The sequence below is a fragment of the Podarcis pityusensis genome (assembly GCF_964106645.2).
Source record: "Podarcis pityusensis genome assembly, chromosome: 1".
Taxonomy (NCBI): Eukaryota; Metazoa; Chordata; class Lepidosauria; order Squamata; family Lacertidae; genus Podarcis; species Podarcis pityusensis.
The window spans coordinates 61,805,674-61,877,762 of record NC_138028.1 but is presented as its reverse complement, the minus strand read 5'-3'; the positions used below and the strand labels follow the sequence as shown (position 1 = coordinate 61,877,762).

Below are 72,089 nucleotides of genomic sequence, written 5' to 3'. Positions count from 1 at the left end.
TTTCCATAGCCCTTGTAGATTTCCACTTTGGCTGCTGCTTCTTGTTGCTAGATTATGACACATAATGTGGACTAGATATGGAGAATGCTACTATTTTGGAGTGGGATTCCGTCATCTTTCAGCACATTTAGGTTGTGCCATTAAATTTAAATTAAAGAAACTGGACTTTCTGCAGCAAGCGAAGTGCTGAGAAAGTGTACTGAAAATGTTGGATAACGAAACACTTGACAGGCTATTGTATAAATTCTGCATAAACATACGTGGATGAATGCTCAATAAACAGGTTGTCTGGAAGTGGCAAGATATAAATCCTGATCAGAGTAGCTTATCTATGATATGACCTGGTTTGAATCTTTGTGAACCAACTTATCATCCATGCTTTGACGTTGAGGCATTATGGATGGTTGGTCCACACAGTGCTGGATTTACATATAAGCTAAAAATTTAAAGGGAAAAAAAGCTGGATGTACATTTCCAAAGTATAAGATAAAAAACAAATAAAACCTACATACAGCAACAGTGTTTTAGATACCTATTGGTCCATAAATTACCATATAGTATATATTCAACACAAAAAACAGCAACAATTTGTTTTTGACAAAGGACAGCTGGACATATAAAAGGCCTCATTACCTTCAGTAGTTTAGGGCCTCATAAAACCTAAATTCGGTCCTGACGCAACAATTGTGTAATTCCCTGTGTGGGCAGATTTGTCAGTGTCTGAAAACTGTTCCACAATACATAGCAACAAACCCAGGGTTGCTACTGAAATTTATAACTACAGCCTAAACTGACCCTTATGTATTTACTTGTGTAATATACATTTTCCAAAAATAAAAAAATCCTTCATATTCACAGACTACCTTTATAGGTGCACATTTAAACAAAAAAAGGAGTAAATCAACACATGTGATGAGGCCATCAAATTCAACTGGAGAGGTTGAAAGCTCTGTCTGTTGGGGTTGCCATTGGTTCCTGACATTATTGTCATGTACTGAATGATGGCATGATAAAGTTCATGTGTGTGGATTTCATGGGCTTTAATGCATTGCATTCTCTGAAATACTGTTTTATATTTGTTGTTGTTGTTGTTTAGTCATTTAGTTGTGTCCGACTCTTCGTGACCCCATGGACCAGAGCACGCCAGGCACTCCTGTCTTTCACGGCCTCCCGCAGCTTGGTCAAACTCATGTTCATAGCTTCGAGAACACTGTCCAACCATCTCGTCCTCTGTCATCCCCTTCTCCTTGTGCCCTTAATCTTTCCCAACATCAGGGTCTTTTCCAGGGAGTCTTCTCTTCTCATGCGGTGTCCAAAGTATTGGAACCTCAGCTTCAGGATCTGTCCTTCCAGTGAGCACTTGGGGCTGATTTCCTTAAGAATGGATAAGTTTGATCTTCTTGCAGTCCGTGGGACTCTCAAGAGTCTCCTCCAGCACCATAATTATATTTGTACATAGTTCTAAATCTAAATCTTTGGCCCATCCTGAGAGCAGAACAAAACTCCAAACCAAATTGATCATTATGGCACGGTTCTGTTACATTTCAACATTACCTTTCCTAACCCTTGTCTTTTAATAACTCAGTATATGAGGCTACTTTATACTGGATAAAACCACTGATCCACCTGCCTGGGGTTTCCTGCTCTGAACCACAGTGGACCTCCAGGCTCTCAGGCACAGTACCAGCCCATTGCTTTCTACCTGATCTTGTAAATCAAGTGTGGGGAACCTTTGCCCCCACCCAAAATGTTGCTAAACCACAACTCCCATCAACCCCAGCAACCATGGCCAGAAATTATGGGACTTGTAGTCCAGCAACATCCAGAAGGCCAAAGGTTCGCTACGCTTTCATTAAATGAAGATGCCACAGACTGAACTAGAGATTGTCCGCATGCAAAGCAGCTAAACCACTCCCCTCAATAGCAACTCCAAGAAAAACAAGTGTGTATTCTGGCTGGGATTTATAGCACAAAAATTCAGTGGTACCTCAGGTGAAGTACTTAATGCGTTCTGGAGGTCCGTACTTAACCTGAAACTGTTCTTAACCTGAAGCATCACTTTAGCTAATGGGGCCTCCTGCTGCTGCCGCGCCGCCGGAGCCCGATTTCTGTTCTCATCCTGAAGCAAAGTTCTTAACCTGAAGCACTGTTTCTGGGTTAGCAGAGTCTGTAACCTGAAGCGTATGTAACCTGAAGTGTATGTAACCTGAAGTGTATGTAACCTGAGGTACCACTGTATTTTGTTCATGAGAACCAATTGTTTTGGAGACCCCTTAGAGAAAAATAAATATACAGTGAAAACCGTAGAGAAGTTACACTAGGTGCTTAATGTACATAATGCAATATGATTGGAGAGGAGGATTGTTTCTCTGCAGCAAGGTTGAAATCTTGCTTTTAAATTAATGTGGAGTTTCTCAGGATATTAACAAATATCTTGGTTTGCTGCTTAATCCCCAGGCAACCAGACAATTGTGTGTTTGCATATCTGATTTCCTGCATTCCATTCACCCCAAACTTGGGATTTTGCTTCTCTTCAACAGGCATAATATGTAGATAAGTAAACCGATTTCATATCCAGCCAAACAGGCTCAGAATGTTTATATATCGCAAAAGGTGTTTCTGCCATCAAGCATTTTACAAAAGCAATAGCACGAAAGAGCTAATCCTGTGGGTGCCTGGTCCAATAATTCACACTCTGCTTTTCTCTGCACTAGGGTGATGTTTTGCTCACATATTTACTGATAAATCTAGGTAATTTGAATTATTACACAAGGCAATTGCAGATGGGGCACAAATACTGCAAAAGCAAATGCATTTCCAAAAGAGAAAGAAAATTGTGATGGACAATAATCTGTATAATTTGTTTACAGCTTCCCCCTCTTCCCCCACAAGATGTGTTGGTCAAAATCCTGAAAAACCAGGTAGCACAAATGAACAAAAAGGAGATAACATATTCCTGGATTACAAGTGTATTTATCAATCTTTTCAGCAGCTGATATAAATACCTGTTGTAAACTCTAGAGGGAAATAAAAAAGAAGTCTATTTTCAGAGAAAGCAGGCAGGAAGATTTTGCATTACCGATGGGAAAAGAGTGAGAAAGATTTATGCTACAGAACACAAGATCCGTACTTTTAATTCTGAATGACTGTTAGATGTTAAATGGTGAGGAGTGAGATTTATTTCTAAATATTCTAAACATTTTATGGTGGTGAACCAGAAAGGTAACACACTCTTGGCACATAATTTGTAGTAATTCTCCTGCAAGGGTTTGTAGAAGTCTAATAATGCAATCATATCTATTTCTATTCCCTAGTAAGCCCAAATAAGTACTTACTCCCAAGGGGCAGAGCAATTGGATTGGGTGGAACTGTCCCTCCACCAGCCCTTTCAATCTCTTGCCAGCCACCACTCTACTGGTATGGAGCTCCCTGCTCTGCCTGCAGAAGTGCCCTGTTGGCATCCTGGGGAAAAGGAGAAAGCAGATCATGTTAGGAACAATTGTTTAATTGACATTGAAATGGAAAATAACTCTGTATGTGTTTGAATGTGTATTGCTGAAGGTTTAACATGGAAAAATTCCATTGGGCTATACTAAAGCAAAGAAGAGCTCTCTGAGGACCTAAACAGGTTGATAATTAACTGTTTCTGTTCTTTGCTCTCTCATGTGGTGTTTAACTTTAGATCATGTGAGAGGGGTTATTCAGTTGCAAATTGCCATCTTGGGGACTTGGACTTTGCATGTTTCTCTGGAAGTCACAGAGAATAAAGGATGCAATAATGAGGTCTCTCCTGAAGAGAAAACAGTACGAGGTTAATGGATGCTGTGGGGAGAGACAGACCTTTGATTTAGATAAGTTTTGAGTTATTTCAAATTAGAAAGAAGATGAACCTGTGTGGGATATGCACATGATATTATACAACTATTTTGATGAATCATTAGTTGTTTTTGTATCTGTTGTGAATAAAGTTCTGTTAGTAAAGCTTTTGAATCATATCTTGGGTCTGGACAATTTTTATTCCAAGAGGAGTCAGTTTTATTCACCCTATTGCTTCAAACTGTGTAATATTAATATCTAATAGATCAGAGGTGCCCCTGGATCTGCTGCCTCTGACTTCACCATCCTCAGAATCTGGAATAATTGTAACCTAGTTGTATTTGTGGGAATCCTGTTATATTCTGCTAGCATGCTGGGTTGGTTGAATCCAGGCCTATGCCTGCAGTCTTCTAGAGTTAAATGGAAGAAGGTCCCATTGAACAACATGCAGATCACTTCTGAGTATATGATTGTGCTACAGTGACTTACTGAGGCAACTGCAACTGTAAACATGCACACATCATTCTGAATTCAGTTAGACTTAATGTATGGGTAAACATGCATCAAATTGTGCTCTGAATTGCAATAGTTGCACACATAAATATTTGCTGCCAGGGAGGAAATTTCAGCCTGGATTTCCCAATACGTTTTAGAAGGCTGTTGTAGTTAATCCACCTTAAAAATTCCTCACAGAACTATAAGGCTTTCTGAAGCATTCATGCCTTCACTGACTTAAACAAATGACTCAATCACTTCTCATCTTATTCATAACAACTGTAAGACTAACAAGAAGCAAGGGCCCCATTTTCCTCAAAATTACTGTACCACTTGTCACACCTGGAGCTCATGTTGAAATTCAAAGCAGGGCTTATGCTGTTATAAGGAACTAGAAACAAGAAAATAAAAGCCAATCCCTTTAAATTACTCCAAATAATATCCTTTCAGCAGATTCTGTTCAGAATTATATATTAAGCTTGAAATGTTGTGAAGAGATACCAAATGAAAACTGAATTGGAAAATGGTTACTGGGGAAAGCTCAACAGGCTGAGAGTGTGAATGTGAATCAGACACTTAGGCCAATTTAACTGAAGGAGGAAGGCCATGATCTGCCAAACTACAGGACAATAAGAAAGAAAAATCTCTTTTCTCACTGCTAAACTGTTCACTGTGTAGTCCACAAACATGGAAGATATTGGGATTTCTGTGCACAATCCTTGCAGTGTGCATGGATTTCTCCATTGTGGATGCAGGCAATACATTTAAAGCAAATTTAAAGCTCGCCCCTCTTTCTCAGAATTCTGGAAATTGAAGCTTACCACTAATAGAGTTACAGTTGCCAGCACCCCTAGCACACTATAGTTCCCATGAATCTTTAAGGGGTGCTTTAACTGTATGATGTGTATAGAGTTGCAGCCTCCCCCATTAAACATGCTTTTCTGAACTTTGTACAACATGTCCCTGGGTAAGTAAGGCAAAGGGTGCCTCCAGACTATCGCTATTTTGCAGAAGGGATTCAAGTACATATTGTAAATTTAGGTTTGCATGATTGATGTGGATTAAAAGACTATGTTGCCCTAGCACAATAAATCCACTTAAAAAACAACAACACAGAATCAGTTTTTAAGATGAATGTGTTGTCTGGAGGGTCTTCAGTGCATTTATTGGATCTGCGGTGTTGCTATGCATCATTGCCTAGTAGTTTATGCTGTTACACAAGTACACACGTGTTGGGATGTTTAATCTAGAGTCATGGTGTGCCATGAGGAAAAAACTTAGGGGGGGGGGGGAATTCAGGGTTCCAAAACCTGCACAGACCAGTGGTGTGTGGTCATTGGATTAGGGCAGGCATCCCCAACCTTTGGCCCTCCAGATGTTTTGGCCTACAACTCCCATGACCCCTAGCTAACAGGACCAGTGGTCAGGGATGATGGGAATTGTAGTCCAAAACATCTGGAGGGCCAAAGGTTGGGGATGCCTGGATTAGGGGGACTAGTCTAGTCCATAAATGTTCTCCTGGTGTCTCCTTCCCAAAGCCCAGGAAGCTTCTTCCCAGCGTAGAGAGGGAGGCGTGATACTCACACATGCAACATTAGGACATCACATGCACAATGTCACTCCTCCCAACAACTGTCCTCACAAGCTGGTGCCTCTGGCCCTAACTGTTGCCCTATGAAAAATTTCATTGCATGCCACTGGCACAGACCCTCTGGTGCTCCGCATTTCATACTTCAGTTCATAATTTTATTGTTCTAGCCAAAGGCCATGACAAACACATTTCATAAAGCCACCTTCCATAAGTTGGAAGATAATGAAAACAATGATGGATGGGGAGAGATCTGGCACACTTGTCCTCACTGCCCCTACTCATGTTTTTGCTCACCCACAATGTTAACTCTTGAAGAGTACTACGGGTTTTGTAGAAAAATAGACAAAGTACAATGGCAGTTAGTGTTAACTGCACTAATTTATCTGTCAATGGATGCCAGATTGACTAGGAAAGTAAGAGTATATTAAATGTACTGTACACAAAATATCACAATATAACATGTACCAATACTCTGATTGGGATGAGCTTAAACAATCTATCTATCTACACACACACACACACACAGAGAGAGAGAGAGAGAGAGTATCTGCTCAACCTTGAAGTGATTTATACAATCCTACAAATTACTATTCAATGTCTCCACGTCCAAAAGTTGAATTATATTGTAATGAAGTTCAGAGTGCAGATTCTCTGTTAAATCTTGTAGTTGAAAAACTGTGTACAAGGAAGACTCCGGCCATTCAACTATTACACTGACATATTAAGGTAAAGGTAAAGGGACCCCTGACCATTAGGTCCAGTCGTGACCGACTCTGGGGTTGTGGCACTCATCTAGCTTTACTGGCCGAGGGAGCCAGCGTACAGCTTCCGGGTCATGTGGCCAGCATGACTAAGCCACTTCTGGCAAACCAGAGCAGTGCACGGAAACGCCATTTACCTTCCCGCCAGAGCGGTACCTATTTATCTACTTGCACTTTGACGTGCTTTCGAACTGCTAGGTTGGCAGGCGCAGGGACCGAGCAACGGGAGCTCACCCCATCGTGGAGATTCAAACCGCCAACCTTCTGATCAGCAAGCCCAAGAGCCTCAGTGTTTTAACCCACAGCGCCACCCGCATCCCACACTGACATATACAGGCAACTTAATGCTCAACAATTAGGTCAGCTCCCGCCTTGTGAGGGCACTCAGCTTCTGATGAAATGCTGACTCAGATACTAATTCTGTGCTGCATTATATAGCCGCCGCCACCCCCCCCCCAAAAAAAAACCTGGTGGAGATTTAAAGGGACCATAGCAGTCCATTACACTCTGGGATTGTATACAGTAAAAATCACAGGAACAATTAACAAGAAACTACTCAGATCCAAACTGAGAATTAGACCTTTGGGAATTCAGATGGAAAATCCATCTGGCTTCCAATTGCAACATAATCTTTCTTGCATCTGGTCTGTTGTATGGGTGTGGTCTATATACTTGCAGAACCACAGCATGTATATATATCCTCATCAGTGTGACTATGTTGTATGTAGTGTTGTACCATTGATGCTTCCAAATTTTGGTGTCTAATTCTGGACACGTGCTCTAAAATCCTGATTCATATAGAACAGAGTGTCATACTCACATACATCTTGCTGACCAGGCATGTCCCACATGTAGATCACAATCTACTGGTAGATCGCGAGGTGTTCCTGGTAGATCCTGGTTGATTGTCCATCCAATGACAATTGATAGATCACTGCCAGTTTTTTTATACTGTGAGTAGATCACTGTCTACTGGGAGTTGGATGTCCCTGCCACACACCACCCGTGATGTTTGACAAGTCGAAAAATGGTTCAGTTGCCACTTATGTCCTGTTTAGGGATCTGTAAATTGTTTGGCATTGAGTGCCATAGGACAGATCCAACAATGTCCACATTTAAAATGAGCCCCTGATTGCATTATGTGATGTCTCTAGTTGAAGAATGTCCGATCTGGTTATGGATTCTTTGATGGTTTTGCCTCTCCTAATCACCAATGCTAGCCATGCTCCGAGAAGACGCATTGAAATCAATAGACTCAAGTAACTGAAGTCCATTAATTTTAATGGATCTGCTCGGAGTATGATAGAGTAGGAATTCACCCAAGGTCTCCATATATCTTTCAAACTACAAGAGCAGTCTGAACCAATTATTCTTGTGTATCAAATGACCAGGATTTAGGTGTCAATTTTGTTATCTTCTCCACTGAATATTACAGGAGTGCATTTTAGAAGAGTCTAAATAACTAAAATAAATCAAGGGTGGTCATATTATCAAAGTGCAACCAGCCACACAGAAGGCTGTATTTTGATGTTAGAGCTTAGAAGGGTAACTTTCCTAGTCCTCCTCCCTCTCATCAAATTGGCCTCTGGTGATAGATTAATGAAGTTGAACTGAATGAGAAGGAGTGAATATAATTTTAATTTCACTCCCAGTATTTTAAAACAAGGATTGGCATGGGACTGCCAATATAAAGGAGGGTTTTTATAAACCTATCATTTTGAAATATGCCTTCTTTCAGCAGGGCCTTGGAAGTCACTTTGCCAACTAATACACTTCATAAAGGCAGTGCAAAATCCAATGCTGAACTTTCTTTATGTGGAGTGAAAAAAGAGGGGAGCAGTGCTTATTATCAGTGTGGTACAGTGTACTGTTCCAACAGCTGAATTGCAATAAATATTTTCAAAAGAAAATAGCACCATTCCATTTGTTCATGATTTGGTCTGGGAGGATTATCAGCAGTTTTCTTTGAACACTGGGGTGGATAGAAATGGAACGTGGCTTTCCCTGCCCCTTAATCCTATGGAAAGCAAACACAATGGCTGTGTTTGGACGTCATGAGAAGCCATGGAATAAGCCAAAGCAAGCCTGGGGATCATGCTTTCCATACACACCCCAGGATGACTGCAAGGATGAGTTCAGAGCTTGTTTTTTCTGTTTTTCATTAACTGGAACTTCTTATGTTGTTCAAATCTGACAAATGGTGGTTAATCTGAACTATGGGTTGTTTGAAAAAAAAAAAAATCAAATGTGGGAGAAAGCTTTGGGGGGGAAATAAAAAGAACATATTGTGGATGATACAGTTGGCTTGTTTCAACAGTAAGGTTTGGACGGAACGCTAAACTGTGGCTAATTGAAAGCAGAACAAGAAGTTTCTGATCTCCTCATGGCTGCCACAGAGGAGGAAATGAGCAGCATCTAGCCTCATTCTTGTCATAGAAGCATAGAATAGTTAAATTGGAAGGGATCATCTGGTTCCGCAGTGCAGGAATCCTACTCACAGCCATTTGAACCACCAACCTTATGGTTAACAACCAGATGCATTGACCCACTAAACCATGGTTCATTGCAATGTGCAAACACAACCAGGGCCTTCCCATCTCACTATGAATTCACTGTAAGTCTTAAGCTTTTACTCACCTGCCTTTATAACACACCCCTCTCCTTCTTTCTGCCACAGTTGAAGTAGGGGGCAGGAGCAGGGGAGGATCTGATTTTAAGCCTGCTTTTTAAAAAAAACACACCAAAAACTCATTAGTTTTCTACTTCTAATTTTATTTAGCTACTTTTGGTTCAGGGTTTATTCCTTTTGTGCAGCCCTCACATTCTTAGACTGCTTTGTGTGGCTTATCGTTTCAGGTACAGGGGTGACTGATTACAAGTGACCAGGGGATTCAGCTGGGTATCAGCCAGTGGGGAAGCATCTGTCACTTCAGCTATTGAAGAATATTAGGGGGACAGCTGCTGCCATTGCATCAAAGGATGAAGTGGGAGCAGCCTACCCCAGTTGTTCTTAATCTATCTTGGCAGAAAGTGTAGGGGGAAAAATGCATGCAGTCTTGGATTGAGCCGCATTGCTCAAGCCTGTAAGGCAGTTATTTCCCAGGGTTAGGATAGCTTGGATAGAAATGTTGCCTAAAAGGGCATAGTGGTATGAGCTCTGCCAATTTGGATACGACAAAGAGGAAAGCAAATAAGGATATTTGGAGAGAGAAATATATTTATATTAGGCTGGAAAATCTACTAGTTAAACAGGTAGGCCTAATGTAGGGTGCTAGATGTTATGTGATCACTGCAGATGATGACAGCAGTCACAAAATTAAAAGATGCCTGCTCCTTGGGAGAAAGGCGATGGCAAACCTAGATAGCATCTTAAAAAGCAGAGACATCACTTTACCAACAAAGGTCTGTATAGTTAAAGCCATGGTTTTCCCAGTAGTGATGTATGGAAGTGAGAGCTGGACCATCAAGAAGGCTGATCGCCGAATAATTGATGCTTTTGAATTATGGTGCTGGAGGAGACTCTTGAGAGTCCCATGGACTGCAAGAAGATCAAACCTATCCATTCTTAAGGAAATCAGCCCTGAGTTCTCACTGGAAGGACAGATTGTGAAGCTGAGGCTCCAATACTTTGGCCACCTCGTGAGAAGAGAAGTCTCCCTGGAAAAGACCCTGATGTTGGGAAAGGTTGAGGGCACAAGAAGAAGGGGACGACAGAGGACGAGATGGTTGGACAGTGTTCTCGAAGCTACAAACATGAGTCTGACCAAACTGAGGGAGGCAGTGGAAGACAGGAGGGCCTGGCGTGCTCTGGTCCATGGGGTCACGAAGAGTCGGACATGACCCAACGACTAAACAACAACAACAACAAGAAGATGTTATGTATTCAGTGGTCTGTGTTTGCCTGAGCTTGAGTGATCATGGAGCCCAAGAAAGTAAAATCTCTCACTGCCTCCATTTCTTCCCCTTCTATTTGCCAGGAGGTGATGAGACCAGTGGCCATGATCTTCGCCCCCCCCCCCCGTTTGTTGTTGTTGTTGTTTTTCGTAGCAGTGTGTTTTACGTTGGTTTCAGTGCATATGCTGTTTTTTGTAAGCTGCATTTAGTTACACACACACTGTGTGTGTGTGTGTGTGTGTGTGCGCGCGCGCGCGCAACTAATAAATTCTAATAACAATAGGAATAATCCTATTATTATATGAAGTATTGATTTTAAGGGAGCTCTGAACATGACTACCACTAGTCTCCGATCTTGTCATCCACCACACCTTGTTTAGCTTGTCTTTAGCTCTACCTTTAGCTCTACCTTTTCCTTTGCCACGGAGGTGTGGAATGGTATTCATGTACAGTTCACATACAATTCCTTTCACAACCCCACCATTTTGAGGCATCTCCCTGCAGTAGACATAGATATCACTGAAAATAGAAAAGTTTGGTACCACTCTAAAAACATGTTGTTGTTGTTTAGTCGTTTAGTCGTGTCCGACTCTTCGTGACCCCATGGACCAGAGCACGCCAGGCACTTCTGTTTTTATCTAAAAACATATGGTATATATATTCTTAAGTACTGCTTAGGGAATAAATTACCTGGTTTTTATGTAAGAGTGTGTGTGGGGGGAATCACAGTTACTTAATTTTTTAGTAAGCTAATGAGGATAACAAACTAGATGTGTTTGTTAGTCTGTAGCTAGAATCTATTACCCTGAGTCTCTAAAGAACAAACTAACATAGTTGTCTGTAATGAAGCTATACTGATTTCATTCAATAGGAAGATTATTACTCTTTTGGGATGGGAGAGGGCAGGGGGCTAACCTGACAGAAACCCACATCACCCCTAGTGACATATTCAGCAAAAATTATGCTTTCAACACATTCTACTTTTTCACTTTGTTGGTTGAACAGATTGCTGATTTAAAAAAAATAATAAAACACACACATACACAAAACCCATTGCATTAGTCCCCTTATCTGAATTTGCAAGCTGTTTGCAAACAGCAAACTGGATGGTTTGAGATTTTCATAAATATTCACTGTCCTCTTTTTATTGGAAAAAAGTCTCCAATAAATTTGGTATCCAAATTTATAGTGACTATTCTCTCTGAAAACATCATTCTCTGCAGCAAAGATAAATGTAGGAGAAAGCTTTTGGGGGAATAAAATAGCCAACCTTCTGCCAAGTCATCAGCTTTGTTCACAAACCAGCAAACATTCCAATATGCTGATATATTCAAATTCTATCAACTTACTTGTTAAAAAACAAAAACCTTTTCATTTCCTCTTTTGCAAGCTTAAGCAAATTAGCTACAAACAGAAATATATGATGGTATAATACAACTGAAATGGAAATAATAAACTATAAAAAATTGGTCTTTTGCCATGGAATTTCTCCAGGGGTTTCAAAAATCCATCCTCATTGGCTGACAACACAGAGACATCAATGGCTGGCTGCTTCCCTGATCTGCTTGAGATTGAAATGCGTAATTCAAGAAGGCCAGCAATTTGCAAGAGAAATGGTTGAAGCACCACACCTCCCATATTTACTTTGAAACACTTTTGGCTGTTATCAATCTGATCACTCAACAAATTCTGCTGAGATACTTGGACACATCCCAAGAGTTCTTGAAAACATGGAGAGAGAGAAATCAACATTAACATTTAATGGATTGTTGTTGTTTTTTAACATTTTAGTTAGGGGAAAATATGTGGTATATGATAATATTAATATTATTAACAACAACAACTACAAGAGCATGTGCAATTATAAAAATGACCTGTTAATTTGGAGAAGTTGCCCTCCACCTGAAGGAACAGATAAGTACCCCACGAGTACCCCTGGATTCCAATCTGTTATTGGGGTGGCTGGTTCACCAGTTATAATTATTCCTAGATCTGGGTAGGCTGGCCTCAGTTCTCCATACACTAGTGACATTCTGCTTAGACTGCTGTAGTGCACTGCACATGGGGCTAGTCTTGAAGACAGTTTTCTAGTACATACTATAACTTTTCTTGTACTGGGGGGGGGGAGTTTAGAGGGCACATTTGAGTTGACAAACATCCAGAGATTAAAACTCCTCTCTCTCTCTCTCTCTCTCTCTCTCTCTCTCACACACACACACACACACACACACACACACACTTTCACTGCTGATTGGCTGGTTTTCATTTAAAAGTACAGAAAGAGAGACAAACTGTTGGAGGAGGGGGACATAAGTGGGTGTCACATTGAGTTTGGTCCCAGTTTACAGTTATCTTTAGGATTTCCCGTCTTTTTCCATTCTGTTACATCAGTAACCTCTGCTGCCCCTCATTCCCTCACTTGCGAAACAGATTTAGTGCAACTGAGCAAACTCTACTTTGCAGCAAGTAAGACAAGGCAACTGGAGGTGAAGTGGAACAAAGTGAAGGTGGCAGGGTGTGACCTAGCTGTATCAAGGATTCTGTGCCTGTGTAAAAGGGCTGTAATAGACCTCAGTAGAGGTCTGAGATGGAAACATCAATGACAGCACAAAAAGTTTAAATCCTAAGGAGAGAAAAGGTGCTGCTGAGGGTAATTAATGAGTGAAACGGACTAGATATAAACACCATCTTTTACTCAATCAGCTCTTGTTGCTGCATTTACTGTTGCATAGCTCCAGTTGCCAGTTCAGTACAGGCACCCTAAATGTTATTAACGGGTTGAATTCAACATTGCATGAATGGGAAGCAGATCAAGTAATTGATTTTTACTTTCTCCATGCTCTCCTTCACAGCCCCTTAATTTCCTCAAAATTCCTTCAGGAGATGGAGTGGGCAAACTTAAAGAACATCATGGGCTGTGTCTTACAGGGCTGCTATTTAAACTGAAATTGGATAGAGGAACCTTTCACCAGTGGAGTGCAAGATTTCTGCTCCTGATTTGGGGATGTTGTCCTCTCCCACTGCCATACCCTCTTAGAAATCCAGAGAGGTCTATTCCAGCTTAGGAGAGCCCTAGCCATGATAATATAAAAATCACAAAATGCAATAATGAGGAATTATTCCTCAGTCAACTAAACTTAACTATAAGAACTACAAGGTCTCATCCACACTGCTCATTTATAGCTCACTTCTACCACTTTAACCAGCACTGCTTTCCTCAAAGAGTCTCAGGAACTATAGTTTGATAAGAGCGTTGAGCTGTTAGGAGACCCCTCACAATGCTACAATTTCCAGCATCATGGGAACCAACCACAGTCCTCCGGATCTTAATTGAGTCCTCTGAGCTGTCTAGTTCACTTATCAGATGACACCTGCCCACTTCTCCCATTCCATCTCCGTTGACTGAAGCTTCACCAGGACCTGGAGGCCAATAGTTCTCTGACAAAACAGGCTATTTATGGGTATTAAGAGACACAATGTGGTCTGTCACAAGTCTTCACAGCAATTAAGTTGTATGGAGAGCCAGAATGTTAAATAGAATTCACTTGCACTGATTTAGCAAATCATTTATGTTTGAGGCGGTAAACAGACATGAGTATCAGTAAAAAGCCATGAGTTTCAGGAAACAAACAAATATGGGAATGATATCTTAACTCTGGCAATCAAAGGTCACCCCTTCAATCCAATTATATCTGCCAGGTGTTTTTGTTTTTGTTTTTAATGTTATCTAATAAGCTGAGGAAGGGCAAGGAGATGATCATAGGCATACCGGACGGCCTTAACTCACACCCTTTCCCACAAGGGAGTCTCTCTTCCTTCCATGTTATTACAACAAATAGAACATCTCCAAATGTAAAGAAATTCAGCATGAAAAGCTACTTCGTTACGGCACACAGCTAGGAATAGAAAATTTCCCCTGAGTTCTGAGCAGCCAAAAAATGTAGAATGGTGCTGTGCTTTGCTTTGTTTTCATCTCTGTATCAAGAGTGAAGCACGATTCTGGGGTGAAGGAAAGAGGGGGGACTTGTTTAAAGAGAAAATATTTGCCCCGCCTACATGAAATGCTTTTATCATCAGGAGCAGAACAACAAAGATTTCACTGACGGTTCCATTTTAAAGATGGTACGGGAGCCCCAGGCAATTTCTTAATCAAAGAGAATACTTCCATGGGTTACCTTCAGATCTTATTGACTTTGACTGGGGCACAAATATTGTTCCGTGGCCAAGTTTTTTATTTGGTATTATTATTATTGGGCACAATCCCTGTGTGTGTTTATCTTGTGAAGGTCAGGATGATCTCTTATTGGCAGCTGAAGAACTTGACTATAATTTACTGTTACACGCAGTGTTCAGTGGAACGGATATTCATAAAGGGCAGGAATAGATGGTTTTCACTAAAAGAAAACAAAAGTCAATACAGCTTTGTAGAACCAAAGTTATTTTTATCACTCTAGACTTCCTCTTCTGAACTAGCTACAGTGTCTTTCATGTGACAGTTAACAAACCCCTCAAAGAAGCAACAACTCAACTCCACAAAACCATTGAATGACACACAATGGGCTCAAAACAGCTCTTTTGGGAAGAAGATTTAGTGACTGGTTGAGGTGAGATAGGCAGTGTATATCCACTTGTCCACATCTAGGTCACCAATGTGTTATCTTGCTCCCCTTCACATAATTTTTCATCCTTCACATTTTCTCAAGTAGGTGGGCTACCTTTGGATTAATAAGACTTTTGAGGAACATTTCCATTTGTGAAGACTTCCTCAAAAGTATAATTAATGAACTTTTGATGCAACCCATTAAGATCCCACTAAACTACATTCTGCCCCATCTTGCATTTGAGATGTGAAAATCAGCTTACCATTCTCAAAAGATTGCCTATTGCTGGGTTACAACTGGGCAAACATCAGCCCAGCAGGATCTGGCTGCAAATTATAGCATAGGCACTTTGAGGAGTCTGCCCTCCTCTGCTCGCGTCTCCCAAATAACCTCCCTCAGCAGGGCCCACCCTGTGACATCACCAGGGGTTTCCCCTGGGTCTCAGGTTTGAGATCTCAGGATCTGGGATGCTCCTGACCTGGCAACCCTACTCTGGTGGTAGTTTAGAAGAGGTGTGGACTGGCACTGTGAAGTGGCTGAATAATGAAGGGAATTGAGATGATTTGAAGGTGTTTTCCCTCCGCCTGTGCAAGTGAAATGTCAGTAACCCACCCAGCTAGATCCATGGACTTTCTCAAAAGTAAGGCTGTGGAAAATGTTGCCTGCAAAATACTGAATGACTCTGGATTGTCTTTTGTTAAAGCACAGCAGAGGAGGATTTCTTTTCCCCCAAAATGAGCTTCATTTGGTGTGGTTTTTTTTAAATATCCTATACTGCTCCACATTAACAAGCAACAAGAGAGCTGTGAGCAATGTTCTAGACAGCTTCACTTTATAAGGCCTATCAGAGGCCTGTAACAGCTTAAACCTCTCAGAGCTATCATAGGACACAAGCAACCACAGTAATAGAAAGGCCAGTGTGAAGCTACAAAGTTGTTAGGTTTCCCCCTGAAAAAAAGATGTAAAAACAATAATATACATCACATGGACACCTCTTGATTATTTTAAAGTAAGAAAGAGCAAAATAAAATCTGTCCCCCTCATACAGGATTATGGAAAGGACAGTGAATCCCTATTACTTCCCCCACAAAACACTTCTGGAGCTATGAGACTGCAATTTGGCAGGTTTTATCCGCTCTGGACGGGCTCCTGTGCCTGTACATGTCATCCACTTTGGACGAAAGGGGAAATGATAGCTGTTCTTAGATTCTATATTACGATGAACAGGGACAACAAAGTTTCATTGTACACAGAGCAGCTCAGGATCCAAAACACAGATCAAAGCTGAGAGGACAGAGAATCTCTCAAATTGATCAGAATGTTTTTAAAATGTACAGATTTTAAATGTACAAAATGTATGGGGCCCATAAACTGACCAAGTATATCACCATCAAGACACGGAAAGTCTTATCCTCCATTAATTGTCTATATCCTCTATAAAATTACCAATTGGTGGCCATCACAGTAAATTGTGTAAATGAATTTTACATAATTTACCATGCACTGTGCAAGGAAGTACTTTCTTTCATCTCTCCTGGATGTCCCACCACTGAGCTTCATTTGATGGTTCTGAGTTCCAGCTTTATGGGAAACAGAGAAAAAAAATCACTTTCCCTACACCCCTCATAATTGTACAGTCATACCTAGGAAGTCAAACAGACTACTTCTCGAACATTTCAGCTCCCAAACGATCGAAACCCAGAAGTGACTGTTCCGGTTTTTGAACGTTCTTTTGGAAGCCAAATGTTCAACGGGACTTCCACAGCTTCTGATTGGCTTCAGGAGCTTCCTGAAGCCAATCAGAAGCCACACTTTGGTTTTTGAATGTTTTGGAAGTTGAAAGGACTTCCAGAATGGATTCCGTTCAATTTCCAAGGTATGACTGTATATGCCTCAGTCATATCCTCACTTGCTTCTCTCTCTCTCTTTCTCTCTCTCTTTCTCTCTCTGTTTGTCTGTCTTGCAAACTAAATAAACCCAAACTTTGTAACCTTTGACATTTGGTCCCTGGGCCTAAGACTCCTTTCTCCTGCCTCAGGGAACTTTGGTTGATTTCGCTTTCCCTTCATGCTATGCTCAAAACAAATAGCAAAAGATCGGTTTTGGGGCATATACAGCCTCGTTCCAAAACTCAAATGACTCTCACTAGAAGCAAATGCTCACACAATTTGATGTGCTTATGAATATATATTCTCCTTATTCTCTTCAGTTACTGCTGCCTTTTATTCCATGTTTGATTTTTATAAGTCTGCATTAATAAATATTGCTATCTGGGTGGAGAGATTTCCAAGATATGATAGAGCTCAGATGTCCATTTCATATTGCAAATATTCACTCCGGTTAAGATATATTTCTAGATTAACTAAAGAGGAAGAATTTGCTGTGGCAAGGAGAATCTATTTCCCTACCATGCACCAGGGAAATCATTTCCAGGATGCCTATTATTCTGAGTTTTACCATTATTAATCCACCAGCTTGTCAATGGAACAGTAGCTTTCAGCACCTTTTTTATCAGTCTTAGAAAGGTCTGGGAAGCCAATAAATGAAAAAAACTAAATGGCTGAATCTCTCAACAGTTATAATTGAACTTTGCTGTAAAATGTAAGGTGAATATGTTCTAAAATAGGCTGGGCTGTTAAAAAGTTTAAGCAGGGTAATGCTCAGCAAGTGTTATTTCTTCCTCTTCCCATCACTACAAGACTTTAAACCGCTGAACTATCTAGAACCTACTGGAGGTTGCCATCCTTTGCTGCAGCTTTGTTTTGTATTTTTCCGTTGTGAACCGCCCTGGAATCTCTGGATGGAGGGCAGTACAGTGGTACCTCAGGTTAAGTACTTAATTCATTCCAGAGGTCCATTCTTAACCTGAAACTGTTCTTAACCTGAAGCACCACTTTAGCTAATGGGGCCTCCTGCTGCCGCCGCACCACCACTGCGCGATTTCTGTTCTCAACCTGAAGCAAAGTTCTTAACCCAAGGTACTATTTCTGGGTTAGCGAAGTCTGTAACCTGAAGCGTATGTAACCTGAAGCGTATGTAACCTGAGGTACCACTGTATACACATTCAATGAATTAATGATGGTGGTGATGCTCTTGCACATTTTAACTGATTTGTGAGTGGACTCCAATGCAATAGTAAAACCAGTGCTTTTTTTCTTTAAAAAAAATGTTTAGGGGTACTCTCATTTTGACTCAAGAAAATCACCATTTTATAGTTCAAATCGGATAGAATAAATACAGTAAATGGACAAAAGTACAAAGATTCACAAAATGTTTAGAGGTATGTGTCCCCCCCCCAAAAAAAAAACCCTGAGTAAAACAGTCTCCCTCCTGCCATGTCAGCGTATGACATGAGCTTTGCTGGAGCCAGATGGAAAAGATTCAGAAAACAAATCGTCTTCTTGCGAGTTGTCTTTGTCATGAAGAATCAGATCATTTCACAACACTGACCATATAATGATGTCTTCAAAATGTCAAACCTAGTCCCATAATTTCTAGGAACCCTGAACTTGGGCATAATGAGATTTCTCTACATGTGATTTTGGTACATGTGGTTATGATGAAGATGATGGTGATATTTTATTGATTGATTTATTGCCCGTCCTTCACCCTAAGATCCCAGGGTGGGTTACAGCATTAAAAACAATATTAAAAATAAAGAAAGACAGCTGGATGTGTGAATGAACTCGGTTGAAAAAACTATTGTATTTGCAAAGATATAGAAGCTCTGCCTGTGGTAGCCACTGTACACAAGTAAGTCATTGCTTGCAGTTACACTAATCTACACCATGAGTGGGCAACCTGTCACCCTCCAGATCAGTGTTGGTCTCCAGTTCCCATCAGCTCCAGAAAGAGTGGCCATTGGTCAGAGCTTTTGGGATCTGGGGGTCTACCACCATCTGCAAGGCCATAGGTGACCCATCCCTTATCTGCATCTATGAATAAACCAGTTTTGAGACTCCCCTCACTGGCTTGAATTGATATATTATGGTGTTTCCTGTCACATCTCCCGTTTCCCTGTTGTGGGAAGAGGACCAATCGAAGTATGTCTTCTGATTCTGCCTCCCCCTTGCCCTATTTTGTCTTTGTGTTGTAACAGAATGTTTTTCTTTCGACAGCAAAGGCTTCTAGAGCATCACTGGGTAAAAGGCAGGAAGGGACAGTTCAAATAATGTAATTATCTCAAACATCCTACCTTCATGCTTGCCTTCTTGGTTGGTCCAATGATATAGGTGTGCATAGCTGATTGTTTCATGAGGCAGTGTATGTGATTATCTCTCCCCTCCCCACATTTTATCATCATAACAGTCCTGTCAGGCAGATCGGGTTGAGAAATCTGGATGAAAGTTATCAAGTGAGCTTCATGGCCCTGTGGGGATTTGAACCTGAGTCACCCCACTCTTAGGCACTATTAACAACTACACCACACTTGTTGGACCCTTCTGAGTTGATAGTTGAAGAGTGTAATATGGAAGGATTGCTGGCAGTGGCAGGTATTCAGTGTGTTCCAGGTTTGCGGGGGTCTCTGAAGAAGAGGCCTTCAATGGACCTCCTTCCTTCTTCCCGCTATTTCCCACTTGCTCTGCCCCTGTAGAACATTTTGCCACTTCTCTTCACTCCCTTTGCTGGCTCACACTCTGTCTCTGGGACAGTTGAAGAGAATAAGCCAGTGGATGGATGGCAAGCATAGAAGCATCAGGGCAAGGGAAGTCTGATGGACAACACTGGGCTCCCAGCCTTGTGTGTGGACCTTGAAAGGTGTCCAACAACGATGCTGACATATGGACCCACCTTGTAGAAGGTTTCTCCTCAGGATGTGAATGACCAAATGTAATATGGCCACCAATATTCTCAACTAACATTGAGCGAGTCCAGAGAATGGCAGTTGTAAGCTATCTCTGGCTAGCTGTCAAACTACTGAAACTCCACCGCACTGGAATGAATGCAGTATCACCCAAATAAGCAAAAGACATGTCAGAACAGGCTGTCCTCTCCTTTCCCATTAGAGTGACAGGACTCTAGCAATAACTTACTGAAATAGCAGCAAATTATTATTATTGTTGTTATTATTCGTACCGCTCTATACCCATAGATCTCAGAGTGGTCCACAACACAGGGCAGTTCACAATATAAATGTTGGAGAAAGTAAAAAAGGCATATCCTCTGTTGCTGCCCCAGAACATTTAGGACCTGGTACCTGAAAATCTGAAAAGTGAATTACATGTGTGTGTGGCATTGGGGAGGCTCTAACTCAACCACTAGTAAGTTATATTTTAACTGGCCTCATACTCGGATTACTGCTACTATTTATTATAGAGAGAGCAGTGCAGGTGCACAGAGCATTTTACAAGCATATAAAAAGGAATGTTAAAAAGGGAGAGGATCTGCATATTTTTATTTTATATGAATCATCCAGTTAGTGCAGTAAGAACGAAAGGCAGAGAAACTAAGAGGGTGCGGCCATTCTGTGCTGGGGCTTTCAAAGTTTAACTTTTAATGTTAAAAACTTTATTTATTTTTTTAAAAAGTCATCTGCTGCTCCCCTTGGCATCATGGAATTCACTAAGTTCATGAGGGGAGAGGTAGTCTTTGGAACTCTGGGCTCTTGAGCTGCATAAGACATTAGAAGTCAAAATAAGCAGCTTGAACTGAGCCTGATTAACTAATTGGAAGCCTCTGCAGTTGTGCCACAATTGGTGTCACAGGCTCAGGCTGCTTTGTGTTGGGCAACAGCCTGGCTGCCAAATTATGCACCAGCTGCAGTTTTGCAAATGTCTTCAAAGGCAGCTCCACATACAATGCATTGCAGTTAACTAACCTACAGGTGTTTCCAGAGTGTAGACAACAAGAGTTAAGCTATATCTATCCAGATGGGACACTGTCGGACCACCAGCCAAAACCGGTGGAAGGTAGTCCACACCACTGAAGCCACTTGAGCCTCAAGCAACAGCGATGGATCTAGAATGATCAACAAGCAATGCATCTGCTCCTTTAGAGGGAGTGCAACCCCATCCAGAGCAGGACACATCCTGTCCATCCAGTCCAGGGAACCACCAACTAACAATCCACTGTCTTGTATGGGTTGAATTTCAATTTATTGGCTTTCATTCAGTCCATTACTGAGGCAATGGACTGGTGTGGAGCTGCTAATTTTTAGTAAATGTACCAGCAAGAATGCAGAAGTACTTCGCCACCTCTTAATTATTTTAAGGTTTAAAAAGAAGAGGAAGAGAAATCCCCTCCCCCACTAGCCATGGTTTGTGCTAACCACACTGCAATTCAGGCTTGTCGACATACAGCAGGCTAGTGCTGCCTGTTCACATTCATTTTGTATCTGCTTAACACTCAGCTCCTCAAGTTCATAAACTTATTCCGATCACCATACTGTGGAAGTCTCTTGAGGCAGAACAACTGTCATAACTGCGGCTTATGTCAATAGCTTTTAAATTCAAATCTTCAGCTTAGAATAGATCCATACAAACTCCATTAGGACAATCAGAGATTTCTGAATAGAAAACCCCTCCTAATGTAAAGATCACTGGCTTCATTCTTACCTATTTGCAAATGCTACCTCAGGTAAGAATGAGAATGTGCCTTTCCCTAAGTGCAGGCCTTGTGGAAGAAAATATGAACATGGCAGCTGCTCATTGACTAACTGTCAAATACCTTGATGCTTTATTTTGAAATCTATCAATATTGCATGACATTTTGAAAAGAAGACGCTTTGACAGATTTCTATTAGCAAAGGGAAAGAGAGGAGGTAGGGCTTTTTGTTGACATGACATGACAAAGGCACCCTTTGGCTGCCTTAGTTTCTCTCTCAGGAGGGATGTATGTATGCTGATGGCCATTTAATGGATTGCCTTTCTCCTCCAACCTTCACTTCTATAATGCTATGTGACATTTGCTAGCAGGGGATCTGTGTAATGCTTGTTCACAATAAGTAAGGACTGTGCAAAACCTTTCCACTATGCTAATCCTAGCTAAATGAAACTTAGAAGGTCCCTCCAGGGAGACCTACTTTTCTCCATAGCCCAGGCTGACCTAGCCTTAATTATCTCTTAGCACATATATGAACAATCAATGAATTACAGCTAGTAATGAAGCTATGAAAAAAAAAATCATCATCTGTGTCTCTGTGTTTATAAATTTTCATCAATTAATATATCATAAATTGCATGCAAAAATTATGAAAAAGGAGAGAATATTACAAATACATTTTCATCGGGCAGTGTGGTGTTTGCCTCCTAGGTGGGTCATAAGGAAAGGGTTAAATGAGTGTGATGTGATTGGCCAGAAAGAAACTGATAGGAGGAGTTAGAGTTAGAGTTGGAGCTGTGTGCAAGTCAGTTGAGAGTTGGGAGTTGGTGAAGGAAGAGGGAGGATATAAGTCTGTGGGTTGTGTTGTGTTGTGTTGTGTGGTGAGAGAGTGAGAGGAACTGTTAGGTGGAGTCAGATAGATAGTTGGGATAATCAGTTTGAAGTTGTTAGGAATGTATAGGACAGTTAAGGAACTAAGATTAAGAAACTGCCAAGAAAAATTAACTGAAACCATAAACTTGTTCATGCCTATAAATAAACTTGATTATTTGTTAATGTTAGCAACTGTCTGGACTCCGTGTGTACCTGTGAGAAACGGGTTGGTGGCAGTGAAGAGGCAATCACAGTGGTGGCACAGGGATCAATAGACCGTCAAACGTCCGGGGACCCTGTGTGATCGCCACAGGCAGGTACAGGGTTTTACTTTTAAAGTAGCTAAGAGCTGTATCTTTCCTTTCATTTTACAAATAATCTTTCTAGTGGTCTGCATTCTGCAGCCTTCAGTGCCCACATTTCCTCAAAACCTCATGGTGTCCTCCACTGTACTTTCCTATAAGCACAGGAAGATACAGAGACTGTCTACTGTGCTCATTGTTTTTTTCTTTTCTTTTTGAAATAATCACCGTGTGTGTATAGATGTAGATTGCTGGAGGATCAAGCAGGCCCATTCCCCCATGCGACTCTCTCAATTGTCCATGTCTCAACTACGCTCAATATTCTCATAGTAAAGAATTGTAGATCAGTGGTGGAGTATTTGCTTTAGATGCAAGATGTTCCAGGTATAATCTGAAGCATTTCCAGGTAGTGCCTAGGGAACATCTCCCCACTTCTGGAAACTCTGGGGAGAAACTGCCAGTCAGTATGGGTGAGGAATGGGAACCTTAGGCCTGGGGGCCGAATGTGGTCCATGAGCCTCTCTATTAGGCTCTTGTGACTCTTCCCAGCCACCAATTTCTTTCTTCAGGTCACATCTTTACTAAGCCTTCACACTTCCTTAAGTGGTTTTGCCTGACTGGAATATGCATTTGGACTATGAGAATGCCACTTGCATGTATGAATGGAAAGGCGTGTGAGTGTGAAGATTTTGGCTTTTGTGTGGCTAGAATGTAGCCTACTTCACAAAATCCATTGCTCTGCCCATGTTTGCCTCTGGCCCCTTGTATCACTGCCATGTGGCCCCCGGAATATTCCATATAAGGTGGAGAACCTATTGATCACTATCAGTGTTGACCCACCGAGGGTCCAGTTTAGCCCTTCAGCGCCCTTTCCCCCCAACCACACCCACCTGTCAATCAGGGCTTGGTGAAGTAGGTTCCTGCAGAAAGGAAGATTGAACTCTCCACTCATCAGCTACTGAGTGGAGAGTTAAAGCATCCTGGATGCTGCTTCACCAGCACCTTACCTGCAGGTAACACACTAGTAAAGCACACCCCTTCTCGCAATCCAAGCATCAACTTTGACAGGTGGGCAGGCCTATCAGCCACTTGAAGTCAAATGATGTGCAGATGGGTGGCCCCATCCTCTTGGTCCACAGAATGGGGAGGGTCATAAATATATTGCCTGTTGTGCAAAATAGGTTCCCCACCCTTGTCCCAAGGGTATATGCCTTTAGGCTGAAAAGGGGTTTCCCAATCTTGGTGCAGGCATTACTGAGCTAGATTGACCAGTCACTTGACTTAGTATCAGGAGGCTTCCTACATTTCATATGGCTGCTCAAAGGTCCTTGGTGGACTCTTCAGACATTTGCATGGTTTTTTTTAAAATGAATACAGTTTCGTATGTCCTGGAAGTTTCTAAACATATATAAATTGCTACCTTATTTTTGTTGGTCTCATTTTATGAATAGGCATGGATCATGTGGTGTTCAGTATAATGAAATGGTTTTATGATAGTTTTTTATTGCTACCTGGAGGAAGCAAAGTAGGCTGTTTGTGTCCTTCAGCACCCTGATGCCTGCAGGTTAATTTCCATAAGCAGCTTTATACACAACACTGGAGAAAGTGAAGATGAGAAACCAATTTAATTCATGGCACTATTTAAACCCGTTAAAGTAGTTGTTTACTAAGTTGCTGTTAATGAAAACATTCAGATGTTTTTTATATAAAGATCATCTATGGAGAAGGCCTGCAAAGATTATTGTTTTGTGAGCGTAGACCACGTACTGAGCCTACCTGTCTGGAGAACTGTTCTACAGCATTTAATAATAAAGCAAATGAGTACTCAAAATTACTCAGACACAACTGCTGAAATTGTTGTAAGTACATATTGTTTAGCTCACACTATGCAAAATCCCCTGGTGATTATTTATGTAGATGCTCAACATCTGTGTGATTGCACCAATGTATGATAGAGGGATTATTAGTGGATATTGGGTAAAAAAGAAAAAGGGATAACTTTAAAAATTCAGGTGTCATTATTAACTGATTACTGATCACTTGGTCCTTTTTAAAAAGAAGGTTAATATAAAGCATTTTAAGGAAATCAATGGATACTGTTATGTAGAACATTTTGACATTTTACATCATTTGTGAATCTGTCTTTAGAATTTCTTGGGTTACAGCTTCTTGGAATATCTCGACAATGACTCACACCCAGTTCATTTAATCCAGGATCTCCAGACCTATCTCTGAAAGTCAAGTCTCTCAGCCCCACTCACCTCACAGAGTGTTTGTTGTGGGGGAGGAAGGGAAAGGAGAAAGTTAGCCGCTTTGAGACTCCTTCGGGCAGTGATAAAGCGGGATATCAAATCCAAACTCTTCTTCTTCTTTCCAGGAAGATAAAGGTAATGCAGTTGATTATCATGATGAGTCTATGATTTTAAGATACAGGGATGAGTCAAGATATTGATCTAAATGGATTCTTACATTTTTCTGATAACAGAAAAATCCATGAGTGGCAAGCCTCCAGTGCTCCCACCTTTGCTAAGAAAAAAACCACTTGATATCAGGATTAGAGCTGGCAAGAAACCTTGAGCTGACCAAGAAATTGTGAAACTACAGAACTGAAACAACCCATTAGGAAGCAAGTGAACTGGATTGAAAATGATCAGTTATTTTGAGTTGTTCCTAGTAAGGGTTTGCTTAGCTATTCTCCCCACTCCCATGGTACTGTAGCAGTAGTACTGTCCTTGCCTGAATTTGCCTTCCTCAGCCCTGTTTCCTCTAGATGTTTGGGATCCCAATTCCAGTCTGCCACAGCCAATGTAGCAGTGATGGCTGAGGCTACTAGGAGCAGGGCATCAGGGTGCCTCTGGATGGCCTATTTATTGAGCATCCATCCTGATTTGTTTGCACAAAGCAAGAACTTATATAATACCTACTATTTATTGAACATTCATCCTGATTTGTTTGCATAGAGGTTATGCAATTTCCCATCCATCAAATGTTATCACACTTTCTACTGGTGTTTGTTGTGCAAGAGCACTATAACAATCTGACACACTTTAATGGCATAAACCTAAATCTGTCAATATGTGATTGAATCTCTTCTGCAAAATCATGATTGTCTGGAGAGGACCCAGGATGAGGAAAGCTGACCGAATGTAACTCATGCTAGAACTGAATAGAGGATAATTGCTAAAGCACTGAAGGTCCTACAGCTCAGCTCAGAGAAAGGCAGACTGCTTACATTTCTCCTTGAGACCAGTGTAGTGGTCTGTGAAGTAAATAAGCAATAGCAATCCAGCTAGACTTCTCTACAAATTTCTGGAGTAGGCGATGAGCTAAATGAGAACTAATGAATTGAATATCATTCCATATGAGACAAAGGTACTTGTAGCGGTGGCGAATAGCCTGTCCCTCCAAAGAAAACAGTGTCCAGTTGTTTCCACAGTCCCTTAAGTATCAAGTTCACAGACTGTTTGATTCAGTTTTGCTGCTAAATCCTCAAGAAGCATGAAGCAGCTTCCAGGGCTTCCTACCAGCTTCAGCTGACTCATGAGATGCACCATTTCTTAGACTCATCCAGCCTGGATTACTGCAACCTGTGGTATGTGAGGCTGCACTTAGAAATGGTCCAGAAATCTCAGCTGGTTCAAAACACAATGGCCAGCCTACCTGGGACTGACTTCTGCAAACATACTAGGATCATTAAAAAATTCACTGGTTACCGTTTTTAGAGATATTTGAAGAAGGCTCTTCTCTAGGTGCCAGAGTGTGAAGATGTCAAAACTATGAGATTTCCTCTGAGCAATATTTGCCAGGAACCTTCATTACTCACTTTTGACCACCTGACAAACACTCACTGGTCTTGTAAGTAATTCATCGCACTAAACAGCTTTTATTGTTTGGGTTCTTCTCCCTGAATTTACCAGTTTTCTTGGGGGCTTTTATTTTTGTCTTTTACTTTCAATAGGTTTTATTTAAGAGTTCTCATTGTTTTCTTTCAGAGATACTGTTGTTAGCACATTGGGGATTTAGCAGTATCATTGGATATAAATAAGATGCTGAAACTAGGAGCAAAGGAAAGGTGGCATCACAAACATTCCAGGAGGCTGTTTGAAGCATACAGGACAACAAGGGACAAAGAGCAGTGTTTTGGGGGCAATGGGAGAACTTTGAATGGCTATATTCCTTACCAAATGCAAGGTGGTTCTTTTAAAATGAGATTCAAAAGCAATACAAAACGCAAGGGAGTGAGAAGAAAGATTTTATTCTAAACAGCAAGCAATATATACATACCAAGCAAGCACTTTAATCTGTCACTTGGAAGCCCTCAAGAAGTAGCAAAGTGACTCCCCCAGGAGTCAATTTGCACGCCCCCTCAGCCATAAGTCCATGCACAAGCTTCTCTCAGTTCTGCCCCAAACCATCCAATTTATAGATAGCTAGCCTATGTTACTTGCCCAGCTGACTAAGTGCAGATCATTCATTACTGGCTACATAAAGATTATTCATTAGCCACCCCCTCCCAATGCCTTACTTTCTCAAATCAATGTCCAGCAAAGAAGGTACTCATCACTATCTCTCCCTCCTAACTGATTAAGACGTTATAGGCTATTCACATGCCATCAAAGAACTTAAGAGACAAGGAGAGGGGGAAGGAACAGAGGCAGGAGGAGGGCAACCATGTCAGATCACTAACTCCTCAAAATACAATTTAGCTTCTAGATAGATTGCCCATACACTATAGCTGGAAAAAAAAGGGATGCAGGTAACAAGGCTGTACAGGTCAAGAACATAAAACATATAGATTAAGGCAGCCTTCTACATTCCTGAGTGAGGACATTGGTCCAGTTAGTTCAGTCTTGTCTCTGGTCATTGCCTTACATGCTTGTGATGTGGGCTTAGACCACAGAGCAGGGCATATAACCTGCGTTCATAATGCTGTCACAGTCTGAGCTAGTTCTTCTGACATTCCATTGTCAATGGGATTGTTGTTGCTTAATAAACATTTTGTATTCCACATCCTAATAATTTTAAATGTCAATACTACATATTTTGAGAAAATATTTAAGCCATTTTCGTAATGAATAAGGGAACTGGGGGCCATGAAAGTCAAGGCAATTTCCCTTTCCTGTCATTCATGAAAGAAATCCATTTAGTACGAGTCTCCCATTGTAGAGGTTTAATATATCATTTGACCTGGAAAATACTCCCGATCTCAAACAACAACATAAATGCTTGTAAAAATTCAATACCATATTAGCTGCGAAGTTAACACAAATCCGCGCAGAACAAACAAACATGCCAGATGGAGCAGGAGAGAAGAAAGGCAATTGCAGGAGATCAGCATTGCTTGATAAAGGTGGCACTTCTAAGTCAGAAAATTAATCTTTGTGTTTACAGCTAATACATTCAGCTTTGGAAGAAAAGAAAGAATTTGAAACATTATTCAGTATGTGTGTGTGTGTGTGTGTGTGTGTGTGGTAAAGTCATATTGTCAAAAGAAACAATAAGATCTTTGTAAAGAAAAGGACTTCAGAGAAATAAAAAATGCTTTCACTACAAGTTGTTTTCTATGGTAATTTTCTCAGCCCAAATTAAACAAGCAGGCTTTATCAAGGTAACCCAAAGATTTATCATTGTTCCAAGAAAATGATACACAGATCCAGATGAGACAATAATTTTTAACTGGTCTGATACGAACTTGAGACAGCTCTGGCCTTTGTATATACAGTAGGGGTTGGTGCATTGCAATTCTCCAAAATCTGCAATGCAGTTCTCCAGCCAAAGAGTGTGGGAAAATGTATATATTGTCAAAGCGTGTTCCCAAAAAAGCGCGTTAAGGAAAAGAACATACAATGACACATAATGTTCACTAAATGCTGATTTTTCCAATAACTTTTCTTAACGCAAATTGATGAAAAAATGTGGCAAACTAAATTTAAGATTGGAAAGAGAAAAAACTCGATTGACACTTTCATCCACCCCTAAGAGCAAGTCAGCAGCACAGAGAAGGGAGAGAAAAGTACAGTAACGGGGTACCAACATGAATAAAATATTTTGGGATTCAGGTAAGCCCCACCCCACATAATCGATCACATGATACAGTGCACACACAATTTGAATGGGAATGCCCACCATCTTTGTGAAGGCCCAGCCCCCTCAAATATTTTATTTTACGGCACTTAGGAATTGGCCCCTATGTACAGTAAGGACATTTTACCAAAGGATCCCATCGAAACCTGGACCTGACACTGAGCTGCCCCTACATGTAGACCTGAGTGCACACCCTTTAACTTGTAGAGATGTTGGTGATTGCAGTGACTGTGAACTGACAGCTCCAGTAACTGAGAAAACATAAATTACAACTGCCTCTTTTTGCGAACTCTCAACCAGCAAACTATGTTCTTCACATGAATGTGAAATTAGTGTTGAGTGGGACAACCTGAAAATGGGGGGAGGGGAGATGTTTGACCTAGCTTTCAATTGCCTTGTTATGTAAGGTGTCTTTAGCTTCTTAGCACCAAAGAGTACTGGAAACTTCTTTGCTGCAGTGCTGCCTAATAGCTGTCTGAGACAGCATAGAATTAGATATTGATTGAATTCTATATGGCTACTGAGTAGCACCCACTGTAGCAAAGTCTGTCAAATGCGCTGAATGTAAGAGAGGCCTCTATCTTGGTCATTTTGATCAGTGACAATGTGAATGTCATGAAAATCCACTTCCCCATTATAATGCTGTCACTTGCCAAGGCTATAGCTTTCTTTCCATTATCTTCAGCAAGAAACCTTTTCAGAGATGGTTAATAGTGCAATTCCTCTAGAGTTACCCTATCTCCGGTATCTTCATTTGCGAACAAGTGAGGGGGGGCACTGCATTGTGAAAGTACCGTGCTTAAGCTTTAATCTCTGTTACTCTTTAATCTTCTGTTGTGCCATCGAAAAGGGACGGTTGTGTGGCTTGCAGCACCTGCATGCTGATTACAAATTAATCTTGTGCATTTCAAACAAAAAGTCTGCATTAGCAAATATGATCCCTATTCAGCTACAAAGTTCCTCTTTAGGTAAGCTTGAGCTAGTCAGTCACTATCTCTCAGCCTTATCTGTCTCACAGGATTGTTATGATGTGATACAAACATATACAATAAATAAGAAATAATCAAATTGTTTTAGAGCATGAATAAAATCATATTTCAAAGGAATAGACAATTCCACACACAATAATTGTGTGGATAAATTATTTACTACAAAAATTTCATACTAGGTGTGGGTGGTGTCTGCTTCAGCCTACAGGAAGGAGATACAAAGCATCATCTCCATTCTGCAATTAGCTGTAGGAAAAAAGCTGGTACCAGCGGAAACTTTCCACTAAAGAAAAATTGGCTAAGTGGCACAGCTGAGGAAGAAAAGGGTTAAACTTCCTCTCCCCACACACTGTAGTCTTAAGTAGTGCCCTAAGAACAACACCGCTATCAAGACTTTCACTAATTTCAATAGGACTATAAACATATCTAACAATTTTTGGGGTTGGGACTCTGTTCTTTGGAGAAGAATGCTGCCATTTTGAAAATGGAAAGTACAACAATAGCATTCTCAGTGGGCTACTCTTCACCAAGAATCACCATTCAAACTGCTATGATAATAAGATGAAATCACCAACCCAGCAGTCCAGCTTTACTATTCATGAAGTGGTCCTCAAACTAAATAATCATTGTTGACTTTGCATTTCTATTTTAAATACATAGAACACCTGTAAACTTTTCTTATATAAAACAGCAGGTGCCTTTATTTTATGGCAAAACTCAGAACATGCACACCAAGCTTTCTGCTTGACTTTTTGAACAATCTGAGCATCTGAATGAAAGTCTGTACTTCTTTATAATGTCTGTTTTTGTTACAGCTGGCTAGAAACATGCAGAGATTATACTTTGATATGTAAATCTTGACTGTGAAAGTGAACTTATTTATTATTCCTCAACACTAAGGGACTTCTTGTGTTTCTCAATCCCCAAACCATCACTAAAGTTCAAGAAATATGAGGCTTAGTATATGCCACAATGTAGGGGCAGCTGGAAGCATCTCACTTCACAGGGTGGAGCTGCTACATTAGCTTCCTGGCAGGTGGGTCACTGTTAGCTACTGGAGGGTGCAGTGACAGGAAGGTCAGTGCAGTAAAAACACATCTGCGGAGCCAATCCAACAGTTCTGTGGGTGAATTTCCACCATGCTGACCTCCCCACTGCTTCACTCTCTCCTCCCCCCCCCTCCCAGTATCAGGGAAGCTACTTTAGCAGCTCTGCTCCATCAGGGGAGCTACTTCTGAATGTAGTTTCTGACCCTTGCATTTTTAAAATCTGTTAAGCGTAAGTTAAAAGCTGGTTATCTCAATGACTGCTGTGAGCATGATTTCTTGGGTGGAAAAGTAGCATACTGAACCTTCCTTGGGAGAGCATTCCACAAATGGAGAGCCACTACAGAAAAGGCCTGTTCTCGTGTTGCCACCCTCTGGACCTCACGTGGAGGAGGCATACAAAGAAGGGCCTCAGATGATGAACGCAGAGTTATATGGGGAGAGGTGGTTCTTGAAGCCTTGCTATCTAGAAGACTGATTGGATGAATTATTCAGAGGATGGGCCTTTAGACTTGACTTCCTACTCAAGCTATCAAGTTCCATGCCAGTACTGAGAAAGCATGTGCCTGCTTCCACAGTTGCAGGAATGTTGTCCATTGTCGTGAAATCTGAGAAATTGCACCTTTGACTCTTTAGGTCCCAAATCTTGCTTTGGTACTAGGTCAGCTCTGGAACTCTGGACTTGCCTTTCTCCACTTTGCTTGGATGGTCACATCCTTTTGGTGATGGAGATCATGATGGAACATGACAGATGGTTTACTCATATCTGCATTCTTCACAGTCCAATTTTGGAGGTTATGCTTTCATCCCCAGATGTCCTGAACAAGAAGCTTACCTTAAGTCCATTCCAACTCTGTCATTCTAGTGATCTTGAAACAGACAGTTTATAAAATAATATCACTTCCATTGCAAGTGAATAGAGCATCATAGAAATACGAAAAAGAGCCAAATTTTTGTCTTGTATATTTACAGGTTTTTGATGCCTAACAGAAGGAGAACAAAAGAAAAATTACCAACCAGGTACTCAGCACACTGCTGTGCTCTAGTAAAAATGTCTGCCTGAAGATTTATTAACAGGATATTTTCTCAGGGATACCTCAGGACATGCACAAGAACATATGCTGCAATCATTTATGGGAAGCACACTTGGCTTAAAAAATAAAACTGTTTAGTTGTGAATCAGTTTTCTTTCCTTAAGGAAATTATGGATTGTTTGTAATATATGTCAGCAGGGATTGAGATTTCCACATGCAGAGTAATTAAAATAGGTGACATTCAGTATCAAGAACAGAAGTGAGGAAACCTTGGGAAGCCATTTAAATTCAACGCATTCTGGAAACATCAGAGGAAATGTAGTCATTTTTTGTGCTACTTGAGTGGTTGCTGGTATGGCTGATTTTGTTCCTCTCCAAGCAGGTATTTGTAAAGAGTGGAGTAAAAAGTGAGGTGCTTAATGCAAATGAGATATCTATACATGAAGGTAGCACGTTGCATTGTACTAAAGATGGGTGAACTCTCCCCATACTTACTCAAATGTGAACTAGTTTGTCTCCAAACAAAACAGAAGGAAAATGGCTCATTTCCCAAGCCATTCTGAAGGGCTCAAAGCATCCTTCCCAGCCTTCCCCTTACTTATTTGCAAACAGTGTAGCAACAGCAGGGAGAAGAAAGATTTTGTACCTTCTCCCTCCCTCTCCATTATCTGGAAATCCTTCGTACGGTATCAGGACAGGAAGAGCAGTTGTGCCTGGGACTTGAAGTGTTTTCAACAGTTTCTGCCAATGCCCTTTTGGTCCTGATGAGCTGAAGAGCATTTCATGACAACATAGGGGGAGGATGAAGGAGGGAGGAAAACTTCTATTCTCCCCAGTCTCTTGTACAGGAGCAGCTCTTTGCTTCTGCCACTATCTGCAAAGTGAAGCTGCTAAATTAAAACACATGATGAGGTTCAATGCTATCAGGTTCAATGCCACTCTGGGCAGCTCCCAACAGAATATTAAATAGAATAAGACTTCAAACATTAAAAACTTCCCTAAACAGGGTTGCCTTCAGATGTCTTCTAAAAGTCAGGTAGTTGTTTATTTCCTTGACATATGGTGGGAGGGCGTTCCACAGGGCAGGCACCACCACTGAGAAGGCCCTCTGCCTGGTTTCCTGTAACCTCACTTCTCACAGTGAGGGACCCGCCAGAAGGCCCTTGGCACTGGATCTCAGTGTCTGGGCTGAGCGATGGGGGTGGAGATGCTCCTTCAGGTATACTGGGCCGAGGCCATTTAGGGCTTTAAAGGTCAGCACCAATACTTTTAATTGTGCTCAGAAACATACTGGAAACCAATGTACGTCTTTCAGGACCAGTGTTATATAGTCTTGGTAGCCACTCCCAGTCACCAGTCTTGCTGCTGCATTCTGGATTAATTGCAGTTTCCGGGTCACCTTCAAAGGTAGCCCCACCTAGAGCACATTGCAGTAGTCCAAGCGAGAGATAACTAGAGCATGCACCACTCTGGTGAGACAAGTAGGATCTCAGCCTGCATACCAGAGGGAGCTGGTAGATAGTTGCCCTGGACACAGAAGATAGATGCTAACTGGCTTGGCATTGTCAATGCCACGATGTCTGTGTTATCAGCATTTGTTTTGTGAATCACTGCTCTTTTCTGCAATCCTCTGAAACTAATGCAGTTTCTGCCCTATTGCTTAGAGGGTGAGTAGCAACTACTGATGAACTCCTTTGCAAATGGAGAGGTGCATTCTAAGCCAGGAAGGCAAAGATGACAGCAGAGTGATTCAGAGATGCCAGAATTGCTAGCACAATTCTGTGTGGTACTAGCTGTGTGAGAGTTCAGAGGGTTTCATATTCTTTTAAACAAATAAAGGGAGACATATGTTACCATGGAAACCATTTCAGCCATTACCCTGACAAGTAGATACACAATGTAGGAATGGTTTTTCACAGTAATGGAAAATATACACGAGATTAATCCCATTTTCTGCAAACCATCTGGCACTAAAGTTCATAATTTCTTTGCAAGTGTGGAGCTACATTTGCAAAGGTTAATGTGGCAAAGGGGGGGGGGGGTGAGGTGATTCATCATGTAATGAATGAATGGAGTAAGCAAAAATTTTGAGAACTAAAGGTTTCTTCTCCTCCATAGTACTAAATTATAGTGTTCGAGGGGCTTGAGTCCTCAAAAAAAGAAAAAAAGATACTTGCCTTATACTGAGTCCATCTAGTTTAGTACTGTCTACTCTGACTCTTCAGGGTTTGGGGCAGGATTCTCTCCCAGCTCTAGATGCCAGGATTTGACCCTTGGACCTTCTGTATGCAAAGCAGATGCACTGCTACTAAGCTACAGCTCTTCCCTCTTAGAAATTAAGTTTCTGTTGTATTCATTGTGATGATCATACCAAAGGTATTCTCTCAACATTCACAGGAAACTTCATATTACATTTTGTCTGAATTCCTTGTACATAGATCCTGTGTGCTCAAAGAAAGGTTGTGTTTGCTTTCAGGACAAGAGGGCTGGCAGTGGACCCAGGTTTTAACAAAACCTAAACAGCTGCAATGCAGTGATTTTAGCATGTCCTTGTAACTCCATAGATACAAAGGTTTACCAACTCTTTTTTTCGAAACAAGATAATATCTTGGGGAATATATTGAGGAATATGATCATGAATTCATCATTTTCCACTTCATGTAAAAGAACATGAAGCCCAATGTATACATTAGGATTAAGGATAAAGTTCTGAACCAGCTTCATTAACAATACTTTTGCCATAGTTGCAAATGGAACGGATCTAGAACTGTTTCAGCCACCAGTTACCTCCAGTCAGCCAAAATCAACTTGATCATGCTGAGACTTCTAGGTGACCTCCAGATAAGTGTGACATGGATTTTGGCTGCTCTTCCTATCACCAACTGCCCATTCTCTAGATTCTCAAATTTGTACTGAAGCTCAGGAACAATTGTAATTGCCTCCCAAAAGTTGACTTCTTATCAGGAGGCCTCTAAAGCCTATTGGAGGACACAAACGACCACCAGAAATAAAGGTCAGTGTGAAGTTGCAAAGTTGTTATTATTGTTGTTTAAATGTACAAGCAAGAAAAAACACCACTCTTAATTACTTTAAGGTAAGAAAGAGTAAGAGTCAAACTTCTACCTCGTAAGAAATTATGGAGGCAAGGGAATCCCCTTTACGTCTTCCACAGAAAGCCACTGGACTTATTTGTCTGCAAGTTGGTAAGCTTAACCCACCCTAGCTGGAGGGTGTCCTGTGCTTGTAAATTTCATTCAATTTAACCGAATGAGTGTCAGGTTATAGCCAGTTTTAGATTCTCTATTACATATAGTGAATGGGGAAGCACAGAGCTTCATTTTATACAGAGTAGCTCAGGAGCCAAATTACAGGTTGAATGGGAGGGTTCACAGAGCAATGCAGAAACTGATCAGAATTTTTTTTAATGCACAGATACAAAGCGACTCTAAGACCTGTGCACACCCCTAAAATTACATTAAAATGCTATATAGCAAGCATAACTTAAGCCATAAAACCAATAAACATACTAAATCAAACAGCCCAGCAGCAAAAACCAAATAATAAATTCTAAATGCCTGGAGGAAAATAATATTTATTTATTTCACATCAAAAAGCTGGCAATGTGGGAGACAACTGTATCTCCAATGTAAATCCCATTTTCACAATATCATAACCTTTCCTCTGAGATATCTCAACAGAAGCATAGAAGACAAAGTATTTCATGTAATCCCTATTGAACTGAATGGAAGATATGCAGCAGACATGCTTGGTAGATTGCACAATTCCCCACTAGACTGCAATGATTAACCATTACATGGTTAAACAGAGGGAAATAAAAGAATAAAAGGATTACTATTTTACATGCCGACCCTCTACCAACAGTCAGCTTGCAGACAATTAGAAATACACACACCAAACAATGTCAGTATATAAATGGTGATGTAATCTAAAGATAATTATTTTTATGATTTTGTCTGACATCAATCACAGGACAATGCAGCAAGAGAGGAAGGAGCCGGAACTTCGATTAACATGGAAATCACTTATTGTTATTCAGAAGGAAAAGGGAATTGAAATTACACCATCTATATGGAGTACAACTTATCTAATTAAGGAGATACACCTAATGATGTTCTGCAGCACTCAACAATTTATGGAGCACAAAAATATAGAAATATGAGATAATGAGAAATTCTACATGGCATAACTTATTTATCACTTTTCTTGCCAATGATTTCCTAAACAGAATGAACAGAATCAGAGAGAGAGAGAGGGGAGATTGTAGCAGCATTTAGCTACCAGAAAGAAACCAATATTACCATTTGAAAAGATACTATTAATTTCACTATGCATATAAAGTAGTGACCTGGACTGGGGCAGGGCTGAGCATCTGCTGAGGCCCCAAACCTCACTGACAAGAGCCCTTTATATACTGACACTAAAAACTTGAACTTGGCCAGATAGCAAATCGGCAACCAGTACAGATCTCTGACCACTTGTGTTATATGCTGACAAGGTCTCACTCCTATCAGCAGTATGCTGATGACACTCAGCTCTGTTTCTCCTTTACAGCTGCAGGTGAGGCAGTGGAAGTGCTGGACCAGTGTCTTGCCTCCCTAACGGACAGGATGAGAGCCAACAAACTGAAGCTCAATCCAGATAAGGCTGAGGCAGTTAGTGGGTGGTTCCTCTGACCAGATGGCTGGGAGGTCGCCTGCTCTGGATGGGGTTACAGTGCCCCTGAAGGAGCAGGTTCGTAGCTTGGAGGTACTCCTGGATCCTTTGCTGTTGCTCGAGGCTCAGGTTGCCTCAGTGGCCCAGAGTGCCTTCCATTAGCTTTTGCTGGTGACCCAGCTATGCCCCTATCTGGACAGGGATAGCCTAACTGCTGTTGTCTATGCCCTGGTAACCTCAAGGTTAGATTACTGCAATGCGTTATATGTAGGGCTGCCTCTGAAGACAGTCTGGAAACTTCAGCTGGTGCAGAATTCAGCACCCAGGTTGCTCACCAGCAAGATGGTTTGAGCAAATTACACCAATCCTGGTCCGACTGCACTGGCTACTAATTAGTTTCTGGTCCCAATTCAAAGTGCTGGTTTTTACCTATAAAGCCTTAAACAGCTCAAGACCACAATACCTCAAGGATCAACTCTTTCCATATGAACCTACCCAGACCCTGAGATCATCTTCTGAGGCCCTTCTTCATGTGCTTCCTTGAGAGATTTGGAGGGTGGCAACATGAGAACGGGCCTTCTCTGCAATGGCTCCCTGTCTATGGAATGCTCTCCCCAGGGAAGTTCGCCTAGTGCCTTCATTATACACCTTTAGGCGCCAGGCAAAGATGTTCCTTTTCAACCAGGCCTTTGGTTGATCCAGTTTACATCCTATGCCATTTTAGAATGTGTTTTTTAGGGGGCGAGGCTATTGGGTTGTTGTTTTTATTTTTATTAGGTATTTTGCAGTTTTATATCCTGATTTTATTCTGTGAACCCCCTTAAGGCCCATGGGTATAAGAAGGTATATAAATTCAATAAATAATAATAATAATAAAATAAAATAAAAATCAGCAATTGTGCTGCAGCATTTTGCATTAACTGGAGCTTCTGGATCAAGTGCAAGGGAAGCCCCCATAGAGTGCATTACTATAATGTAGCCGTGAAGTAACCAATGCATGAACTATGGTGGTCAGGGTTAGTAAGAGGAAGGTTGTTCCATCTTCTGGTCAGCTGCTGATCACACTGAGGTCTCAAAAATTAAAGAACACTTTGTCTATCTCCATATTCAGATAGAAGGGTTAATTCACTTCTTAAATACATAAACACTTCAGCCTTAAATACATAATGTGCACCTTCTTAAAAAAATGGTTGCTGACTAACTTCCAAGTATCTTGTGATAAAATGCTTCCTTATTGAGCAAGCCAGCCTAGACTTGTCTGTCTTAACAGATGTGCTATTCAGTTATTCTGAAATTCCAGAACATGCTTCATGCCTACCTCATTTGAGAAGATTCCAACTGGTTTTGATAAGTTGAGTTTTAAATCTCTAATAAGCACTGCAAAAAATATTTGCTGGAACCTGATAGCAGGCATCATAATGTTAATAGAGAATATTTTTTTATGCTCAATAGTGTATTCCCAGCTACTATTGGCTAGATTGAATACAGGGATAGCCAATGGGATGCCACATCCACTGTTCTTTACTATTGGCCATGCTGTCAGGGGCTGATGGGATTTGTGTTTTGACATCTGGTGGATACCAAGTCGGCTACCCTGGCTATATAAACTTCATATTCTCCTTTCCATTTTGTGTGTGTGTATTCATTGCAGCAAGAAAGTATTGTTCATAGAAGGCATTTCATTGTATCACACCCCATATTTTAGTATCCTAACACAAGGCATGAAAACTTAAAACCTTTTGAAACAGAATGGCCAACTTGAAAAATAAATAGGAGAGATATCCAAGTGAAACAGTATCTATTTTTTCTCGACCTCCTTGCCCTTCTCTCATTTTGAATAGCAGAAGTTGGATATCTATATTTATTGAATTCATGGGCATTCATATGGTTAGTTTTCCTATTTATCTATGTTCTGGCTTTGTGGCTTACACTACAAGTTGCACTTAGAATCATAAAACATTAATACTTTGTGATTACATACTCCCACCCAGAGGAGAAAGTGGTTGCTATTCAGGCTCCTTAATTGTCACAGATTTTATAAGCCAAATTGGCTTTAGTGACATAGCTGGGGATTTTGCCTCCTTTCTCACTAAAGATGCCTTTGAATGAACTCCAGGCCCAAGCTCACTTTAGCCTGCAATACACCATAAATTTGTCTAATCTGTTTTTAAAGTCAACTTAGCTAAGGGCCACAACCTCACCTTGTGGCATGAAATTCTGTATGTTAATTCTGTGACTTGTGTAGAAGTGCTTCTTTTCGTCTGTCATGTATGACGGTGAATTTGTCACCCCTTTCCAAAGTCATTTAAGCTAGACAAGCCAATAGTTCTCCCCTCCCCATAAAATTCTGAGATTTGTTTTGTGGAACCTGCTCTCCGAAAAATACACATGTGCTAAGTTCTTTTATTCCAGAGGGGCCTGTGTTTCCTTGAGGAGCAATGGTGTTATATACACTAGCACATAAATAAAAAGACTAGCTGAAGCGGCAGCAAGTACTCCACACTGAGTTATGCAAATCTGCACTCACTTTCCCAGCATGCTCCCCTGTGTTCACAGCAGGAAAAGCAGGCATGCTGGGGATAGAGCAGAGATTACAAAGGCTCAGCCTTATTTACCCTGCAACCCAGACATTCACTCTCACAGCTAGAGCCATTTCCTTGGTAAAGCACAGTAATTAAAGCAGCATTGTGGCACTCCACAAGCTGGGGATGTAGCACAAATACAGCCAGCAAAACAGAATATATGTGCAGAACAGAATATGGGCATCACCAAACGGAAAGGCATATTAATGTATATTACAATTATTACTAAATAAGTATAGATGCCCATTAATAAGTATTTCCTGGGCAGCTTACAAGCAAGGCAATTAAAAAAACAACAATATATACTAATTAAAATCAACAAAAGAAAGTTTGACTGTACAGAACAAGTCCCTATGACAGTGATGCTCACAACTTTGGAAACAGCAGTGTTAGTGAAGGGAAAAAATGCATTCTCTAGTGTTACCTTTAAAAGCAAGTATTTCAATTTTACCTGCTCGAGCTGACTGTTTGCATACTTGATGCTTCAGGGACAGGGTAATGTGCGCTGCTGAGCCGTGTTAAAGAGCAGCCATGCGAAAAGGACTTGCAAACAAGCAGAGAATGTCAGGATATTGCCCTCAAGATGCAGAATTTTGAAAAGGTCAGATCAGCAATAAGTACGCTAAATGTATTTCGCCATTAAAGTACCATAGAAACAGCTGGCGTTTGTGGATCACAATTGTAACCAAAGGTCAGAATGTGACTCCCTTTCTCAAATTGCTGGTTTCACTATGACTACCTGTGCGGTTGTCACAGCTGACCCATCTGACAAAAAGAAAAAGAGAAGAGCAGCGATAGCCATGTTGCCTTCATGTATCCACACTTGTCCACCACTCACAAGGAGAGCTTGCAGTCGCTCTGTAGCAGGGGAGGCATTAACCTGTGGTGTGATACCATACCAGTGAGAAATCTGTATGGATATTGCAATCACAGGAGAAAGATCCACATGGCTGCAGGATTCACATAAAGAGTGCTGGAGTGACAGCTGCAGAAGTGGCTCCTCAATCATGTTTCTATGTACTGTATATGAAAGGACCTGTAGATGTGGTTATCAAAAATCACTCTTAATTTTGGTCCCCTCTCCATGTATATTGGTCCTGGTTTACAACCTCCAAACAATGGGATATATAGTAGACTCGTGTGATTTCCTTCTGTTTCACTGTTTTCAGAAATTGCCTCCAAATCCAAAGACGTAAAATCATGGTTTGAAATAGGCTTGTAAGGCAGTGTTCTGCTTAGAGGAAATCAAATTTCAATGAAATGAACCACAGGCACAGGTCCAATATATATTTAGCCATTGTCATATCTTCTTGCCACTCTAAGAATGTTTTAGTCAAAAGATACTAGTTAACATTCAAAATATGGAAAGTGAGGTGATTAAATCATACGTTTTGCCTGCATGGCAGGATTAATCACTCTTCTACTTACACTAAGGAATGCTACCTTCTGAGATTCCTGTTTTCAGAGCTGGGCTGAGACACTTGGCGACTGTGACATAAAATGAAAATAGCAGGGGCCTTGCAATCTTCTATGCGCATAAATAAAAGCTGCCTTTTAATGATGCCCAGAATTTGCCATGAGCTGTCAACCTTGTGCCTGCTGCGGTGCAATTATCTTTGGGTTTCCTATAGTGAAGATTGTCTTACCTTACACTGTCACCGGGTCCCTTTGACATTATTTACAGCTCAAGACAGATTGACTTCTTTCACATTCCAAGAGAAAGAAGCAGTGGACATCGGAGGGAGGGAGGGAGGGAGCAAAGTAGACTAGAGAAATGAATGTGTGTGTGTCATCTCTCTCCATGGCTCTGAGCAAAGAAGTAAAACACAGGGTATGGACTGAAGTTGTGTAGAATTGCAGAACACCTAAGAAATTACTTCCTATATTATGACCAGCTGCTGATTCCTGAATTCATATCAATGTACTGCAAAGTCAGTAGCCTCTTCGTGCATATGGAAATCTCTCCCATTGGGAACCCATCAGAGCTTTATTTATGTGTTAAGATATTTATATTGCAACTTTCCACTTTATTGCTAAAGCAACAAGAGCAGCCTACTTCCTCAAACTATAAAACACTCAGGGAGTGGGGTGGAATCCCTAGAAATACAGTGGTACCTTGGTTCTCAAATGCCTTGGTTCTCAAATACCTTGGTTCTAAAACGCCTTGGTTCTCAAATGCCAAAAACCCGGAAACAAGTGTTCCAATTTTCAAAAAAATTTCGGAAGCTGAATGTCTGATGTGGTTGTCGGCTATTGTTTCCGGGGCACCTGCACCAGTCAGAAGCTGCACCTTGGTTTTCAAACATTTCGGAAGTCAAACGGACTCCCAGAATGGATTAAGTTTGGCACTTTTGTTTTTGCTATTTATTTTGTGTTTTTGTTTTTGAGGCTTTTCCAGTTAATTTGCTTTTGTGACTGTGTGGAACCCAGTTCAGCTACTGATTGATTGATTGATTGATTGTGTGACTGCGGAAATGGATAAAAGCCCCCCATCCAAACAATGCAGTGCCGGTAAGAAAATAAATAAATTTTAATTTTTATCATCTACAATACTGTCTTATTTATTTTATAGTACAGTCCATTGATTATTGCTTTCATTTTATGAATCAATGGTCTCGTTAGATAGTAAAATTTATGTTAAATTGCTGTTTTAGGGGTTGTTTTTAAAAGTCTGGAACTGATTAATCCATTTTGCATTACTTTCTATGGGAAAGCATGCCTTGGTTTTGGAACGCTTTGGTTTTGGAACGGGCTTCCATAATGGATTAAGTTTGAAAACCAAGGTACCACTGTATATAGTAGATTTTGAAAAGCGAGCATTAGAATCCTTCTCAAGTTCCATATGATTTCTGTCTCCCCACCCACCCACCCCAGCCTAACTCAGCAATGGAATGACATTTTTGAAGGATTGGAGTTTCATGATTGTTTTAGTTAGCATTTTAACCCATTGCTACCCAGGAGGATTTGGGCTGGAGATTCAAGTTCATGAATAGCAAGAAATTATCCTCACTCCTCCATGCTTTAAGTCCTACAAAAATGAAGCCACGGCAGTTCAACAGACAGGACGTTCCTCTACGAAACCACAACATTCTTCTGCTGATGCTGAAATAGCAATCGCAGTACGCTGTCAAACTGATGCATTTTTTGACTGATGACTGCAGCATACAAAACAGGCCAAGCCTGGACTTCAAACCCCTCTTGACTTTAACTGACCAAGAAAACCCGCACGAAAACACAATCCCCTGAAAACAAAAATAGAAACAGAGATATCTGGGGTGGGGAGCTGGATAGTCCAACAGCAGGAAAATGTTAACAGTATTGTAAAAAAAAAGAAAAGAAAAGCGGTTGCTATATTGGCACACAAAATGCAAGCAATCACACACAAAGAATTCAGACCAAAGTATTCGTAATCAATTTATTTATATACCATGTTTCCCATGGATTTGTGCTCAAAGCACTTTATAAAAAGTAACCATATAATTACAATAACAGTAAAAGATACATTGATGATAATACATAACTACAATAGAGATTCTGACTAAACATTAGGAAGAACTTTCTGACGGTAAGCTGTTTGACAGTGGAATTGTCTCCTTCAGAAGGTAGCGGACACAGCTTTATTGGGAGTTTTTAAACAGGAGTTGAATGGATTCTTTAGCTGTGATTTCTTCAATGGCTAGATGTCCTTTGTGGTCCCTTTCAACTCCACAGCGCTATGAAGCAACAAGAAACAACTTACTAGGCAGGGCAGAGCTGCTATGCTAGCTTCTCCACAGGTGGGCCTCTGTTGCATAGCCGGGAAGAGGGAAGGGAGAGGCAGCAGGAAGGTTGGCATGGTGCAAATGCACTGGCAGGAGCACCCAACTGGCTCCGCGCCTGCATTTGTCCCATAAACAGACCCCTGTGTTGCAGTATAGACAAGCTGAACAATGTAACACAACACAGTGGCCAATAACAATGGCACTAAACACTATTTAGAGACTAATACAAATGATCAGAAATTACAACCAAAGTCTCTAAATCTTCTTCACCAGTCATGGTAGAATGATTCAAAAGTTCGATATGTACATAATCCATCACCAAATATCGCCAGAACAGAGTTTCCGGATAACCAATCTGTTTCATTCAATGTTTCATCAGCCAATCTTGATCAATTCTTCATCAGCCAGACTTGTAAGAATTAATATGAGAAGGATGCAGTTCAATTTCTTAACAAGCCAATCTTACATGTAAGCAAATACAAACACTGTAGAAAATATACTCTGGATCAGTGCTCATATGATACTGTAGTGATTACAGTATCATATGAGCACTGATGAAGAATTGATCAAGATTGGCTGATGAAACATTGAATGAAACAGATTGGTTATCCAGAAACTCTGTTCTGGCGATATTTGGTGGCAGATTATGTATACAGTGGTACCTCGGGTTACAGACACTTCAGGTTACAGATGCTTCAGGTTACAGATTCCGCTAACCCAGAAATAGTACCTCAAGTTAAGAACTTTGCTTCAGGATGAGAACAGAAATCATGCGGTGGCAGCGGGAGGCCCCATTAGCTAAAGTGGTGCTTCAGGTTAAGAACAGTTTCAGGTTAAAAACGGACCTCCAGAACGAATTAAATTCTTAACCTGAGGTACCACTGTATATCAAACTTTTGAATATTCTACCATGACTGGTGAAGAAGATTTAGAGACTGCGGTTGTAATTTCTGATCATTTGTTTTAGTCTATAAATAGTGTTTAGTGCCATTGTTATTGGTCATCGTGTTGTGTTATATTGTTCAGCTTGCCTTTGTCCCATGGCACCCTCCCTTCCCACCTCTCCCTCCTGGTAAGCAACAGGGAGCCACCTGCTCGAAAGCATGTGCCGTGCCTCCGCCACACCTGCTTCTCTTACTCAAAACGCGTTTCAATTATGAGCACTAAGAATTTGACAATTAGTAAGTCACTTAAAATAGATAAAAGGAGATGAAGTGAGCATACAGGCAATTAATATCCCAAAGTAGCCATAAAGCGTCTGAAGTAATGGCTTGTAGGCTCCCCTGGTCAGATCACTAAGGGTTTTGAGAATTACGTGAACAATATATCTGTTTACGAGGGCTTTTAATTTGACTGTTGACGCTGTGGAAAGGTTTGCGGATTTCTTAATGATGAGAGGCTTTTCTTGCTTTCTTTTTGCTGTTGATTATAATGGGAATGTGCATGCTTAGGTTAAGATGGGTTACTATTATAGGAGAATAGGAACACAGGAAGCTGCCTTATACTGTGTCAGTCTGCTGGTCCCTCTAGCTGAGTATTGGCTGCACCAGCCGTTCTTAACCTTTGGTCCCCAGATGTTGATGGACTACAACTCCCATCATCCCTAGAAGCTTTCTATTTCCCTATGTTCCTAAATGGAAAAAAATTAACACCCTAAGCAAAAAGCCACTTTCCCAGATTCCGTACCATACCAATGCTGGCTAGGGCTGATGAGAGTTGTAGTTCAAAATATCTGCAGCCTTTCACTCTGTGCTTGTAGGAAGCTTCCTCTGTCTTCACATTTCCTAAGCTGCAGAGCTCAAAGAAGTACCTGAAGTTTAAGGGTTAGATTATACTCATGGTGAACCACGTCCGTCAAGATAAAAACCTTGTTATGTAGCCCCATCTTGTGGAACAAGGAAGGAAAAGTAACTGATTTTATAATAACATAGGCAGGCTTCCCAGGAAATTAAATATTATGCCCACTTGAAAGGAGTGCAATCTGAATTATGTGATAACAGTTTGTCAGCTATGCTAAAGTGTTGCTAGAATTTCCAGAGAAGTGGTAGGATGTGATTTACACTGCTATAGAAAATGTTCCAACTTTGCTTTGCATTTCAGCAAATGCAAAGTTTCTTACATTGATGTAAAGCATTAAGAAGTGACATTTTTGATAATGCTACTTGATGATAACTGCTCACCTTCACTGCGAAGCAAGATTTTACAAAATTGGCTAATGCAATTACCCAGTTCCATGATTACCGAAAAAGCCATTATCATGAACTGAAAAGCATTAACCTTATTTGACCTCAAAGTCAAAGTATACGTGGTATGCTATTACCAAAAACTAGCACCCTGAGTAACTGAGGAAAGTACATTCCACACAGATAAGCTTAAATGATTATCACTATTAATAACCAGAGACAATATTCTTTCCTAATTAAGGCAATCAGCTCAATACCTCAACGTAACTCATGATCCACACTGGGCCTGCTTATTTAGTGTCGTAATACAGAATGCAGCATATGGTTTTTGAATGGGGGGAAAAGGAGCAGTGGGATAAAATAGGACCATTGTGTCCTGTATATAGGTTAGGCGGTGGCTTAGTGTTTGAGGTGTAATACTAACAATATTTTATGTAAATGATAGGACCACACCGGTCAACAATCACTGTGCTTCCCCCTTGATCCAGATCTCTCGTTTAATCAAGAAGCTTTCTTTCCTTCTGCTCAGATCCTGCCCTGACATCCCAGCCTTCAGAGCTGACCCAGGCTCAATATTTTATTTTATTTTTAAGCAAAAGAAATAATGGCACCCATGGAATATCTGGAGGATATATAGATATGGGCACTTCCAGGCCATCACTATTTTCAGGTGGGATTCAATCATATACAGTACCAGCAAATTCAGATTCTACAATTATATTTCATTGGGAGATCTTACACAAGAAACCTGCTTCCCCAGATGACTGGACATTTTGTAATGAGAGTATGGGATGGCACTTGTTTTGATACATCATCCAACTTCCCCACAAACAATTCAGATGAAGGCTTATTAAATAACCAGCATCATCTAATTTCTCTGCAAACAAATCAGGATGAATGCTCTAGTAACTGGTCATCTGAAAGCAGCCTATATCTGGAGAGTATATCAGTATCTAACATCCTTCCATTCACATTTCCCAAAGACGTGGCCAGAGTATAAGCAAAATAATCTCCTATGAGATCTGTAAGCAAAATAAAACCTGGTGGAGGAAGATGTAAGAGAGCAGGCAAATAAAACAATCACAGTGGATGGTGATGAATATCCCCCTTCCTTTCCCCTTTCCCCTTTCCCCTTTCCCCTTTCCCCTTTCCCCTTTCCCTTTCCTTTCCTTCAATGTATTTAAGTCAATGGATGCCACCAGAACTGCTGCCAAATCTGCAGGATCCCAAGTCATATGGCAGTTGTGGGTAGCATTATGTCATTCAAACTAACACAGAAGGGAGGTGGTGCCAACAACTATACCCTTTCCTTGAAACCTGAATGGAGCACCCAAGTCTACAGGAAGCTCCATTCAGACATTTAATGAGCATGTGTAAGTCAGGGATGGAAGAACTAGCAATCATGATTCTGCCTCTCTGGCGCAGCACATTAACTGGAACATGCTTTTTGAATGCTCCTGTTGTCATAGCTTCCTAGCATGAGTGGGATGCAGGCATAAAGCACCATACTCTCAGCCCTTGCAGTTTGTAGCATGCCCGGAAAATGCAAATACAATAATCTTAAAAAGCAGCAGATGCCACTTGTCAGATCTTCAAAGCCAGCTGGATGGGAAAGCAGAAAATATATGGAATGGCACCGTCCTATAACTAGTCGAGGATGTGAACTAAATGAACTAAAAGCTGTGCCATGCTCTCCCATCTTTATGGCCCCTGTAATATATTTCCCCCAGTGTTCTAGCCGTATATCTCAAGGAACAAATGGACACCAAATCATTTCATGCAGTGCTTTTTCACAGCTGTTGCTCGCTGCTGCACGGCACAGCTCTCTTGCAGTGGGAAAACCCACACTGATTCATGCTGCAGAGATTAAAATATTCCCAGAAGTCCTTTCACATTTATCTTTGTTTTACAAAAGATTATACTTCTGCTGTTCCTGTTTTGCATTGCTGTTGCATTTATCTGCTCAAAAACCCCTCTCTGAAGCTCCAGGAATGGGGCAAAACTGAATAGTACCAAGAGTTTGCTCAATGTGGAAGGGAAACGCTAAGCATAAACTCCACTCTAAGAGTTGCAGCTAACTAAGTCCTCAGCAGAGGAGACCCACTGAAATGAATTGGATATGACTAACTGAAGTCCACTGATTTCAGTGGGTCAACTTTGCCTATGAAGTGTCTGAAACGTTTTCTGGTTTGTGGGTGAGATCTTAATTTCTCCATGTTTGGCGGGCCAAATCTGACAGGTGAGCAAGGTCTCTCCCCTGATCAGGTGATGCTATGCTTTACAGCATTGATTGTCAGGATTTTAAAGTGCAGCATGGACTGTTTGAAAGCCCTTTATATAATAAATAAATAAATAAATAAATAAATAAATAAATAATTTTTTGGGGGGGTAACCTGCCCTCCCCGACTGGAGCCGGGCTCAGGGTGGCTAGCATCATAAAACTAACACAGTATACAAAGAATATAAAAACAGGCAATCAATTAATTAAAATACATCTTAATTCAGAGCAAATTAAAATCTGGACAGATGGCAGTCCATGGGTAAAATTGAGAGTGGTTAATATTCTCCAGGGCCAACTGTTACCACTGGTCTTATAAAGGACCTGTGAGAGGGTTAGGAGGCCTCTTTAATCATAGCTGTCAATGTTTCCCTTTTTTAAAGAGATATTCCCTTATTCCGAATAGGATTCCTCGCAAGAAAAGGTAAAAGTTGACATCTATGCTCTTTAATGCTTGTTCTTATACAGAAAGAAAAGAATCAGACTGAACCCTGACCAAAGGCCTGGTGGAACAGCTCCGTCTTGCAGGCCCTGCAGAAAGATGTCAAATCCCGCAGGGCCCTGGTCTCTTGTGAGAGAGCGTTCTACCAGGCTGGGGCCACGGCCGAAAAGGCCCTGGCTCGGTCGAGGCCAGTCTCCCTGGGGCCTGGGATTTTCAGGGTGTTATTATTTGCAGACCTTAAGGTCCTCCGTGGGGCATACCAGGAGAGGCAGTCCCGTAGGTACATGGTTCCTAGGCCGCATTGGGCTTTAAAGGTTAAAACCAGCACCTTAAACCTGATCCTGTACTCCACGGGGAGCCAGTGAAGCTGGTCTAACAACTGGATGAATGTGCTCCCACGGCGAGGAGTCTCGCCACGGCATTCTGCACCTGCTGGAGTTTCTGGGTCAGTTTCAAGGGCAACCCCACATAGAGTGAGTTACAATAATCATGCCTGGAGGTGACCGTCGCATGGTGAGGGCAAGAGGTATAAAGACTGAGTGCATCTTCGGTGGAAGAAGATTGGAAGAAATTCAAAGATTATCTACAGAAGTATTGTAAAGTTAATGAATGTTAGAATGATGTTCGATAAAAACTAAGTGGTTCTTAGCTGAAATGTTACAAGGGAAGATGAAAAAAGGGTTTACTATGTAATATGTAAAAATCTAAAAGTACAATATCTTTATGATTATTGACTAGGATATTTAAAAGAGGGGAGGGAACTGCTGAACAAAATATGTGAACTGGAATACAAAAAAGGGAGGTGCGAGGAGGTCGAGGAAACAAGTAAATGAAGGATAAGACATAGAAAGACTAATTTGTTCGTTTAACTGTTTTTATTTTGTATTTTGTACTTTTCTATTTTTATATCTTTTTTCTTTTTGTATCTGTTTTCCTTTTTCTTTTTTCGCTCATTTTTGTAATATGTTGAAATTTTAATAAATATATTTTTTAAAAAAAATAAAGACTGAGTGCATCTTATATATGTATCTATCCTGAAACACAAGAATTATTCCACGTCTCTTTTTAGGTTTCATGCTATGAATACAACCTTGAATCTTTATTTATAGGATAGTTTTCCTCCTCCTGTCGGGTTTTCTCATTTATCAAGTTTCTGTGCTTTCATCTCCATTCATCAGTTCTGAACGTGACCAGTTCCATCAATTAATCCAACTCATGTTCCCTTCCTCCTCTGATCATCCATCAGTTATAGCAATCACATTTGAAACTCTGTTCACTATGTATTTCTACTGCTGTTAAAAAGTATTAGCAAAAAAGTCATCATCTGTCTAAACATCAGTTTAAGGTTGCTATGATCCTTGAGAGGGCAGGACAGGTCTAAGAGCCTAGGGATAAAGATGGAGAAAAGAAGATACAGAGAGTTATGGGAAGCCTAGGAAAGACAAGATGGAAAGTATGACCCAAAGGAATGAAGAGAAGAGGACAATTGCAAAGGGAGGAGTCTAAGAAGAAAAAGAACACCAAAGAAGCTTTCAGGCTGTCATGAATTCCCAGTGGGATCTGAACTCACATTGCACAATAAAAGTTGACTAGGGTTCCTGCGCAACAAATCAATTCCCCCCAAAGATTTGACTTTTTATGATAAGGAAATTGAAGAAGAAAATGCACTGTGAAGTGCTGGATAACACATGATTTGGGGCAACTTCATATAACCTCCCCACCAATGAACAGGCCATCTGGAAGTGAGTCAAGAGGGAAAATAGACAGGAGGTCAAAGATAAAGGGAGCTGGACCACGTACATAATGAACAGAAGCAACCAGCCAAGTTGCAGCAGAAGTGGATTTAGGGGGAGTGTGACTGGTTCACCCACAGTGAGCACCGAAAAAATGACTTAGAATGGAAGGCAAGAGGCAGAGAGGTGCTGAATTTTGGGGTTGCACAGGGCGCTGCTGAAATTTGAAAGCCCAAAGTCCACCACTGAGTTGTAGCCTGTAGTAACAAATTAAAGTCTTAGTAGCCATATTGGTCTTGCTAAACAAAAATAGTTAAAATAATTCTTTTTGAAAATAATAATAACATTAAAAATCACAGAACAAATTAATGTATTTATTTGAACAAATCAATGTTTAGGTTGCTTTCGCAACATGTAGGCTTGGTAGAACTATCATACAAACACACTGCAAATGCATATTAGTTTTCAAAAAGAAGTGACAGGGCGTTCTGTGGTGTATTTAACCTGTTGGTCCATTATCCTAACATTCCAGCTAGTCTCCACTGTCCTGTAGATTATCAATGCCAGAATTAGAAATCGACTTGCTTTGAATGTAAACTCAAAGCTTATCGAACAGCCTTACAAAATGCCATTATACTACAGCATAATTAGATAGGTACTGTATTATAATGACATTTTGTGAGGCTGTGTGTGAAGGAAATTACCATGGAAAAGACAATGGACAAAGATTATTGAGTTGCCACAGTGCCATATGGCCAGGGGTACAAATACCTACCCATCTCACACATACCAATAGCAAAATCCTGTTTTTCAAATAATCAAGTGTTTTGGTCCAATAGCCATTTTCTATATATGGTTCTTCACAGTTGTAACCTGTCCCCCTGCCCCACCCTCTCTAAAAAACAATATATTTGAACTGAAGTGTTCAAAACAACTTACAATCACAAAAGCAAGGTGGTTCAAGTGTCAATAGCCAGGGTATTTAGACCACATACAGAGCCAATGAACATCTCTAGCATATAGTAACAGCTCAGTAATCTGTAGGTGCAACTGCTCCTCTCATGCACACAAACCATAGCATGGAGTTGTTGTGCCTTTTGGAAAATAGACACTGTATGGATGGGGCAGCGGGAATATCTCTGTCTTTTTATTGGAACTTGAGAGACTTGGGGGAAGAAAGATGTCTTGAATGAGATAAATGTCACACACACCCCAACTCAAATCTATGAATGATGGCTAATCTACTTTAACAGCTTTGTTGTTGTTTAGTCGTTGAGTCGTGTTCGACTCTTCGTGACCCCATGGACCAGAGCACGCCAGGCACTTCTGTCTTCCACTGCCTCCCGCAGTTTGGTCAAACTCATGCTGGTAGCTTCGAGAACACTATCCAACCATCTCGTCCTCTGTCGTCCCCTTCTCCTTGTGCCCTCCATCTTTCCCAACATCAGGGTCTTTTCCAGGGCATCTTCTCTTCTCATGAGGTGGCCTTTAACAGCTATTATTTAACTTTAACAGCTATTATTTTACAAAAGAGGAAGATCATACCAATGGATTTAGCAATCTACTGTTATGTGGAAGTAAAGCAATTAGCGCTTCTTGGTACCACCAAATCCCAAGCATCACTCAAGAGAAACTTAGAAGATACTCTGTGTCAAACAGCTAATTACAGAGGAAACAATTTGTGTGTGGAATTCAGACTTGAATATTGGCTTCACCAGGATGAACTGGAAATTAATTTGAACACTGTACTTGCTTAACTACTGCCCTTTCTCCCTACATATCTTGCTTCACTTCTGCTGTGCTCCCCCAAATCCTATATACCTGAAAAGGCTTGACATTACAAGCAGAGCATGATCCATTAGAAACCACTTTGAACTGAAATTGAAATATTCTCCTCTTCACTCTGAAGTGAATACTAAAGACATATATCAATCTATAAACCTGTCTGCATTGATTGGCTATTATTTATATGGAGGTGTTCTCTCAATTCTAGTTTGTTCAAAGGCCACTCAAATTGCAATTTGAAAAACACATCAAGGGGAAAGCAATCTTTTTACACTCATCATCGAGATAATTGAATAAAGCATTAAGGTGCTCAGTCATTTTTCTGTCTAAGTAATGGTTATTATCTCAAAAGAACTGGGAGAAGCTTTACTGTTCATCAAGTCCAATTCCAGAAGGTTATAACCTTGTGGTATTATCTCAAGAGATTACACTAATCTCTTTTAGAGCATTTTTCATTGATGGGCCCCCAGTGACCAAACCTTGGCAGCTTCTCACTTTCCGGCAATTTTCCCATTTATGTTGTTGTTTTTATATGGGGGGGGAGGGGGGTGATGGATTAGAAAAACCCTCAAAAATCCAAAGATTCTGAAAAACTATTTCTGTGCAAAGAATACTGATTACTACACTGGCAAGTATTGTTCTAGCTTTGTTTTGTCCGTTTTTGTTGCCATCTTGTTGCTTAAAATGACAGAAATTGAGCCCAAAAGTCCAATCATCATCAATGGCAAAGGACAACCAGGTGCCAGTACATGATTGGAAGCCAATCCCCATAGCAAGGGAGAGGGTAATTATTCATCATCATCATAACTGTAATAGTAACAATTCACTTGATATCCTGCACAACAGAGGTTGAGGACATTAGGACCAGGGGCCAGATTCAGTCCTCCATCCCTCTCTAGTCAGTTCTTGTGACTCTCCATAGGTACCACCCCTCACCAGCCCTCTCCCTTCCTTGACTGCATTTGGCTTGTCTACATCCTCAACTGAAGAAAAGCCTAGGTCTTTCCACTTTCACTTCTTTTATTTCTTCTGTCCCTCTGTTGCATTGTTACTCTTACCCCCTCCCTTCTACTCAAAATGTACATTACAGTGGTACCTCGGGTTACATACGCTTCAGGTTACATACGCTTCAGGTTACAGACTCCGCTAACCCAGAAATATTGCTTCAGGTTAAGAACTTTGCTTCAGGATGAGAACAGAAATTGTGCCCCGGTGGCGTGGCAGCAGCAGAAGGCCCCATTAGCTAAAGTGGTGCTTCGGGTTAAGAACAGTTTCAGGTAAAGTACGGACCTCCGGAACAAATTAAGTACTTAACCCGAGGTACCACTGTATAATCTGTCCAAGGAAGGGTACACGGTTCATCTCCACTGCTCAGATTTCAGGAGACAGTTTGAAGGCACATGTAATATGGCAACTTTGCTGAAGTGAAGCAGGTCACATCTGTACCTAGCCGTGTGGCTGCTTGGAAACACAATTATCTCATGAAAAAAGAGAGATGCAATGCACTGAAGTTTTTTAATAAAGTTATTCGGCAAGACACAATCTACATTAAACTGGCATCATATATGGTTGTGGCAGAACCTTGCATACAAAATACTGAACACACACACACACAAAAAACCCAACCTATAACTGAAAGGTGTACCAATTTATGGGATTAGTTACAAGTGTGAACCCATGAGTGAAAGGTGTGGGGTGCGAAGTCATGAGTAAAAAGGAGGGAGACATGCCTTCATGGAATACCAGCAACTGATATTCAGAATAATCACTGTCTCCAATCATGTCTCCAATTATTTTATTTGTCTTGAATCTTCCAGCATTCAGCTTCATTGGATGTCTATGAGTTCCAGTGTTAGGAGAAAAAGAGAAAAACTTTTCCTAGCCACTTTCTCCATGCCATGCATAATTTTATAAATGTCTAGTTGGCATCCATCTGTCTCAGGAGAAAATGGAAGAATGTACCTTTGGGAGTGACATCAAACCATCCAGTGACTACTAAGGCTGTAGAGATTGATATGGGAGAGACATGTTTTGTTGCAGCTGGGGCAGATGAAGGCTTCCGGTTGTGTTGACGTAGGTGTACCATGGCATTTATTCTTTCTGCTCCCCTCCCAGTGGTCATCCCTCCTCTGGTCACTGCTGTGGCCAGACGACCTGTCTCCAGCCACTGTGATAATCTGCAAGGGATTCCCACAGAGTGGGATTAATGTTGCCAGCCTTCGCGTCACATTTGCAGGCATCTTTGTAACACAGAGTTCATCTGCCATCAGGCCTGGTGCTTGAAGCCAGCTCCCCGTGGAGCACATCCTTGGGGACCCTCCATTTTGTGGACCTTACCAAGCCAGCGCAGACAGGAGTGCAAACATAACGTGGGCTTGCAAGACCTCATCTTTCAGTGAGACTCTGCCCTGCCACGCAATGCCCAAAAGCTTCGTGACGCAGTGCACGTGACAGGCGTTGAGGTGTGGCTCTCGGAGGGTATTTAAGTTGCCCATCATTCACTTCCATAAAGCAGTGTGCCTGATAGACCTTCATCTTGATATTAGTCAGTAGCATCACCTTTTAAATGCATTATTATTATTTACTGACTTTATGGGTTGCTTTCTCTTGCCAAAGGTGACTCAAAGTCATTTAACAACAACAAACAAACAAACAAACCACCCTGAAATAAACAAAACCCGCACATACCTATATTAAAAAAAAATACGGGGGGGGGGCAATTTGATTTTTAAGGGGGGCAACTTGGAAGCTTGTTTAGACCAAGTTAATAGCCTTTTAGGCTTCCTCCACGTGAATAGGAGTTCACTTTTTGAATAATAAGAATTGGGGAAGCATCAGGATTTTAGAGATGCTTAGGTGGGGCAAGGCCGAAAAAAGGTTGGGAACCACTGCTCTAAACTAAAAATAAAGTCCACAACGCTGCAACTTTTCCTCGTAGGGGAGTCCCTCCCTCCCACCCCCGCTGGATCATCTCGGGTGTCCTTTTTTTCCTAAATCTTTCCCCAGCCCTACAATATCTTTTCCGAGGCGAGGCGACCAGAACCCTACGCGCAGCTTCGCAGGTCCTCTGAACTGGCCGTTTCCCTTCCAGTTCCTTCCCTCCCGATCTCTGGCATGGAAAGAGACTCTCCTCCTCCTCCTCTTCCCAGTCCTTAAGACGCGCTTCTTTCTGTCCGGCTCCTTCCTTCTCCGGCGTTGCGGCCCGCCTCCCCCCCCCCCGGCTCCGGAGCGGCAGGGGGCGCCGTCCTCTGCCGGTCCCTCCGCGGAAGGCAGCGTCGCGGCGGAGAGGCGGCTGGGAGGCCAGAGGGCAGCGGGGCGGGCCCTGCTTCGCTGCTTCCCAGGCGTCGGCGCTGCCCGGCCGCGGCCGGCCGAGGGGTGCGGCGATGGGGATGTGCTTGCCCTGCATGGGGGGAGCCGCCGACGACGTGGTGGAGACGCCCGACCCGGTAAGCGCGGGGAGTCCGTCTACCTCCCCCTCCGAGCCCCCTTTCGCCACCCCAGATGCAGATCCACCCCAAACACAGAGAAGTCTCGCCATTCAGTAGTAGCGAAACATTTCTCCCCCTCGCTTTTCTTAGGGGGAAGCGAAGCGCCTTCCTTCCACCTGCGCGTTGCTTCTTCTAGTGATCTCCTTTCCCCTCCCTTCCCGGGTTGGATCAAGCGCAAAGCGTGGCCAGCAGATCTCTTCCAACTCCTGGGGGCGCAAGCTTTAAGACCTACATGGAAGAAAGCCCCGCCGAGGGCCAGGTCAACGGCTGGAGGATCGCAAGCCTTAGAAGTTAGCCAGGTGACACACCCTTAAGGACTAGCAGCTTGGAAGAAAATCCTATCGCGCTCAATAGGGGCAATAGTGTCTTGTTACGTACTTTTGCCTTCACGCGTTGGTAGAGTCTCAACAATCGTGCGCTCAAAAGGGCCACCAGGTTGCAGGCGCCACCAGTGATCCCAGGTACAGGCACAGAGGAATAGCGGCCAGTGAGTTTGGTGGTGGTGTTTTTTAAGCCTCAAAAGGAGAACAGAACTCTGGAGTGTACAAGCTCTGCTGGAAAAAGAGCACCTACTTTGCTGTTAGTGAGAATAAGAGAGAGAGAGAGAGATTACACGTTCTGTTGGATGCATAGTTCAAGGATATTTGAAATATTTATAAGTGTACGAAGTGCAGTTGTCTAATTGCTCTGTAAATGCTTCTGCTGGTATGAGAACACTGGGGGGGGGGGTTAATCGTAATAGCTAACCCAAGACATAGTAGTTGCTTAGAAGCAAACCCCACAATCTCCAGAGGGGCTTACTCCGATGTAAGCATGCATAGGATTGCGACTTGATTGTTTATTTATTTTCGCAGAAGAAATAAATAGCATTTTTTTATTTAAAAAACCCCAGACAATACATTTTTTATAACAACGTACCTTATTTAATAGCACACAAGCTACAGGTAAACTTGATAGTTTGTAGAACAGTAAAATCCAAAAAGTTTGTGTTCTGAAATCCATATTTATCACTGGCAGCTTGATTTCCTGGGATTGCATCTAAACCAATTGCCTTCTTGATATTACAGCAATATCAGTATCTTCCCTCCATGGTATCAAATTGAGGTTTTAATCCTACTTTTACATGATGTGCAATAATACATTTGTTTATTTCAAACATCTCTGTTCCACTCTAGATTTAAAATAACAATGATGATCTGAATTGAAACATCAAATACGCACTATAAAATACCGAAATAAAACATTACAGGTGAATATCATACATAAAATACACATTTAAAGTAGTATAATTGACAGGTGAATAAAACACCCTCCCCCTCAAAAAACCTATTTGGCTTATGTATTGGGCCAGGGAGGATTCTAAGCACATTTAGCTGAGCATAGTTAGAAATCCTCCCATCAGACCTGCCTGCTCAATGTGGTTGGAGGCAGAACAGCTGGGATAGTTTGTTTGTTTTACAAGTGTATAAACTGCTTCACAGCCTGAAACAGTGTATGAGATTAAAAAAAGAGATAAAATACAGGCTCTGAAAATGCTAAAACCATTTCAACACCATGTACAATTAATAATCCATAAATGGCTGGGTTGTACCTCGGGGAAAGCCTTCCTAAATAAAAATGCATCCAGTAGCCACCTAAACATCAATATGCTTGATGCCTATCTAAATTTCAGCTGGTAATTGATTCCACAGGGCTGAATGCTCAGGGTCTGGTTTCCAGTAAAGTGGTACCTCAGGTTACAAACACCTCGGGTTACAAACACTTCGAGTTACAGACTCTGCTAACCCAGAAATAGTACCTCGGGTTGAGAACTTTACCTCAGGATGAGAACAGAAATCATGTGGCGGCAGTGGGAGGCCCCATTAGCTAAAGTGGTACCTCAGGTTAAGAATGGTTTCAGGTTAAGAACAGACCTCTGGAACGAATTAAGTTTGTAAGCAGGGGTACCACTGCATAAGCTAAGCACACCTCTGGGGCATTCAGTATTCTCAGCCGTGCCTCATCTGAGGAGCACAGTTACCAGGCAGTGGCGGCGAGTGGTGCCTTGGATAACTTCTTGGTCCCAAGTGGCTGAGGGCTTTAAATGTTAAAAGCAAAACCTTGAATGGTGCCCAGTAGCATAGAGGCAGCCAGTGCAGTTCTTTCAGCATAGGCATGTACACGATGTTGACAGGATACCCTAATCAGCAACTTAAGTGCTACGTTCTGCCTGTTTATGGCCAAGGGAAATGGCCACATGGAGCCTGGTCCACCGTGTGCAGTACTTGTGATATGCTATGCTATGTGGTTGACTGAGGGGTGGGGTATCAAAGGTACTCCCCCTCCCATTGTTTTCCCAGGAATCCTGACCATGGTCTTGAGCAGTGGGAGTTGAATTGCTAGAAAGGGTTCAATTTTTTATAATTTCCGAAGTGGCAGCTATTGTAAAGTAGTGCATAGGGTGTGACTAGGCTCGAGGAAACCTTTGTTCAAATCCCCTGTCAGCCACAAAGTTTCCTGGGTGACCTTGAGCCAGTCTCCTGTCTCAAGGTCACCCTTTTAGTGCTGCTGTGAGGGTGAAATGCAGGGTGTGGGGAGATCCTTGAAAACACACTTGAGCTACCTCACTGAAAAAGGGGGGCTGAAATGGATAGCACCTGGAAGGCCAAAAGCTCCCCTCCCTGTGTTGAAATCTTTCTCGTACTCACACACATTTTGTGTCTCCAAAATAATGTGCTGGAAAGGATTTACCTCCCCTTAGCTCACACCTCAGTGACGGACCCCAGGCTACTGTTCCAACCACTTCTCATTCAGCAGCACACAGAGATTAAATCTGTCTTGTCTATCTCTCTGTCTGTCTGTCTGTCTCCCGGCATTGGTTTACTTCGATTTCCCCTTCTCCTACCCTCAGGTCCTTCATGTTCCATCTTTTGCTTTGCTGCTGGACCAGACTGCTCACTTGGTCACTCACTCACTGTTGTTAGGCTGGAGCACAAACATCCACACCCTCTCATTCTCATACCCCTTTACACTGCTGAACTGAATTGGCAGGCCCTCTCTTACCCAAACAAGTGTGCATGTAAATGGGCTAGGAGCAAAGGAACCCGGTGTACACTGAATCAGACTGTTGGTCCATCTAGCCCAGTGCTGTCAATTTTGACTGGCACAGCTCTCCAGGGTTTTAGGCAGGAGACTTGCCCAGCTCAACATGGAGATGAAGATTTCAGGGTTTGAACCCGGGATCTTCTGCATACAATGCATGTACTCTGCCCCTGAGCTTCAGGAAATGAATACCACCTCACTGTTTGTCTTCTTCTTTTTTCCCACCACTGCATAGTCAGATATTGGGGTGAGTAGAACCCCAGTATTATTCCACCCTGAAATGTGCCCCGCCCCCCGTAGCCTCACTTGGTTGCACTTTTGCCTAAAGATGAGGCACTTGGACATCTCATTGTCGACTAGGAAATTGAAAGGCTTATATGCAGTCGCAGGCAGAACTGGCAACTTTGGCTCGAGTTCCCAACAACTGGGAATAATTTACCGCGTTGCAAAGACTGATGGGAAGTCCAATTTCCTCCTCAGTAAAGTTGGTGTGAAATAACTTCTTAAACCACTCTTTTTTTATATGCTTTTTGCAGGAGCTGAAAAGAAGACAACTCGCAGAAGCTGCAGAAAAAAGGCAGATGGAGGTAACCTGGTGTTTGGCACAGGGATTGACTCAGATACTTCCTTATTGAGTGAATGTGAACAATAGATAAATGGTTGTTTTCTGGAAATTGCATCAGAGCCATTCCTGAGCTGCACTGGAGGCTTCACAATTAATATTTTTGGAATTAATATCCAGTAATAGTTTCTAGGTATCATATGCATAGTAAAAGGCTGCAGGGAGGACACCAGTATGTGCTTCTAGATATTTGGCTATCATAAATAACTCTAGTCTCCCAAACTTTTCGGGCAGCAACAGGATTGCTTTTCTGAAGAGTTTCAAGAGGAGATGGTTGGGCAGAGCAAGGCACAGGCCTTCATCTTCCTTGCCTCTTTTTTTCCTTTCTGCGGAAGAATGCCTTTGGACCCATGAAGAGCTCAGAGGATTCTGAATCAAGGAATGTCCAGGGATTCTATGTGGCCCATGGATGCCATGCTGGGTACCCCAGTTGTCTACGTGGACAACTGTGTTTCCCTGTGCTCTGGCACTCTGTGCGCCAGAAGCGGTTTAGTCATGCTGGCCACATGACCCAGAAGCTGTCTGTGGACAAACGCCAGCTCCCTCAGCCTGAAGGGAGATGAGTGCCACACCCCATAGTCACCTTTGACTGGGCTTAACCTTCCAGGGGTCCTTTACCTTTACCTTACATGAATTTAATATCCACTGAATTTGAGATTTATGTAAAAGAGCAGCCTTGTGCATACCTGTAATTCATTTAGGAAAGAAAAAGAATGGAAAAGGTATTTGATGTGATTGTTCTATTGATTTTTATATATTAAAAAAACCCTAGATTGTCTTGTGATTCTTGTATCCCCTTGTTCCTTTCTAAAGTCTGCTTCTCGGGGTATAAAGAACCCATCTTCTGTGGAGGAAAGGAAAAGGAAACAGGAGGAAATGGAAAAACGCCTTGAATCAGGCCCTGGACCAGGCGGCGGCGGACTGAGAGTAATTATGCATAAGATTAAACGCTGTAATTTCTTCTTGCCCACCCCACTTTTTAAAGTAATTACTGAGAGTGAGTTGAGTGATTGCCTTCTTTTTGCAGACAACTGTGTCTTGTAAAGTGCTTTGTTGCTGTTGAGGCATTTGGCACAGGGAATCCAAATCCCTTTGACGTTTTGCTTCACGCGTAGCAATTTTATTGAACAACTGAAAACTATTTTTCAGAATAGGAGTGCGATGGAGTCTTATGACATTGAAAAGCGAAAACATTAAATTGAGTAAATATTTTAAAAATATTTTAAATTTAAAGAATTTATAAACCATCCACTCTTTGATAATGTCATGAGGTGTACAAAGAAAGAAAGTTAAAAATGAATATATTAAATCCATCTGTAAAACCAGCAGGGATAATATCCAGCAGTGCTACAAAACTGGTTGAATTGTAAGTTTCTTAAGCAGGCACCAGAAAGAACAAATTGTTGTCACCATGCTCATTTCCAGAGGGCGTGTATTCCAGAATCTGGGTGCCACCACACTTAAAGCTCTGTGGCAGGTATTATTTATATTAAAATCCAAGGTGTGTGGCAGCCACAAGTGGCCTCACTTGATGACCTAGGGGTTTGAGTGGAATGCTATGGAACAGAATTGTATTTCCTAGGAGTATACACAAGCATTTGTTGTGCATTCCTGGTGGTCCAAAATTATTGCTAAAGGTGTCCAATGAAAGCCAAATACAAAAGAAATAATCAATGCATAATCTAAATGTGGCCTCTCATGAGCAGATGAACTGGATTCACAAAATGTAAGCCTATTCCTATGTATAATAAAACCCTTGATCTTGATAAAGATCCCTTGATAAAACAAGGCTGTGAATTTATATCCCCTCTTCACCTTCTTATGTTTTTTTCCCCCCATCCTAGTGGCAAGTTGGATAACTCCAAGGGCAGCTCCTGGAGGGAAGAAGACATCCTACTGCCAAGACCTTGCCAGTTCTTGCAACTGAATGGCACTTGTTCAGTGTCTGGTTTTTGCCATTGTTTGCCTCTGAAGATGCAGCAGGACTTTGCCACCATAGCAGGGCAGGGGAAAGATGTGCACTAAGGATATTGTCGAGTGAAAGCTTCACAATGCACAGCAGAGGTGGCCAAAATCAACAGTCCTCTACTAGTTCCGTTGCCATGTTCTAGAGTTTTGCATGTCTTAACATATTTGAGGGGCCTGAAGAGACACGTATATAATAAATGAAATTTTCCTGCCTTGATTCTTATGGAAATCCATTCTGCTTTTTACAGTGTGCCCAGATACTTAACTCTGTCCTTTTCTCCCCTTGTGTCACACTTGTAAGATTTAAGTCACAGTCCTTAAATCTTAACGTGAGAGTTAGTATTTTGAGGATAGAAGCTTTGGTGCCTTTTAAGGGTGAACTCATATATTTAAGAGAAATGTCACCATGAGGTAAGAAATTGTGTCTTATTCTTAAAAATGCTGACTCTGGGAGGGCAGTGGGCAATATTTATGGGATTTATTTTGCTCTCTCTCATATTTCTTTCTACAGCACTGAGAGTATGTGATTGTGAATCACTTAAAATACAATTAAACCAAAAAGGTTTTGCCTGCCTGCAGTTGTCCCTAAGTTGGTATTGAATGATGCCTGCCATGTCAACTGGGTAGACAGTACAATGCCTTGACATGTTCTGCGTTCTGGCTATTTCTTTATTTTTAAATTAGTATTCTGAAACAAATATAGGGAATATTCATGCAGTCTCTTTGAGGAAAACTAAGGAATGAAATCAGCTTATGGGAGAGATGGTTTCGCCTTTACTTTTTGTGCTTAAAATTAAGTTGGTGGTTTCTTGCATGCTCCCAAAGCATATTTGGCTTTTAAAAAAAAATCTCTCAGTAAAAAATGTACAAAACAAAATCTAAACTATATGCAATCTGTGTGTGTGTGTGTGTGTGTGTGTGTGTGTGTGTGTAAATAAAGTGCCCAAATGAACTTCCTCTAACTTAAACGGGTTATTTAACTTTTCCCATCCGACAGCATTGTTATAGGTAGTGCTGATTTTCAAAGAGCAGATGAATCCCTGCAATAAAATACCCCATTAAAATGGAATGAAATTAAGTTAGAAGGAATGTGCAGTTTTAAAACCTCTCAACATTCTGCTGAGTTAAGCTTCTACTAAAGAAAGTATGTTTCTTGTTTTCTAGCCCACAGTAATATAATGTCTGCAGCCTTTCCCCTAAAGGTCAAACTCTGTCTTGAATTTCATAAGCTATGCTGTATTTATAACTAAAACTGTCCAAGTGCTTTAACAAGTTAACTGAGAATGGGGTGTTTTCCCTTTCTTTGGCACAAAATAACACAGGTTTGGGTTGGGAGTGATGCATTTGGCCCAGTTCTGAGAGAAAAGTTGTGGGTTACGGCAATTTCCCTTTCACTCATTAGCTTTACACGGTGTATCATGTAGTATCTGCCAGGAGAGAGTCCAGCATCTGTCTTCATATTTGTTCATGTAATGTGAATGTTTTAATAAATATAGTGCAGAAAGTCTGGCCACGTTGTAAAATACCGATACCTCAAACATAATTATGGCCATTTGTGTTGCATTCATACTGTACTTACTGCTTTTTCCTGCTGTAATACCAATGGAATAACACTTAGGACATTTAGATTCCCAGTAATACAGAGCATCCTTTAAGAGGATGATGCTAAGAAAAGTTATTATTAAAGTGCCAATTTGGGAATTAAGTTGACTGTGCTTCTTTTATTACTTCTGTTGAGCTCCTAAAAAGGGGGTCCGTGTTGGATTGAGAGCTTTCCATTGTCAGCACTTTCTACATTAATTGGTGCGAAACCACGGTGTTCTTTCAGTGCATACAGTAGGTGTGTGAGGTCTCAGCCCCTTACTGGCTGAACTTTTTATAGTTCTCTGGCTATTATAGTTGCCATACTTCAAAGGTCTGTGTACTTTTGAATTTCAGAGCTTTGAATAATGTGGATTTTGTGTTTGAGGAAAGGAGTGCATTATTTTATGTGGCAAGTCATGGTGTTGTAGAAAGGTACTGGAATTTTATTTGTGTTACGAGTTGTGCTGTTTGCTTATATTTGCCAGAAATACTACAGAAGGATTTAATACAGAATTATCTTTGAAACACATTTTTAGGAGCCAAGTGTCTTTAATTTCACTAAGAGCAAGACTGTGAATTACAGCTTTATATCCTGTTACATATTTGTTCTGATCACTCTCCTCTCCAAAGGTGACTTGAGACTTAGGAATAGATACAGTCCTTCTTACCCCATTTGCTATTGCAGAGGCAAGGTGTCTGCCTCCTCTTGTTTGTGTGCAACCCAACAAGCTGATTGAGGAGCCTCACACACCCAAAAACAGGTTGTTAGTACTTTGAGAGCAGATAGCCTCTATCCAGAAGCTTTTTGCTGGTGAGGATCTTGTTCCCACCGTCCTGAAAACTTGAGTGCGTAGACAAACCATGTCCTTTCCATATTTTTTGGAATGAGCAAGTTCCACCAAAATCGAAGGGATTTTGAAATAATTTATAAAAAGATCTTAGGTTCTTCTCAAATATGTAATTTGATATCAAAAGGATATTGGCTGCAGGTAGAGTCCTTGATGCAATGCCCCTGGAGCGTTACCAGGTATCTGATGACACTACATAGGAGCAGAGGTTACACACATGCTTGTCTTCTGAGGTCTGATGCCTTCTACTGGGATTTTCCATTTTGTGTGCACAAAGCATTGAAAAGATCAAGGCAATGCCAGCCTACATGGAACATCCAAGTTGTGTAGGCTTCTTATTTGGACTGAGACAATGATGGTCAAAAGATCCATTCCGTCAGCAGCTCACGGAAAGTGACTGTTCTTATAGCTACAGATTAGGATTACTTCTAGGTAAACCTATACTGTAAACTGCCTCGTGAGCCCTGGTATATAAAATAAATAGGTAATGCTCATGGAAAGTGTTTAGCCCCCAAAACACTGCAAAATCTGACTAGGTTTAGGTCAGTCTCTACTTGTTTGTGAGATCAATACGTTGCAATGAACCACTGAGAGTTTGTTTTTTTAAAAGTATCTTTATTTCTAATGCACCATGTGATTTCAGCTCAAATTTATACAGTCATCATTCAAATAATCCTCGAACAATGATTCTTCTAGGAAAGGCACAAAAGTTGTCAAGTATAGACAAAAGAAAATTAGCAAAACCAATAAACCAAAACCTTAGCATTCCTATATATCACGGAGATGTGTAACATAACCACTCCCCAACATTTATCTACAGAGAATGCATGTAGTATTTTCATATTTTATTCAATATGCTCAAAAACATAACTAAATCCAGCGGCAGAGAATATCCCACCATCACACAGTGGGACAATGGTCTATAACTGCCTATACATTTCTATAACCACCTAAAGCTATACTGCTACCCTTCAAGCACAACAGCCAGGAAGAGCTAATCTAAAGGCAAATTCCAAGCACCCAAACAGCAAATACATGGGAGTACTACTGGTGATTGCATTCGCATGTCAAGTTTGAAAGTTTCAGAACAGGGAGGGGGAAGCTGTACACCTTCATATGTTGGGTTCTCGATTCCCACTAGGCCTGGCTAGTGGTTGAGGATGATGGGAGTTGTAGTCCAATGACACCAGGGGGGCTATAGGCTTCCTATACTTGGGGAAGAATGACCGTCAGGAATCATTCCTGTGTCAAAAAGATATATAGATTTTCTTTAGCACTTACTATGAAAAACAAATCTGAATGGACTTACGCTTTTAGCTGTAACTTAAAGCTATGAAACAAGCTCGTGAGTCTTACCATTCCCAAATGTTGGCCAATCTGAAGCTCTTTAGCTCTTTATACTAAAGGCATGTGGTCCTCCAGATATTGTTGGACTCCAACTTTCATCAGTCCCCGCCAGCATGGCCAAGGGTCAAGGATAACGGGAGTTTTAGTCCCAATAACATTTGGAGGATACAGGTTCCCCATCCCTGTTATAATTCCAAGGCACTCTTCTCTATCATTGTCAAGGCCAGCTTTAGCCTTTCTGTTGTCCAGATGTAAATATGGTTACTGTCTTTTGATCCACCTAATGCATACCTCTGATGCAGTCACTTGAGAGAGCTTGCTTTGCAGCAGCATCACTGGTTTAGAGAGTACAGGGTGAGGGGAATGGGGGATCCCAGGTGGCATTTGACTTGTAGTCCAACAGCGCATTGCCATCTCGTCAATATCTGGTGTTATATGCAGCTTAGGAACCAAAAGCATACATGAACCATATTGAAACATCTTAAAACATTATAGCAGGGGAGGAGAAAAATACTCTTAACGTAGCTTTCAATAGCACACATGCATGCATTCTATGGAGGCTGCTCTTTTGTTTTCAAACCTATAGATGCTTGCTGCTTGTTTCTTTCACCAGTTGGGAAAGGCTGTATATTAAGACAATATACAGGCATTTCCCACCAGTTATCTACTTTCTTATGCAGTAAACACACTGGCACAGCAGCTGCTGATAGGCCTAGAGCTATGTGATGCAAGTATGGCATTCTCTTGCCTGTAAGAGTATCCCATTCATTGCAGGGGGTGGGGGTTGATGAAGTGCACAGAAGAATGCATTAAAAAAAAATACCAGGTCTCGTCTATGAATGAGGCAGCCTGTAAACAGAGGAGTTCACAGTGTGTGTCAGAACAGGGAAAGCTGCCTTATATCTATCTGGCCCAGCAGTGTCTACTCTGACTGGCAATATATCTCCAAGGTCTCAGACAGAGGTCTTTCTCATCTGCTACCCAGCTTTTTACTTTTTTTTAACTGGAAGTGAACCTGGAGCTTTTTGGATGCCAATAATGAGGTTAACCACAGAGCTCTGAATTAGGGCAAATAATTGAGAATCATAGATGTTTTCCGTACAAATATATCACATTTTGTTACTTTAATGTGACTCATAAGTCATTCTAAGAATACATTCATAGAGTAATAATTTGGCTAAAAATATATGTCTGTTTTTTAAAAATCAGATTGTAGTAATTAACCTATCGAGGGTAACTTGCTATAAAAAGGAACAGCACTAGAAATAAATAGTTCTACAGTTCAACAACCCACAAAATGGGTTGCCATTTCCAGTCTGCATGTAATTTTCAGGAGTCCTTTTAAAGCACCAACTAATGTAACTACACTTGAGAAGATAGCATGGGCCTACATATACAGAGTCCCAAATGAACATTTCACTTAATCTCCTTTTTGGTTTTGTAATGGGCAGAAACAACCAAGTAGCTGTCTGGGTTCATATCCTTGATGGTCGGAGACTTGTTCTGGATCGGGGATGTTTTCCCATCCACTCGGGAGATCTGCAACATTCGGCACGGGTCGTGTTTCAGCAAATACCCGGCAAACGTCTCCCAGCCGCCTCCTACGCGAACCATCACATGCTTGTTGTGCAGCATCTGAATTTGCAAAAGAAAAGAGGGAGAGGGGGGAAATAACTCCTGAAATTCATGTTTGCGAATGACAAGTTTTTTCCTGAAAACACTCAAAGCCCAGTTCACTGTAATCCTGTTGAAACCACTGGGAGTAACGGCTCAGTCCTAAACACTTTCAAAGGTATTGCAGAAACTGCAGGGGAGGCAATCAAAGCTTTGCCACAGCATACATCTGCTCATGGGTGCAATGCAAGGTTGCATTTGGGCCCCGTTATTTAATATCTCCCTAAATGATGTAGTTTAGAGCTTTCCTCTCCTCTTCCCTGCCTGCCAAAACTGGTAATGAACAAAAATTTATACTGCTGCTTTATTTAGACAATATGGCTCTTATTTCATTATCCCAAGTAGGTACAAGATTACTTTCCAAATTCAGAGCATATTGCAAGCAGGATAGATCGTATATTAATTACAATAAGACCAAAGTGGTGGTGGTTGCCCAAAGGCATAAGTGCCATGAATGGGTCCTGGATAGTCGTTTCATTAAACATTGTCACTCATTCAACTACTCAGGGCATTGTGGTTTTTTGTGAAAAATACTCCCTGGCCTACTCATTTTAAGGCAATTTAAATTTCATCTGCCTCTTTATTGAGAGCTAGAAAGGCATATTACTGTAGTAAGGGTCATTGTTTCTTAAAACATATTTATTTTTTTAAAAATTGCTGAAACCATATCATGCTTCTTACATGGTGCAGCTATTCACGGTATAGTAGGGGTGAACTGGATATAATCCAAAATAAATATCCATGTGTGCTACTTAAAGAGTCGCACAGAGTACACATGATGCATTACTTGGAATTGATGTAGGTCTCCCTTCTCTAGAAGCATACATTCATAATTCTATACCAAAAAACCCCCTCTTGCTAATACCACACCAACATTTAGCAAAACTGTGTTTTTTGACCTGCAAAATAGGAAATCTTGGGCATCATGCTGTAACAGTATGATATTGCGTTGCCCCATTTCCCCTATAATACCATCTCCAGGGGCGCAGCTAGCTGCTCCAGCACCTGGAGCAGCTCCAAACAGTGTTGACTGCTAAGGGCATTTTTTAATCTAAATGGTCTGAGAAACCTTACCATTTTTAATTTTGATAATTTGTATTCTCAGCAACCCTTAACAAACTACAATGCCCAGAATTCTTTGAGTGAAAAAAAATGTGCATTGGAGGAATAGTGTGTATGCAGCCTATGTTTTGGGTTGGGTATAATGACGGAATCTCAAAAAGTGTATCATTTGCCACTGCAAACATACCAGGTTGAATGGAAGGTGAAAAGGAGTCTTTCTGTCTCTTTCTCTCTGTGTCTTTCCTCTCTCCCTTTGCTTGCTTTCTTCACCACAATTGAATTCCCTTTATAACTACTAACTATGACAGAATGCTCCAGCACAGGTGGATGTGACAGAAGAGCTCAGTATAGTCCCCTGACAGTGTTAGAACTGAACTCAAAGAGTGTTATCGTAACAAATAGGATATTTTAAAAATCCAGATTGGGAGTGAAGATAAATTACAAAGCTCTCCAGAATTCCCTATGGTGAACTGCAGGCACCTCATGTGACAGAACTGATACCTGGCTTTGCCCAGAGACCAAAGGAAAAAAGAATGAGCAAAACATTAAGGTACATTAAGGGGCCCCAGGAAACCAAAATCACGTTCATAAATAGTCCAGAATTGGCAGAGTATGTGAAGGATAACACGTATCAGGAGGGAGCAGATAGGAATCAATGCCTTCCCTGGAAACTAGTTTATATGAGCCTTCCTAGTAAGGCTTGGGAAATCATTGTCAACATAAGTAAAGTTTTCAGTTATAATTATTCCACCGTTTTCTCTTGACAGACAACTCTCAACAATAGAATGGGCATCTCCTCTGGCTGTCGGTCAAATTATCATACCCTACAGTTTAGTCCCACTTTCAGGAAAGAGGTTATGAGGTGTTTCGGCTGGGCAATGAAAACTCAAAATCATGTTGGTAATATTATTCTTTTGTAAACCTATTTGCAACAGTGGAGTAATTGCTAGTTTTGTCACTCTGCTAGATTTATGTCTAAAATGGGTCCAGAACTAGGCAATTTGATGAAACAATAATAAAAGAAAATGTATGCTGTACTTCTCTCATTTGAAAACAATCCCTCCACACTTTCCCCTGAAATATTTCCACAACAAGCCCGACTAATGTGCCTTTAGTAATACTATTGTTGATCGCTACACTGACTCTCCTAGAGGAGAAGTTAAAAAGTCAGAGGGGAGGGAAGAATCTAGCAAACTGACAGCATAGCCATTGTGTTTCATTGTGGAATAAATTCCAGACATGCCCACGGCCAATGCTGCTACCATAAGTGCACTAAAACCAAAGCAGGAAAATGTTTAATCGCAATGATTCCAGGAGACATTTATGAATCACATAAATCTTTACTGTTGGGAGGCTGCCACAAGAGGGCTCTTCTCTCACAAGACCTGCCATTGAATTTGTATAGAGAAACCAGGAGTGTTATTAAAATGGAGGTGGCAATATGTGACGGGGGTGGGATTAATAATGTGACACTGCTTTACGGTGCTTGCATCAGTTGAGGAGGCAGTGTAACATCACAGGGCTGTAGGAACTGTTAAGTGGCCCTCATAGCTTGGGAAGGCAAAGGGATACTGTGTAGCTTTGCACATGACACAAAAGTGTGGAAAGGAAGAATAGATTTTTAGATTATTTAGTCTAACCTACTGCTCACTGCAGGAAGCTTGCAGCTATAGCCTGAGTCATCTACCCTCCAGGTAAATACCTCCAGTGACAGAAAGTCTCCTACCCCGAGACTTTCTTTCCTCCCTTCAAATGGCAATAATGCAATAATGACATGAGCAATGTAAATCGGTGACAGCATTGATAGGAGGACAATTCATTGGGGAGCTCACTTTTAGCTGCTTTTACACAGATAATGGGAGCAACAGCACTTCTTAGAAATAAGTATCTCACTGCATCTAACCACAACAGAAGTACAGCCACTTTTTAAATGGAAAACAGCCTAAGCCAGATATCAACACCCGAGAAAACTGGTGACTGTGATAGCGAAGGTTTTTCTTAGACCACCCGAAATGTTGGGATGCCCCACGTGACAATGACACCAATGCCATGATATGGATTCTAACAAAAGTCTACATCACAGAACATCATAACTATGACATGCATCACAACAGAAGGCAAAAGGTTGAACATACTATCACGGTGAAAAGCTGTTTGTGGGGGCTTAGTAGGAGATTCATATCAGTATTCTACATAAAACACATCAGTGGCACTCAGCCTGACATACCCTTTTGTTTTTCTTTTTATTTAAAATAAAATTCTTTAATGTTTAATGAAAGAAACAAAGTTTAGGAGAGGCAAACATGAAGTCACATTTATAAAACTACAACAGTTGCAACTGCAGCCAAAGGGGGAGGATTGCAGCTGGAGGGTTTTGCAAAGCATTTTTAATGCAAAGATGGATAGCATTTGTTTTGCTGGCTTCTTCTCTGCCTTTAATCTTCAGTCAGGAGAATAATAGATTAATAAAAACAGAATAATAAAATAAATTGGAATAATAAAAGCAATAATTAAGTATGGCTGCAAACACGAGATGCAGAAGATGCCTTGACTTCAAAGAAACCTCATAGCCTGAAGGAAATGCCATTTCTCTCCTGCCAAGTTAGCACTGAATGAAAGATTCATAAGCTCTGGGGTAGATCAATCAATGCAAACCTTTAGAGGTCACCCTTCTACCCAGGGAACAAATGCTTGGACTTTTGAAATGTGATACAGCTATGCGTTGAAGGCATTCCCGCCCCCTGCTTGGCCCAGTCATGTCACAAATTTCAGCTACACAAGCAGATCTGAATGATTTCGCGATTCTGACACTTATTTGTCAAGTGTGTCAGCTTAAGTTTGGATATTCAGGAATTCTTGGCCTGCGGCAAGCTTTTACCATTTCAGACACGAAAGCTCCTTAGCAGATTTTCGGTTGTAGGGGAAATGGAAATATTTATGTTGTTCTTGAAAGCCCCTCCCCACCCTGCTATTCACACACTAGATTAGAAAGCTAACTTGAACAGTGCCAGTAGAAAACCCATTGCATGACCTCAGTTTTATTCTTTAGAAGCATTTGCACCAGGGTCACTAAAATGTGTCCCCCTCTCTTTCTTCGAGAGAGAAAGTCCTTTTGCTTTGCAGGTATGTCTTCTCCTCCCCCATAGCACAAATCTGGGGGAACCACAGAGAGGACATGGGGAGAGCAGGAGAGCGAAGTCCCATTGCACTAGAAGGAGTTCTTGTGCAGGGCTTCCACTAGCAGAATGGGGTAGTTGAATCCAGTCCCGTATGTCCAGATAGGCTTATTGAAATAAATGTGCATTTAGCAGGCATCTAAAGCATCATCATTATTATAAAAATAATAATCCCATGGGTGGTAGTATGGATCCATCCGAATGCTAAAAAAGAAGAAGTCAAAGTATCCACATCAGTTAATCAATACATTTATATGGCACCCCTGCCAGCAGCAGCTGGAGAGGAACAGTAGCCAGACCAACTGCAAAGCAGGCAAAACTTTTGCTATCACCTGTCTGCTCTGCTTCGCTACTGCTCCCCTGTGAAGAGGGAGCAGAGATGTCAGTTCATCGGGGGGGGGGCACAGGACCTACCCACAGCTGATTAGAAACAGCTGGTTAAAGAGGAAAAATAGTTGTTTATCTGCGAATTAGTGGGTGGGAATATTCTTTGTTTATTATTTGAGTATACTTAATGTTGTTGTTATTTATATGTTCATTCTAAGATGTACTGTCCACAAGTATAAGATAGGCCACAAGAGTGAAATTACATTGCTAATTAATACTGTCATATTAATTTGCTTATTATTCTGCTCCAGGTCCAGTTTTTGGCCCATTTTTTCCAAATAGTAAATTACTGTTTTCAGTAATGGAATCTTCATTTATGAATGAGTCAGATTCCAACACCAGGAGCTTAAAAGAAATTGGATCTAGAATTTGGAACACCTTTGACTCCTGGGAATACTATAATGTGTGTTTTCAAACACCTACTTATATTTTCCATTTGCAAGTTACCATTGCAGGCTATTCATCCATTAAGTGAGACATTCTTCCCCTTCTCCCCACAGCTTTTCAATGGCTACACAGAGACTGATTGCCTTCTTTATGGGTCAGTACACTTTCTTTCTGTGCTGTTTTATATGTAACAATATTCTGAGATGGCACTGTACCAACATAAGGCTGCTGACGACTAAGGAAATGTGCTTTTTGCTGAATGCTGAAGAATATAACAGGTGTTCAACAGATTAGCTGGAAGGCAGAATACTAGAAACAGTAGACAAATGCAATATAACGACGGCAGAACATTTGAAAAAGAACTTACACATTTTATCCTTTCAATGTTAGCTGCATTTCACACAATGCCTCTGTATCCTTACCTGTTTCCACCTTGCGGAGAAAAGTCGGTGGTGTGCTTTTTAACAGTGGATGATCCATGGACAGAGCCCACTAAATGCTGCTAAATGCTAACACTGTGCTTCTCCATAAGGTACAATATCAGTTTGTATAACAAATAAATCATAGTGTAGCATACAGGCTGAGTTACACACAAAGCAGTTCCTGATTTAGATCACAAACTCGCTTAGGCAAGTGTCAACCTGTCCATTGGCACTATGATGGTGGTAGGATGTGGGTGGCACTGTGGTCTAAACCACCAAGACTCTTGGGCTTGCTGATCAGGTCAGCCATTCAAATCTGTGCAATGGGATGAGCTCCTGTTGCTCTGTCCCTGCTCTTGCCAACCTAGCAGTTTGATAGCACACTAGTGCAAGTAGACAAATAAGCATCGCTGTGGTGGGAAGGTAAACAGTGTTTCTGTGTGCTCTGGTTTCCGTCACGGTGTGCCGTTGCGCCAGAAGCGGTTTAGTCATGCTGGCCACATGAAAGGAAAGCTGTCTGTGGACAAACGCTGGCTCCCTCAACCTGAAAGCAAGATGAGCACCGCAACCCCATAGTCA

The 72,089-nt window shown here is 41.3% G+C and overlaps 2 protein-coding genes and 1 long non-coding RNA gene across 9 annotated transcripts in view; 1 reads left to right on the top strand and 2 right to left on the bottom strand.

Annotated features, from left to right (window-relative positions):
* Nucleotides 1-53,242: 53,242 nt before the first annotated feature.
* LOC308472915 lies at nucleotides 53,243-54,715 on the bottom strand. Its single transcript, XR_013983802.1, has 2 exons — nucleotides 54,513-54,715; nucleotides 53,243-53,641 (listed from the first exon to the last, which is right to left on the bottom strand). It is a non-coding gene; the product is annotated as an uncharacterized lncRNA (long non-coding RNA).
* A 41-nt stretch (nucleotides 54,716-54,756) lies between these two features.
* Nucleotides 54,757-62,328, top strand: SVIP (small VCP interacting protein). The gene is made up of 4 exons (XM_080998174.1): nucleotides 54,757-54,910; nucleotides 58,570-58,620; nucleotides 59,469-59,582; nucleotides 60,500-62,328. Exons 1-4 carry the CDS (start codon nucleotides 54,848-54,850, stop codon nucleotides 60,512-60,514), a joined length of 243 nt encoding a protein of 80 aa, XP_080854300.1. The 5' UTR covers nucleotides 54,757-54,847; the 3' UTR covers nucleotides 60,515-62,328.
* Nucleotides 62,329-65,108: 2,780 nt separating this feature from the next.
* Nucleotides 65,109-72,089, bottom strand: part of GAS2 (growth arrest specific 2) — a 127,593-nt gene continuing 120,612 nt past the window's right edge. For all 7 annotated transcript variants that reach the window (XM_080983978.1, XM_080983981.1, XM_080983977.1 and 4 more), the window contains one exon: nucleotides 65,109-66,037. In XM_080983978.1, coding sequence (XP_080840104.1) covers nucleotides 65,819-66,037 — 219 coding nt within the window. In that variant the 3' untranslated portion in view covers nucleotides 65,109-65,818. The remainder of the gene's footprint in view (nucleotides 66,038-72,089) is intronic.

What these genes read in the sequence shown, in the direction of transcription:
- SVIP (XM_080998174.1), top strand. Translation starts at nt 54,848, where the DNA reads ATGGGGATGTGCTTGCCCTGCATGGGGGGAGCCGCCGACGACGTGGTG. An exon ending in TGGTGGAGACGCCCGACCCG is followed by an intron (nt 54,911 to 58,569) that starts GTAAGCGCGGGG and finishes TGCTTTTTGCAG; the next exon opens with GAGCTGAAAAGAAGACAACT. An exon ending in CAGAAAAAAGGCAGATGGAG is followed by an intron (nt 58,621 to 59,468) that starts GTAACCTGGTGT and finishes TCCTTTCTAAAG; the next exon opens with TCTGCTTCTCGGGGTATAAA.